This window comes from Lytechinus variegatus, chromosome 11 (assembly GCF_018143015.1).
Source record: "Lytechinus variegatus isolate NC3 chromosome 11, Lvar_3.0, whole genome shotgun sequence".
Lineage (NCBI taxonomy): Eukaryota > Metazoa > Echinodermata > Echinoidea > Temnopleuroida > Toxopneustidae > Lytechinus > Lytechinus variegatus.
The window spans coordinates 27969986-28042074 of NC_054750.1; the positions used below are offsets into that span (position 1 = coordinate 27969986).

At 38.0% G+C, this 72089-nt stretch overlaps 1 protein-coding gene and 1 long non-coding RNA gene across 4 annotated transcripts in view; both read left to right on the plus strand.

The window, feature by feature from the left end:
* The first annotated feature begins 15711 nt into the window (after positions 1 to 15711).
* On the plus strand, positions 15712 to 36647 carry LOC121423866. Its single transcript, XR_005971321.1, has 2 exons — positions 15712 to 16658; positions 36539 to 36647. It is a non-coding gene; the product is annotated as an uncharacterized LOC121423866 (long non-coding RNA).
* Positions 36648 to 67770: 31123 nt separating this feature from the next.
* The window catches only part of LOC121423867 (polypyrimidine tract-binding protein 1-like), a 30949-nt gene continuing 26630 nt past the window's right edge, over positions 67771 to 72089 (plus strand). For all 3 annotated transcript variants that reach the window (XM_041619379.1, XM_041619380.1, XM_041619381.1), the window contains exons 1-2: positions 67771 to 67917; positions 70864 to 71010. In XM_041619379.1, coding sequence (XP_041475313.1) covers positions 67897 to 67917; positions 70864 to 71010 — 168 coding nt within the window. In that variant the 5' untranslated portion in view covers positions 67771 to 67896. The remainder of the gene's footprint in view (positions 67918 to 70863; positions 71011 to 72089) is intronic.

A 72089-nucleotide genomic window follows, 5' to 3' on the forward strand; every position in this document is an offset into this window, starting at 1 on the left:
ATGTGGTCTAATCCTAGTTTGTCTACAACCAGTTTGTCTACCAACCATTTGGTTTAATTACCATTTAGCCCAGTCCCATTTTGTCCAATTTCCAAAGGACTTGGATTTTATTATTCTATTTTAGCTCTTAAAAGGTCTATACCCATTGGCCGGTATTCTGAAGTCGGGTTTAACTTTGACCATGGCCTAACTAATTATGGAAAGCCAAAAATGTCAAAACTTTCCTTACCTTGCATGTTTCTTATGTTTACTGTGCTCTTTCCTAAGCATGACTGGTGAAAAAATCTATCTGATTTATCCTTCCGAAACAGTTACGGAATGATTTGAGAGAAAAATGAGCTGATACATTGAAATATTACTGATAGAGATTTATGCCACAATTGGCTATCCATAGTTAAAGCACAACTCTAAACAAGATTTGAAATTACACCCTACTTCAGGATATGGGCTATTTTGTCTAATATCCGCTTGGGCTAACACCACTTAATCTATACGGTTAGATGAAAGGCTTACGGATCAAACTTTCTTTTAAAAGAATGAAACAAGAGTGAGTAAGATGAAGTAGTAATTAAACTAAATTCGGAATTCTGAAGTCGGGTTTAACTTAGACCGTGGTCTAACTCTTTGCTAAAATTATGGGAAGCCAAACGTTTCAAAATTTTGTTTACAGTGAATGCTTCTCATGTTAACTGTGCTCTTCACTAATTATTTAATGGTGAAGACAATTGTCATACTTATCCTTCCTAGGCAGTTAATGTTTTGGGAGTCAAATAAGCTGATACATTGAACCTCTACTGTTAGAGATTTATGTAACAACTGGCCTTCCATAGTTAAAACCACAACTTAAAACCAGAGTTTAAATTAAACCTGACTTCAGAATACGGGCCATATAGAATTAGACCAAATGGGATATTGGCCATGTGGTATCAGACTATCTGAGAAGAGTACCAACTGCTTGTTAGACCTAGTGAATATACGTCATTGCCAAGTGTCCTGAATTTACTATTTTCAGCTTGGATTTGTTTAATACTTAATTTATTCATTTATTTTCAGCTTAGATAAAGTTGTTAAATTCTTAATTCATTCAGAAATGATTGAATCCTTTAAAATTTGATAATGAGTACACCAGGTTGAAGTTGTCTTTGGTTGTACCGCCTTCCAGGAATCTGATTATAATTTTGATTTTCATATTTTACAAATATATGATTAATGGCACCAATTTGTAAAATGTAGTGTTGCAACGATATTGACAGCCATATTGATGTTTCCCTGAATGCAGTTCATCATTAAATTGACAAATACAGAAAGTTAATGAAAGGGATAATTAATCAAGAAATAGAAGCAAACGATATTCACCAATTTTCTTGATTATTTTCCAAGGTTCGTGAGGCCGTTTAATCCTATTATCAATTACTCTGGGTTATTAGCGAATGCATGCCCTTGAAGCGACAGCATCCCATCGACAGAAAGCACTTTCGTCACCTGATCGTGTTGCATTCCGTTAGATGAGGGGAAATTAAAGACGGACGGTTTGATGGTTCCGTCAGAGGTGTCGTGATGAAGTGAGGTATATATCTCCAATGGAATATCCTAAAAAATAGATGCCATCCGTCACGCAAGGTGACTGGTATTTGATTTTTTGTTGATTCATCGTGTCTCTGCCCGTCTTTGGTGTGGAAATGGTGTGATAAAATGCCATGGATGTCATTTTGTTGACCCGTTTACTATGTCATATTCTCACATGTCTTTTCCGAACCATGATATGATACTGAGACCTTCACAAAAGAATGAACACCTGTAATCAGGAGTATGAGCGATAGAAATTCATATATTTTTACAAATTTTTTCTTTACAAAGTTGCTCAAAAAATTAATGAAGGGAATATGAATAGGCCTCTTGATGTGTATTTCCGGAAAAGGGGATATGCAATATGACTACCGCCTTTTTTTTTCATATTTGTGTGCACACCTTCACATGGGCATATTTTTCTGGCGGGGGGGGGGGCATGAGGGGCTGGTAGAAATCTTATTTTTTTCCCCTTCATATTATTTGAACCTGCAATGGCCTTTACCACCCCATATAAAATTGTGATTGAATTGAAAATGAATCAGACCCATACAGTATTTTTAGGCCTGAATTTTTTTAAAAAAACTGTTAATATTACACAATTGGTTTTGATATATTCCTTTGATCCGTTACTGTGGATGACTTGGAACTAATACATTACAGATTGCAGAGTGCAGGGGGTCGGGCTTCATAGGGAAGGGGGGGAGGGCAATATTGACTGGAAGCATATATTGTTTGTATACAAAGAAAAACAAAATGATGCTTTGAATTATATTATTTTATTGAAATAATTATTTTTTATTCTTGAGGTCGAAAAAGACTATCCCCACTTTCAATGTGATATGAAGGTTAATACAAACTTATCATTTAGATGAATGTTGATAAATTTACACAATGAATAGGAAAAGAACAGATTTAACTTTGAAATGGAGTATATTGAAACATTTCTTTGAATAATGATATGATTTGACTTCTGTAAACATACAAGTTTTCATGTATAGTACATGAAATTGCCCATTGGGGCAGAAATATTGGGAAAATATTGATGGGAGGAAATTGTTCATATTACAGCTATATGAATAATCATGTAAGAGGCCCCCCCCACAAAGGAATTGCAATTCATTTCCCACTTTCCAAACATGCCCATTTTCTTCAATCCACAGTTTGTTTATTATAAACAGTTGTAGTCACCACAGTCAAAATATTGCTTGAAACTAAATTTCCAATAGATCTGGTTGTTTGCTAACAAGTATTTATGCTGTTTGTTTTGTTTATGTGTTTGTTTATGCCTGCATTCATCCTCATTACCTGGTCCCTCGGAGAGGACCTCAAGCCTTAGATCCTCCGGTTCCTTCGGAGTCATGCTTTCTTAGAAGTCAGATAAAATAACCACCTCTCAAAGGAAGCAAGTGATAATTAGAGAGAGAGAGATTGAGACATATTGTGATAGAACGAAAAGTGAGAGAGAGGAGGGGGGGGGGGTTGATTGATGTTGATTAATTCATGTGAAGTACTCCGTGGGGATGGTAGTAAGATCCAAGGAACTAGGCTTTTCCTGTTAAAAAACTCATAATTTATGCAAGCCCATAAAAGAGTAGTATGCAAATGGCTGCTTATACCCCAAGTGCAAGCCAATAATGAGTGAAAACGTAGCAATCTGCTCGGTCTCCCAACTTCCACCATTACCCTAATGGCAACGGCAGATCACCCTTCTGGCAATCAAGGAGAGGCTGTTCTTCCCATTCGAGGACTGCTGCTGGTTTAATCCTTGTGTAGGGGTGGAGAAAAAAAACATCCTGGAAAAGAAACAACGGGTGCTTCCCAGTTGACACGTGTTGCGTGAAGTGGTAAGTGTGTAAACTCTTGTTTGCCTCGGAGAGTTGAGATGCTGCGAGTGTGGTCAGGAGTTGCGGTGTGTACTCGTGAACATGAACGCAAGGTGAATGATTTTGCGTTTGAGCGGCTGGTCTCAGAATGAAGAGTCTTGACATTTTCTGCAGTGAGGAGACGCGGTTAAAAAGTCAAGTACATGTAGAGGTTTTAACGAAGAGAGAGAGAGAGGAAAGGGGTGTGTATATGTAGGTTAGGGGGGGGGTGGCAGGCATCATGAAATCCATCGCAACTTGGGGAAGGGGGTAAAAAGTCACAAGAGTAAAAAAAAAATCTTGACTAGTTAACTCTCTCCAAATACCCCCCCCCCCCGTCAGACTGGGTGAAATAGAGAGCTAGATCAAGAGGGAGAGGAAGGAACAAGGAAATAGGATTGAGAGAAAGAGAAGCAAATTTAGCTGTGCATTTCTGAAATAATTACAGGCACATTCATTTTACAAAAAAATATTGCAAAGGGGGAGGGGAGGGGAAACAAGATTGAGTTAATGATTTCGGTCTTTTTGCTTAATAGACATAGGAAAATAAAAATCAATGAAACCTGTGGGAGGAATATATATACAGTAGTTTTAAAAAAAATTCAAAGATGAGGAAAGCAATTTTTTCCTACATAATTTTCAAAGTCAATATTCTATTGCAATATTACTGCTTGAGTGCCATGAATAAGAACATCATGCACATACTGTCGTGATAAACAATGAAAGACCTTTTTTGAAAAAGTGACTCCATGCAATATTGATGAAAGCACTCAGGAAATGCATTGTCTCTTTGCCTTCAAACATAGACCTTTATTGCCCTTTTTTCTAGATAAATTATTTTTTTCATCTACATCACATTTAGCCATTTCTTTTCAATAGAAGATTTGCCTTTTCTTGGTTCGCTGATTTGATTTGGATGTTGCAGAACATTAATTTCATGACACAATGTGTTATCCATATTTGCTGTTAGTGAGCGTTTGAATGACTTGAATTCATAATTTCATAGTTGAAGTATAAAGAGAGAGTGCTATATTGTGTTTGAAATATTACGAGTGAGTCGAAGCCTTCCAAAAGGGAAATTAATGTGGTATGTACATGTTTTTACCTCAGATACATGGCAAGGTCCCTAAAATGTTTGTACACTTTTCATAAACCTATCCTCCAATTAGCCGCCTAAGAGTAATGCGGATAATTCAATAAAAATTGCGTTCATAAACTCCGAAAATAAGCCGCATTATTTTTACGAGCACCCGTCCTGAAAAAGGCGGATTATCGCCATGACAACTGGACATGCCCCCTCCGATGCGGTTGTGTTGGAAAAGGGTGACCTTGTGACCGCACCATGGCAATTATCCGCATTATTTGGAAATGCGTTCATAAACTCAAAATCTTATCCCGATGTCGCTATTATGCGGATAATAGCAGCATCAGAGTAATGCGGATAACTCTTGTCCTCCTCCAATTTAACGACTAAATTATGCTGCTATTAGCCGCCTAATTCATAGTAATTGGGTTTATGAAAGGGGTATGAAATGATTGTTCTCTTTTTGTGTTATAATTTATAAATTGTAACTGACCCAAGATTCCTATTCACATAGAGAATGGTAATTTCTTCAGTTAGCCTTCAGAGCCCCCCCCCCATTCTCCATTGAATAAATTTTATATCTGGTTATATATGATGGATTAAAACTGAAGCCCCCTATTTTCTAAAATTTCTGAAGTAGCCCCGGCCTGCAGGCGACTCCCACTTCAGACCTAAGTGTTAAAGTGATCAGGGGTGACTTTGGCTATCATCCTAAAATTCTCTTATCCCTATTTAAAACGGGTTAAAAAATGAAGTCAGCATTACTTGAAGTTCTAAACTTTCCAAAGCAAAAACCCTTGCTGGCCCCTTCCCGCATTCCCCGTTGAGTAATATCTTTGGTTGAAACGTTTTAAAACTGAACCCATCATAAGTCCCCTGTTTTCTGAAATTTCCAAAGCAGCCCTGGCTTGTGGGTGACTCCCACTTCTGACGTAAGTGGAGAGTCTACCTGTTGAAGTGATCAGGGGTGATTCCTGCTATCATCCTACCACTCGACATCGACCCTCCTTGCCCCCCTCGTCGCTGAGGTCGTCATAGGGGTCAAGTATTTCTGAAGCATTGGTGAGACTTGGAAGTGTTCTTTGATGCAGACCAGGGGGTGCCTGGAGTTTAAAGCTCAACTCAAGAAGTTGCAGAAAGCAGTGGCTTTTGAAAAGTCTGTAAAGTGAAGGTTAAAGAGAAATGCCAGTAGTTGCAGTAAACACTGATTTCATGAGAAAGTCTGTAAAACCAGGCTTAATTGTCAGAATATCATCGAGGATCTAGATCTGGTACAGTTACATAAACTGAACTTTGTGTAATCTTGAAATCTACGCTGAAAAATGTCCACACTGAAGATCACCAACACAGATAGGCACACGTGGGACAGTGTAGATTATATTGCTGGAATAAAGACCCGACACTGACCCGACGCTGGAATAAAGACCCAACGGAAGTGACGGAATCTGCGCTTATTTTGCTTATTTCTCAGCAATTACACAATTTCTTCCAGAATCCTTTGGCACATATCTTTTATTCATACAAACAGACACTTGGGTGGTCATTATATTAGATTCTGTCAAAAGTCATTTTGAGATCGTTACCAAAACTGGAATTTATCTTTAAAGGTATTGCTTAACTTTGTGAGCAGTCGATTTAAAAAATTCTCAAACCAAGATGAAACATGTGTACAAGTGCATGTATTAGAACTAATAAACCCTGAAAACAACCATTATTGAGAATGAAAAGCTAAAACTACAAGGCAAACCCCTATTTTGTAAATAGGAGTCTTATAGACGCCTAAATAGTACACATAAGTGTATGGGATGAAATTAAGATGGTGTTTCTGGTCACTTTATATTTCAATTTTTGAAGCACTGAATAATTATTTTCGAACGCAATTTTTTCTGGGCTTCATTTTTGTAACATAACACAGTAAGTCAAACCAATGTTAACCAATCACTTTTAATTGTTACTATGCTATTGAATATAGATCCAGTAAGTTTTACATAACTCTGTGAAATAATTAAATCCAAGCTGAAAAAGTGAGTCCGCTAAAGATTGCCCATAGATAAGCACATATGGTAACTTGTATTATCATTGATTGGTACATTTTGCTAAGCTATTACCTATTTCATTTACAACAGATATTTTGATGGTCATTATGTTGGTACTACCAGGGACGTGATGGGGACTACCTTTCTGAATGTGAAGCTGAGGGAATGTAGCATCTACAGTGACGTTGCTGAGGAAAGAGCTTGTCTTACACACTGTAGCTAAAAGATGATTATTTGCTTTATATTCTATAATGGAGACAAAAGGGGGCTTAAGCTTTCGATCTTAGCAGAATCTTCTTTGGAGGCAAAATTCTATAATGGAAACCAACTAAAGAAACAGGCCTTTAAAGAAAAGGGAGCTAATTTCTTTAAAAGAATGACATCTAAAGTGAAAAAATATGGCTAAATTCAGGGCAAAACTAAGAATTTCAACCTAGCATTGCAGCACACCCTTTTGCTTCAATAAGCATGTGGGTAATGCATGCATATTTTTAAGTGTATCTGTTGGTAAAACAGTATACAGTTCAACAAACTTTATCAGCAGTGCATTGATCTGTTACTGAAGATTCTATACATAAATGTATATGTACATTAACAATATATTTCATTTTTATGCGTACTTCAGATTATAGTGTTCATTGTGAACTGGGGCAGTATTCTGAACATTGTCTTTTCTCCATATTTTATCTTATCTCAGAGATATGACAAAATCGGTATTCTGGTGGATGTCATAACTTTTGTCACAAAAATTGTCATAAATTTTGTCTCTTCTCTTTAGCGCGCACCAAAAATACACGGCTTTAAATGTGCGTAATCCTTTTATACAAGCAAAAGATATGACAAAAGTTATGACAGGGGGGTAGCAGTCATAAATTTTGTCATATCTTTTAGTACCAAATATCCGATACCCTGCCGACTGAATGTCAAGCAAATAATTATATTATTTAGATTAGATTGTGGCATTAGTTTCACTCATCTTCCATGACAATTTTCAAAATTATTTTTTCATGCTACAATTAGTTAGGCCCTACATATTTATTCCTCCTTTTTTCTCTGTTTTCCTTACTTTTCTACTTCTCCTCTATAATCCTTCACAGCTCCCTGTCTCTCTTTGTAATAAAGCGCATCAATATACGCGTAGTTGCGCGATGCCAGCAACTGTTTTGGGGATACGCCCTACCTGCCACGGGCTTTCCTATTGGCTAGAAGGGCTCCAACTGGGAACTAACAATGATTTTGATTGGTTTGCTTCCGAAAAGATGGGTGGGAACTTTGAGAGATATGACGGGGAAAAGGCAATGTTCAGAATACCGATTTGTGACAATCATAGCGGTGTCATATCTAGGAGAGAAATGACAAAATTTATGACAAAAGTTATGACAAAGTTCCAGAATACCACCCCTGGATCAAAGCTACTTAAGAATCAGTGAAACATGAAAACCCACTATTTTGTGTTTGATGGGCAATTATTATTCATGTTTCACCAATAAACAAATTTCTTAGAATAAGTATGGAATATGAATTCGTGCCAAAATATATTGAAGCTTATTTAATTATCCGGTGGTTTTAAGTTTTATTTCTTATTTGAAAGTTTCATATCTAAGGTAGATTACACTTGTGCAAATGCAGGTAGCTTGTTGGTCAGTGTTTCACCAACATTTTTGTCCATCAATTTGTCAATCTGATAACTTTCCTTCATTTTGATTGGCCGAGAAGCACTGTTACTATGGTAACTGCCAGATAAAATGGGGCTCGTGAGATGAAGCGTCTGACAAGTCTTTTCATGAAACACTTCCCAGAACTCTAAACAGGAAATAATCAAGTTCCAGTATAGACAAAATATATTGAATTTAATTAAATTAGAGCATCTTACTAGACGCAATAGTTCTAAATTATTTAATTTTATTGATATTTCTTCTAGTTTATCTTAAAAAAAATCAGTCTGGTAAAATTCTTTAATTTAATGTTGCAGAACACCTATCTCTCTACATTTATTCCCAAATGATAAAGTTAACCACTTCCTAGAAACAATCTTCAAATATAGGGTCTGATTTTAGAGACTAGGAGGGTCATCCATTAACCTACATTGAAGGTATAATTTATTCGCATAGGGGGTCTCAGCTTCGTGTCAATAATTCATCGCTGGCAGAGAACACCACTTTTTAATACCGGAATCCCATGCCCTGTCCATCAAAAGCAATGACTTCAAATCATCTCAAAATGCTGTAAGTGAAAGAGCAAATTATCTGAATTTCTGCTTTTGAAAGGGATTTTTCCCATCCAAAATGATGTGTGATTGCTTCTAGTGATTGCAGTCAGCCTCAATTGTCCTGTGATGTTGATTTCTGTTTATTTTTCCTTCAAATTTCGGATTGTTTATCGCATCTTTGCGTTGTTGAAATGGAGATTAGAATATATGTACGTTTTGTGTAAAAGTAAACATTCACCTGTCTGCAAGTGATATACATGTAAAGGAAGATATTGTTGTACAATACAATCTACAAAATTAACATTAGACATGGAGGATTATCAGAGTCTCAATTGTTTTTAATACGCAAAGGTGTACACTGCCATCTGCTAGAATGTGGTCTGTAGCTATTACAGGCATGAAAAGCAAAGTCTATTTTACAGAAATTTCTCGCAACAGTTTCTCTTCTGAAATAAAAAGAAGAATGATTCATTTGATTAAAATGTATGCAAAGAATGTGAAAAAAATTTAAACAAATTTAAACGGGTAATGAAATTTTCAGGTGCACGAAATGACTGGAGCCACTTTTGCATTATGAGAACTAAATGCAATAACTTTTTTGTGAAAACAGGTGTATATTCGCAGGAAGGGGATTTGAGTAAGTGAATGTATCCAAAGCTGAATTAAATTTCAGAGAGAGGTTATCTCCATGCCGTAAGCCCGTAACCGTTTCATGTTCCCAAGCTGTACATGAAATATTATGTAAGACGATCGGGCTGTATGTGAACAGGTGTGTGGAACGAGCCGAGGAGAGAGAGAAAGCGATCTCCGGTCGTCGAGAGGTTTTTAATTTTGCGAGTCGGGCGATGACAGACGATACTGTCAGAGTCACGGTGGGATAGCCCACTGAGGGTTTAGGGAGGTGGGTCGGTCACGAGTGTGAGGGATCGATCGCTTCTCGTTTCTGATGATGTGTTTGGACGCGTCCCATGGGATGCATGCTTGTCCATGTGAGGAGGGAGCCATGACAGTAAGGAGCATGGAAGTGCAGAGTATGTATGGTGTATGGTCGCAGGTGATATATTAGTCCCATTATTTGCGTTGGTGGGGAAGATTGTGATAGATTGCGCAAGAAAGGGAATACCCTTGAGAAGAAGTGCTGGATGCATCATGTTTCTAAAAGTGTTCCTCAAAATTTCGGAGTCATGATCTCACCCTATTTTTTTTCTATTTCAGGTTCTTTACTTACATTGTATCTTCTTGATCATTTTAAATCATTTTTACCTGTTATTTTTTTTATAAAATTGATTACAAAAAAATATTGCTTTTCACATAATTATTATGGAATTTGTGTATTTACAAAAAAAAATAATATTGAAAACATTTTAGTAAAAGCAAATGAAAAGGAGGCAGAAAAGATTGGTTTATAGAAAACATTAGTCCCCCCATTTTTAGGCATGTATGAATATTTGTATCAGAATAAATGAGAAAGAATTCTTGTTTCTTAATTTTACCTAATTCAGGAAAGTTGCAAAGATGTAATATGTGAAGACTATTAATCCTTTGACAGAGATGCATATAGGGGAAATTAGAGCTACGCTACAGAGTGAAGATAGCAGACTTTATAATAGGATTCATGCCGAGTACCAGCAGGTGCCAATTTGAGGATTTCAGACAGATTGTTAACTTTTATTACTGGCATCAAGCCTGCTGACATTTTACCAAGATTTCTGATCTTTACGGAATATGCTTTTTAGCAGTAGTGAAAGATGAAGAAAGAAATTAAAATCCTTTTGTAACTTACTAACACCCCTTTCATAAACCCAATTATGCAGCTAATAGCAGCATAATTTGGTCGTAAAATTGGAGGAGGACCAGAGTTATCCGCATTATTTTGATGCTGCTATTATCCGCATAATAGCAGCATCGCATAATAGTAGCATCGGGACAAGATTTTGAGTTTATGAACGCATTTCCAAATAATGCGGATAATTGCCATGGTGCGGTCACAAGGTCACCCTTTTCCAACACAACCGCATATCGGAGGGGGCGTGTCCAGTTGTCATGACGATTATCCACCTTTTTCAGGACGGGCGCTCGTAAAAATGAATTGAATTATCCGCATTACTCTTAGGCGGCTAATTGGAGGATAGGTTTATGAAAAGGGTATGAACATAGCACATCAAAACTTTCATGCCATTTCTGAAACATATCTCTAATATTTTTCAGTAACATGATTAGCATGCTTTAATTTTGAACCGGAACACCCAATTCTTTAGATGTTATTCTGTGAAAGAGTATTGAGTTTGTGATGAGTGGTGACAATTGACAAAATGGTGAAGATATCACTGTATTAGCACAATGTATTTTTAGTTGAACCATTAGAAACAAATTTATACAACTATATAATGGTGCGTCATTTTACAATTAAAAGATTTCCCAGGGGAAAATTTATAATACCAAGGGTCATAAGCGTTTAAATCCAATTTGTCTGCAAAGGGACTTAAGAGCGCAATGAAAAATTAATGATATCGCATTTTGTTCCATTTGTCAGTTATTTATCGGATTGGTATTCTCAGAACAATTATGAGAAAATGGATAGCGTTATCTCCTAATGATTAGTGTTTCTGTGTGAATTTATGATCAATGTGTGATGAGATAAAATCAATAGTAACAAAACATTTCTCGTTTATTGGGAGGAAAATAGAGTGACAGGTTGGCAATTGATAAGATCTTGAAACCAGTAACTCATTTATACCAACTGTAAAGGTGATATTGATCACTAAATGTGGGTATAGGCTTGAGATAAGAATGGAGAGGAGGAAGGAGAGAGAAAGAGAGAGTGAGAGATATATACAGACAGAATAAAGTGAGAGATTTTTTTTTTGGGGGGGGGATGGGGTGAAAGACAGATATGCCTTAGAACCAGGATGGATGTGTGAGGGGTGGGAGCTGGGTTGCGTCTATTTACTGATGAACAAATTAATTTAACATTTTTATTGCTTTGAAGAAATGAATTTGAAAGTGAAGATTTTGAAAAATACATTTGTAAATAGCAATGATAATTTATTGCCAAGTGCTAAAATTCCAGACGAAAAGAAAGTGTGCTAAAAAACAAGGGACTGAAGTTCAAATGGTAGTGGAATAAGAGGGAGTAGGAGAATGAGGGGGGGGGGGCAAGGAATGGATAGATGAGGAGAAAGCCTGTATTAAGGATTGCTCAAACTTATAGGAAGAAGTCAAGAAAATAAATAATAAAATAAGCAACTAAATAAGATTAAAATTGATGTTTAGAACAAGATAACAAGAGAAGACTTCATAATGAACCAACCAATCCTTTTGCCTTCATTCACCCAGGTACATAATCTAAACACCGTATAATGCCTGAATAGAAATATGGTTTCTGAACAAAAGAAGTCAACAATCAATATATCCATTGAAAGCACGGATAATAGACACGATGAAAGGAACGAACAAACATTTCTATTTGTCCTTCTATCAGTCCTCTGTTTGATATTGACCTGGCAGGGAGCGATATAATCAGTGGAGCTTGATCAATAGGAAAAATTTTCCCACAAAAGTGATGTGATTTTTTTTTTCTTGTCTTGTTCTTCTGAACAAAAGAGCCATAGAAATGTTTGGCTTCTATTTTTGGGAAAGTCAGATCGGAGGGAGATTAAAATCTGTTCACATGAAATGGTCCTCTGGATTGCTAATTCGGTGTCCACCCGCTTCATTCACTTCCCATTTTGGTCTCGCCCGACATGGTCTCATTCTATATGAAGTTTGTGTACAACCGATATGTGTTATTATCAATTGGTCTAATTTGCTAAATAGCCCTTTCAACATTTTGTTTAATTTCCAATTAGACTCTACCCATACCATCTTGTATCCACTGTAGTCTATCACCACTTCAGTCTATATGATTAAATGCTATTGTCTATAAATCAAATTTTATTTTGACAAAGTGGAAATAAGGCTATCTGGGCATCTGGATCTGCCATGTTTCACAAAGAGTAGGAGGAAAATTAATGAACAATTAGCAAAAGTAAAAAATCTGGGACTGGATTTCATGCTTTGTATCTGCTTTTTAAAAATAATTGCTAACTGATATTGAAGATTAGGAGGTAAACGTTGTTAGTGCAATATGATATTTTCAATTGCAGAAAATTAGACCAAATGGTCTATAAGAAAATGTAAAAAAAACAAACGGCAAAAAACATGCCATAATGCCCTTTTACTTGCTAAATGATGATGTAGTTTCAGCTACTTGTAAGTGTGTGTTTGTTTCTCTTTGAAATTTGTTTCTGTTCCCACTAGTGAGTTATCATAGAATATAAATCTATTGTTTGCTTTATGAGGGTGTAAAAGCTTTTACTTTTTATTTCTCATCCATGAAATTGTATTTTTTTCATGTTTACTCAATATACAGTTTATGTTGGCTTTTATTCCATTCACAAATTTTGTGAAGGAACAAGAAATGACTGTCAAATCAACTGGATGTGTAGCAGCTTTGATACAGAAAAGATTAAGACAGAGAGAGAAAAAAATAGAAAGTGTGAATTATAGATGGATAGAGAGAGTGTGAGAGTAAGAGAGAGAGAATTGGAAAAAGAAGGGATACTGTAAGCATTTATAGAGGGAGAATGGGAGACAGAAAGAAAGGAGAGAGAGAGGGAGAGTAAGAGGAAGAGAGGGAAGGGGAGGAGTGGAAGAAGACGAATTAGAAAGACAGAAAGAGCAAGGAAGGACTAAAAAAAGAAAGAAGATAACCATGGAGTGTTGTACCCATGATGCTACAATAACATTATATTGATGAGGAAGACCTTTCTTTTGAGGTCACTCGCCCGTAGCTTATGTCTCTTCTATCTTTCTCCAATCAATTTCCCTTCTCGATATTGTGTCTTTCGCCCGGAAGACAAATAAAAGAAGTTATCAAGGTCGAATGTAATCCACACCCGATCAATCGGGTTGTGATGGAGAAGTAGGAAGGAGGGAGAAAATGTCGAAATGGCGGGAGAGATCGCGAGGACATCGATTTGAATTGGAAGGAGATTGAGGTTTGGTTGGCCTGTATTTCACTAGTCTTGAATGGTCAGACACCATATTTTGTCCGGTTTAATTTAGTCTATATGGTTTAAATGAAATTGTGTGTGTAGTATGTGGTCCAAGTCGATGTTGAATTATGAGAAGCCAAAAATGTCATGATTTTGTTTCCATTGCATTGAAGTTGATACAGCATTAATTTAACTTTCTTTTTAAATTCTTTTTATTAAAGAGTAGCCCCTCGATTACAAGATAGCAGTTGCATTTTAGGCCTGATAGTTGAGAGACAACTTGCATTAATAAACTTGACTGAATTCATAGACTAGTTCCACTTGTTGATTGATAGTCTCTATGCAGGCATAGATGCCCCTAGTTGTAATTATTTTGATGGATAATTCTGCGAAATGAAGTGGGCAGAGGCAATCGTGCATGCTCACAGAGAAATCTGTTTTCCCCTTTTCTTAAAATCTGCTATATAAAAAAAGTCACATTTTTCAGTAAATTTACTTTCTTTTTATCGAGGCCTAGGACTCGTCACTCCAATTGATTTCAGAATTTCAGCATTTATTATTGAAAACATGATAAAATCTCATGGATTAGGGAGCAGGATAGTTTGCTGGAGCAAATCTCTGGTTTATGGTCTGAATTCGCAGAATAATTAACCTGAATGGAACTTGTTTAGTGAAATATACATTTATAATGACACAGCATTAAGGATCTTTAGCTAGAATTATGTCAAGTTCCACTTGTTGATTTAAATGTCTGTAGAAATTGAAAATAGGCTCAGTTGCACTTTAATACTGGAACTACTTGTATAGAAAGCTGGATTAGATTTCAGTTGACATTGGCCGTGTTTATGCTTCCACTTTTCAGGCCAGAATCAGCGTTTCAAAACGTGATTAGTCCAAAAGATGGTTGCGTCCATGCTTACTTTCATTTAAACGCTGTTTCAAAACGCTGATCGTAAACTCACAAAAAGGTGCGTTTGTAAACATTGTTTGACCAGAATCAGGCTTTCTGGGGAAGTATAAACAGAACCACGATCGTAGACATGTTTAAATGACGTCATTTGGTACATGCTTCTGGTGAGAGGAAAATCCACGGGCAAATAGAGTTGTATTGCTCCATGTTATCTCTACGTAATTACAATCGGAAAAAAAAACTTTCGAAAAAAGGCGTGCCCAATTTTATCTCGCTTTACGATGCGAATCCAGCTGGAGATCATGATTTGCTCTGAAAAGTTAAGCATAAACAGCACTCCCAGGACCACGTTTACGATCGACGTTTGGAATCGCTGATTCTGTCCTCGCAATGGAAGCATAAACACACCCTTAGTTTGATCGAACCTAACAGGTAGATAGCAATGTAAGACTTAAAACCAAGGAGAGATTTACCAACCCATCTCCCTTCACGTTATGTCAAAACAGGTCTCCAATCTCAGACTGTAGCAATTGAAGATCATTGCTACAACTATCACTGCTGGATGGCCAGACTGCGGTTTGCACCTTTGCAATATAATATGATGAGGGGCTTTCATTCAAAGGCATTAATAATCCTCCAGACTGCCTTTGAAAGTCGTCAAAAGATTGGGCATTGATTATCAATGATGTAGATGTACCGGATCCCCTGTATAATACCGTCTTGGTTTTATAAAATAAGAGCTTGTTCACTGGACTGTTGAGAATCTAGGACATTGACTCAGTTTTATAGATAGACCAATATATCAGGGTTCCCTGCCCATCAGGGAAGTCAGGGGAAATTATTTTACTTTTTCCCAGTCAGGGAAAAATCAGGAAAATTGATAAAGAAATACCTCAAAATACTCTGTTACATTTTGTTCCATATCCAAACAACATCCATTGAATGACTGGTTATTGCTGTTTTTATACTGAAAATACATATAATTCACTGCAGGCAGCAACATGCGAAACTGGGAATGGGTTTAAATAATTATCAGAATTTTTAAACTTCATCAGGGAAATGTTTTCTTGAAAAGCTAGGAGCCCTGTATATTAGGATTTCTCACATTCTGTATGCTTCATACAGAAACCCCAATGGACTTTATAATGGACAATCAATTTCAATATTTTTTTTGGTTTCAATCATAATCTCCTTCAAGTGATAGTTTCTCAAGTGTACTTGAGTTTTAATGAGTTTTAATGAGATATATATAGCTTCTTATTCTTGAAATAAAGTTTTACATTCTCATTTTTTTATTGATAAGTGAAGTGCCCCCCCCCCAAAAAACAGGCTCAATTCCTAAGTTCAGTTTGAAGGTGAAAGTATAACAGTATTAAATAATCTGAAGGGTTTAGGGAGTGAGTATAATATTTAGGAGTAATTTAATATATTTTAGGAGTAAGTGAATATAATATTTAGGTGATTATCTTTATTTTTTCCATTTTGATGCCGATTTCATTGCTTATTCTCAACTTTCTATTGAAATTAATGTTATTGTATACATGAGAGGAAAGTGAATATATCACTCCTAGATAGGAAAGAAGTGGGAAGTGCCTGGCTTTTAAAGTTTAAATGCAGCCTCTGACCAACGTAGACAAGGGATGAGCAATAGTCAAGACAGCATGTCTGACAGAAAAAGAAAAGAATAGCAAAGTGATAGTGAAAGGATTGAAAAAGCTGATGAATAAAAGGGACAGTAGGACTCCCGGCCTGAATTTCATTGTCTCCCCTATTGATCTGTTTGCTGGAAAGTCCCTTGCAACATTTACATGTCGTGATGAATAGCCTAGCGCTACTTACACAGACAGTTGTCCTCTCTTGGCGAGCAAATTCTCCCCAGGTCTTGAAACTGCTGGTCTGTGAAATCGTTCCAGGACGTCATCGTCGTCTTGCGCAACAGCACCATGTTCGATGTAAGTCATTCTATTCAAGCCGTTTTCATGATAGTTGTGTCATTCTGAAGATTTGTTCATTATTTCAGTTCATTGTTGAAATTTATCGTAATTTGCTCAGGTGGTCATGGGGGTCTGGCTCTCAGACTAGACTGAAGAGAAAGTGTGAATATCATATTGGATGTTTTTTTTGCATGTGAGGTGAGGTGAGAGACTGAAGAAGGGGAAAGGGGAGATCACATTGTTTGTTCTTTTATTGTGTATTCTTTGGGTGAAGGGCTTCACTAGGGGGTGGAGCATCCTCATTTTGGCGGGAACTTTCAAGGAGGGTTGTAGTCTTGGCAGCAGACCCTAGATTCATTGTGGACTTGTTAATCTCTTCAAGATTTCATTAAGCGGTTCAATATGACAATGAGGGTATCAGTGCTGGAAATCATTTGATGCATCTATGCAATGGTTTTTTTTAATGGGGAATATAAAGTAATATGAATTATTATAAAGATAATAATTAAAAATGTAGTTTGCCTTTGCTAAGATTTTCATTCTCCATTATCAGCATTATTGTCCATATCTCATCCAAGTATGAGATTGTGCTTTTAATTCTTAAGAGAATGTGAGATTTCTATTTGTTGCTCATCCATTTAACTTAATAGTACCATGCTAGTAGGTCTATGATAGTACAGTACAGTATTTATCCCCCCTCCCCTTCGCCTGTCATACTGAACCCTTGTACTAGTATTTTGAAGGATTAAGATAACTTCTGTCCAAGAGATTGCAATGTGGAAGGAATTGTCTCAAATTCATTGGGAAATGAATGATATGATACTTAATTCACCATAGAACCGTAGTATTCTTTAAGATTTTGGAATCACTAATAAGATATTTATAAGCTCGTATTTTGTTGTGAGTCAATTGCACTGTGCACAGAAATGCCTGTATGGGACTACACTAAATATGTTTGGCCAAAATATGATGATATTTATCTTTAATATTGTAACAATTTTTGGAAAGCTCTCTGATAACTTGGACTTTCCTGGGCAATAATTTTCCACTCTTCCTATTTCAATGGAGGATATTTGTGTTTTACACTGGTGGTAAAGCCCTTCTGAACACACTAGAATATTGAGATTAAGCAAAATGCTTTAAACTGTATACTGCCACCCAAATATAACCTGAGGGTAATATTATTAACTAGTACATCTATCCTAAGCTGCCGTTAGCCGTTTACAAAAAAAGTGATTGATCAGGGACGTTGAACGCCCATGTTGTCATTGGCAGCATTACAACCCTTTCTACATGCATTTCCAGCCGATGAATAATAATACATTGATTGCAATCCTTGCTATTGTCATGGGTGCTTATATGAAATTGAAATTTCTTATTTTATTACCATTCTGATATTGTTCCGAGGTCCCGCTCCCGAATATGCCACCCCAAATGTGATTGAATTGTGGTTGCCGTGGCAACGCTGCATCCCTATTAGTCACGGGATCAGTTGCGGAGCGGAGAGAGAATGAGAAATGCATCATATATATGTGTATACCACAAAACAATATATCTCATTGGTATGGATGCTGAATTCATCCATCTACCTATGCTGTGTGCATATTTTTTTTTTCCTTCATGCCAGGGGTGGACTGTACTTTTTTCATTGGCCTTTCCTCCACTGTTGCACGGAGATGTACTGCTCCGGTATAGATGAGGATGCTGAGACAAAAAAGAAAAAAGAGAGAGAAAAGCATCACGGTGGTGTAAATATTTTATTACCCCTGATATGAAAGTGAGATATGGACCATTGTGTTGTGGGGCAATGCAGATGAGTGCAATTTGGAATGGAGTTAATGAAGTGAGGGAGAAGTGAAGGGGGGGGGGGTGGGAAAGGGGGTAGCTGTGGAGGAAGGGGGTAGAGGTGAGGTTGATTTTGGGTGTGTCTTGTGAGTTTTCTGAGAATAGTAGATTTATGCTAGAGCTATTTTACTTGACCCCATGTCATTAAAAGGAGGTGGGGGGGGGGGGGGGCGATGTCTCAATACATAAGTCACCCCCACCCTTAACCAATGAACATTTTGCTGCTTGAATCTACAGCAGTGAACATCACATAAACTGAGATATAAACAACAGAATGATATTGTGAGAGTTTGCAGATTTTTGTGGAAATTATTCTTCTCAAGTATTATTCATCATTTGAACTTTATTTCCAATAAATATGCTGCTTGGTTGAAAATGACCTAGTTAAGGATTTTGATTTGTGGAATTAAATTACAGCGTGTCGCTCCATGCAGGCATTGATCATAAAACAATATTGAGATAAGAAAGAGATTATGGCAAGGTTACTTTCTGACAGCTCATTACATCATAGTCGCAGACTGAACGAAAAATCGACAAGGGACGTAGTCGTTGGACATTTAGGTGTTATATTCCCCATATCCACCTGGCCCGGGTGTATAATTTCAATAGCTTCCAATCATCCCACAATCACTTCATTTTGACTTTCTCATCTCGATGCCTCACTCCCGAAAAACACCCTTTGCTCCAGTTTAGGGGGTGAGAAGCGCAAACGATAGGATTCTTGCGCTTCACACGTCACGGGCACTCTCGTGTGAAGTAGACTAGAGCAAATTAAAACTGGGAAAACTTGTCAAAATCAATAAGATTCAAAGGAGTTCTACAGTGCGATCTCTATCTCCCCTTTAGTGTACTTGTAATGCTGGATTCAAATTGAGAGCAAACAGATGTGGAATTGTGTTTAAATGTCATTTATTTTTTGAACCCGACCATTGAGCTATAGTACAGTGGTAAACATGTCAGGACTCCACAATGCATTGATCTATATAGATATAATGCAGATAAGATATTTGATAACAAATTCTGATCAATATTGCGAATCGATATCTTCAAAATCAGTTTTCATTTTTAATTACACAGGGAGTAAGAGAGGTTTACTGTCATTTTTGGTATATAAACTGCATATAGGCTTTAGATCAGTATGTTTTCACTCGATTAGAATGAAAATAATAATAATTATGATATTGATTAGAACCTTGATACAGTTTATCTGCTTAGATTGTTCCTTGAATTTTGAATTTAAAATTCTTTCAATGATGATTTCTTCCAAAATGTGGGTTTAAGCTCCTTTGGTGAAGAATGTTCATTGATGGGAGTCCTAAATGAGTGCAGAAATAAAGGTAATAAGTTAACAACATTTATATAAATCAAATTAATGAAAAGGGGTTAATTAATGTTCAAGCAACATATGAATTACTTGCGATTTTTCAGAATTTCCCGTTACATTCAATGGTTGCTGGCATAAATATAAACAATACATCCATTGTGTGGAAAATTGATGGAATTTTGGAATATGAAAGTTATAACTTGTTCTAAGCTTGCTAGAAACCATGGTTTCTTTAATCAGAAATTCATAGTGAAATATTTTGCAGGTAAAAAGTGTTTTTTTTTTTTTTTTTTTGGGGGGGGGTTCAGAATGTTTCATTAAAAAAATCTTGCACTGGCCTATAAGGAGTTCTTTTCTTCAGCATGGCCACATCTTCTGTACTCTAGGTAGATCATCATCACATGTAATTGACTAGAACTTTTATTAATTGGTCAATATACAATACTGTATTAGGAAACCCTGTGGTCTGGGCCCCGCCTATCCAGACCCCATGGAGTCCAGTGGTTGGATTATTGCATGAAATTGAGTCAGGAGGTGGTTTCAGACCGCCTCGAAGTTCGTCAGTTCCAGGAATTCTCTGATCGGGAAATTTACCCTGACCAGAAAATACCAGGTATTTTGGTAATGTGAAAGCAAACTACGCGTAATTTCCCGAAAGAAAATACCCGCTAAATAGTAGGTACTTGGCGAAATTACGAGAACTTTCGCGGGGATTTTTCCAAGGTGGCAGGTATTTTGGCAATGTGAAAACAAATTACGGGAACTTTTAGCCCAGCGTGTCGTTTGGCACGGCGGCGTGGGTGGCTGCTGGGCTAGTGATTTTGAATCTCGTGCCTTGCCTGCTTATATGAGACCATACTGCACATGCTCGTAACTTCGGGAACATATCTCAAAGGAAGTGTTTTGGGGCGGTGTGAATGCAGGAATAATTAACGGGTATTTTTTAGCCTTAAAAAGTTCTCGTAATTTAATGGGGATTCTTGTGATCGAGGCGGTTTGAAACCACCTATGTGTTCCTACTGTAGATAGGTGTTTCAGGGCTTATGGTTGATGATCCTACCCCGTGCAGTGACACTGAACATGAGGTCACAAGAATATAGGTCATCACTTTTAGTCATGACCGTGTCCTTGTCCACATTGTAAGGTTAATGTGAAAACCATCTTCTTTCAAGAAGAGATAACCTAGAGTTTGCTTGAGAATTATTAGGATGTTGTAACGAAGGAGAAAGAAATGCAAGTGTTCATAGTTCTCCATGATTCCATGTATTTAGACCAAGATAGCATTCAAGAAATAAGAGTTTTAATGAGTAAACAAACCCTTATTTAAAAGTGATGAAGAGTTAGACGCCATTCTCATTATACTTTTTAAAAGTAGTTTACCGGTTCAGGAAACCAGTTTGGAATATTGCTTTGCTAGACGCCATTCGCATTATCTTTCTAAAAGTAGTTTACCGGTTCAGGAAACCAGTTTGGAAGATTGCTTTGCTAGCGTTCCCATTTGATCACCCGAAAGTGGTTTTCAAAACCACTTCACGTAAATTGGTCTTGTTGCTATGGGAACACCCTCAGTTGGGTGACGTGTTTCGCGCGAAATTTGAAGCCACAGCGTAGGCATACCACATACAGTGTGTGGAGCAGCATGCTCGAAATGTTCGAAGAACGGTTGTGTCCTCGCGCGAAAAGTAGTTTTAACAAGGCAAAAGGGATCTTCAAAACTACATCGCAAGGTGGTTTTCTGAACCTGCTTGGAAGATTGCTTCCAATCCTGCTTCGACCGTTCTCATTACATGTTAAACTAGTTTCCAGTAAACTAGCATTTTTTTTTAAAAGGGTGGAAAATGCTTTCGCTCCTCAGCCCCTCTCCACCCTTTCCTGAATTGTTCACCCTGTGATGTTTTCAGAATGAAGATATTTTTTAAATGGTCATACTTAAAATCATATCATCCATACAAAACTTGTTATGAACATTTTTCCCATGGGAACTACATTTACCTTTTATTGTGCAGTGCAAATACTGTTAGTATAGTATACAGAGAGGTTTGATTTTCCACTTTTCAATTTTTCTCACGTATGATTTTGTGTCATACTACGCTTAATTAGACGCATATATTGCACTTTTAAAAGGGTCCAGTGCTTACCCGCAGGGGATAGCTTTATGCAAATCACCTCAAGGGTAAGCCCAATTTGCCCTGTGGAGAATTACAGCATTGAGAGGATCCGAAGAGTAAAGACGAAACTAGGCGATCGCTTGATAATAATGGAACGAAAACCCTCACCCCTTGTGATGCAAAAATGAAACCAACAGCAAATATTTTCTTTGAAAATACCAAGAGTGCGTCATTTGCATAAGAAAATAAGGGTTGGGGTGTTTGGCTGTTTGGCAGGTAGCAGAGTTTCAATATTTGAGTCTGGGTCTAAAGATTTGATCTTACACTGGAGGAATGTAATAAGAGAGAGAGAGGTTTTGGGAAAGATGGAAATAATAATGTGAATTATCAAATTTTCTCCATGATATTAAGAAGAGTTTCATTGAACAAAAATTTACTACATAAGATTTCTCTTCAAATGCTGAAAATGCTAAAATGGTCTGGCAGACTATTTTTATGCATTCCTAAATGTGCTTGTATACAGCACTTATGGCCTATACGTGAATGAATCGAGTCATTTTTGTCTCACCTGCGAAGCAAAGTGAGACTATAGGCGCCGCTTTTCCGACGGCGACGGCGGCGGCGGCGGCGGCGGCGTCAACATCAAATCTTAACCTGAGGTTAAGTTTTTGAAATGACGTCATAACTTAGAAAGTATATGGACCTAGTTAATAAAACTTGGCCATAAGGTTAATCAAGTATTACTGAACATCCTATTAGAGTTTCATGTCACATGACCAAGGTCAAAGGTCATTTAGGGTCAATGAACTTAGACCATGTTGGAGGAATCAACATCGAAATCTTAACCTGAGGTTAAGTTTTTGAAATGTCATCATAACTTAGAAAATATATGGACCTAGTTCATGAAACTTGGACATTAGGTTAATCAAGTATCACTGAACATCCTACATGAGTTTCACGTCACATGACCAAGGTCAAAGGTCATTTAGGGTCAATGAACTTTGGCCGAATTGGGGATATCTGTTGAATTCCCATCATATCTTTGAAAGTTTATGGATCTGATTCATGAAACTTGGACACAATAGTAATCAAGCATCACTGAAAATTTTGTGCAAGTTTCAGGTCTCATGATAAAGGTCAAAGGTCATTTAGGGTCAATGAACTTTTGCCGAATCGGGGGTATCTGTTGAATTACCATCATAACTTTGAAAGTTTATTGGTCTAGTTCATTAAACTTGGACATTAGAGTAATCAAGTATCACTGAACATCCTGTGCGCGTTTCAGTTCACATGACCAAGGTCAAAGGTCAATGAACTTTGGCCGAATTGGGTGTATCTGTTGAATTACCATCATAACTTTGAAAGTTAATGGATCTGATTCATGAAACTTGTACATAAGAGTAATCAAGTATCACTGAACATCCTGTTCGAGTTTCAGGTCACATGATCAAGGTCAAAGGTCATGTAAGGTCAATGAACTTTGGCCATGTTGGGGTTTTTTGTTGAATAACCATCATATCTCTGTAAGTTTATTGGTCTAGTTCATAAAAAGTGGACATAAGAGTAACCATGTATCACTGAACATCTTGTGTGAGTTAGAGTAGTATTCAAAGTCAGCACTGCTGCTATATTAAACCGCGTGATGCAGGTGAGACGGCCAGAGGCATTCCACTTGTTTGTTGCCATTTTGGTATATTAAAGTTCCTGCCAACAAGCATCTATGCCTCATAAACCTTTCACGAACACAACGCTTTCCGACACATTTCAATCGTGCATCCAGAACTAAAAATTTATTTTCAAGACCTATGCTTCTTTCTTAAAAGAAACTTGTTTTTAGAGATAGATTTCACAATAATTAAACATGTTTTTACTATGAATTTGATAGCTATGGTAAGAGTGGAATCTCATCTTTAATTTGAGACCAATAGCTTATCAAGCCATTCATGCATGGCAGATTACAAACAATAAATATTAAAATTTGCGCAGAAATTCATGTTAATCTGAATCCACTCTCGTTTCAGGGATCAGTGGGAGAAACTTATCAAAGAATACAAAAGGAATGCTAATGAGCCATTCGTCGAATACGCACAGTGTCGTATCAGGAACCAATCTTGTCCAATTTTTCTGCGCAACCTGACTTTGACATTAAAATTTCAAATTTCTCTTGCTCATTAATACATGAAGTGTTTGTCACATATTAGGTATCAAAATGTAGAGGATTAATTGAATTGCATGATGATGTAACTGACATATATGTAATGTGCCTTGGAAGGAGAAAAGATGTGGGAATCCCAATTTCGTTTTTTTCTGGGACACACTGTATAGCCTACCCACTGGCCATGCTATGACTGTATGAATACGACCCAGCATAATTCTGTAGTTTATTACATCGTTTTCATTTCATCAATTTGAATTATGTAAATGTAAGTGTGATATTTTGTTCTGCTTGAGTTGGAAAAGCTACTTTCAAAAATAAAGAATACTTCAATTCATGAATAAAATTTGCATAAATGTATGGGCTATCGTTGTTTGTTACAGAAGGCATATAATGTGTGAAAATAGCAAAGGAAATAATGTTTTGTGTGTTTGTAAAGTTCATTTGAGAGAAGAAACTGTGATAGATTAAAAGGGGTTTTAATGGGATTTTTTTTCTTAGATCAATTAAGTTTGGATGAAAACTTCAAAATTTTATCAAAATATTATTCAACAATAATACCTGTGTTTCCACAAGGAACATTAGAAACCCTGATATACAAGGCATCATTACAAGAGTACAATATATGTTCTATCAAAATTTAGTAAAGAGTTTCGGTTTAGAATTTCTCTTCCAAGTCATAATTGAATCCCAAGTGTCTTTTCAAGAGTCAATATTTTCATATAATATTTGCATACATCTGCAGGTTGCATATTATTCTTAAACTTCACTGGGGTCTTGGTTTCTGGTCTTGATGATTAGTAGTATGGATATATACATATAAATTTGAGAATGAATGAATGAAATGATAATGAAAGGTGTACGGGGCTCTGCATCACAAAACTTGGGAATTGATTATGGGGCAGATTTCTACGATTGATTGCATAGATCATTGTGTATGATCAATGATATAGAATAGCTCCATGATCAATCACCAAGCTTTATGTAATGGGGATCCTGGTGTGGTTATTATTAGTAGTATTGTGTTTGTCCCATAATGAAATGAACATTGCTAGTGGGTTAGTCTGTGAAAACCCTCCTTTGGAAATCTTTTTGCTAAACAGACAGGGCGAGTATTATCCAGCCACAAAGGGGTTTTTCCTGCAGTGCAAAGAGAAAGACTAGAATAGACTGGAATAGAGAGAATAGGAATATGTTTGTATAGTTGCAAACCATTTCTGAGCACAGGTTTCTGACCAAACAAAAGCGGTCCATTGTCAGAGAAATAAGGGTTTGCTTGCATTGGGAGGAAAAGAGAAAGAGTGGGAGAAAGAGAAAGAAGGAGAAATGTGTATGTATGCATGTAAAATATGGTGCTCATGCTAGCAGGTGGTGTGCTGTGCTAGTGAACCCAGGCGGAGAGAGAGAGCTCAGCAGTGCAGCGGAGGAGCAGTGGCAAAGCCTTGGTTTGGTTCCGGCTGACGAGCATGTTCCACTCTGCCGCTCGCCTTTATATATGATCTAGCAGACAGGGTTACCCCAGCCAGGCTCTCCAGAAGCTAAATTCCTTCCCCGAGTGTCCCGAAAATCGGTTGCAACACACATAAACAAGAAGTATCAGGTGCTGCTCGTCGCTCTGGGATTTGATCTAATTGTTTGCGGCCGTCCGACACTTTAAAAACTGCTCTCCGGCCGGCGTGGAGTGTCATTTAGCAGACTCTATTGAGGAGGGAGATGACTGGCTTATTAATTTGGAGCTCAGGTCGAGAGTGAAGTTACGGGGGAGAGTGATTTGATGTGGCTGGTTGTCAAGCGTTGGCAGAGGTAGGATCGGTGATTTGCGCCCGTGTGGTTTGAGATCTGACCTATCAGTCGTTGGTTAAACGATCGTCCCCGAATGCGAGCACACAGATTCATGTGTACACATGCCTGAAGAGAGACAGAGACAGAGAAAGTGAATCAATTGATACACCCCCCCCTCGTGTATGTGTACACAGAGGCACATTGACGCAAGGGACTTGTGACTGGCAAGCACCATTCAGTGTCCTACTCTATAGAAACCTGCAGGTGTTTAGAAGGAGACAGATTAGAGCGAGGTGGCCTTGAAGGGTTTGGCTCCATTGTCTACCTGTGCCTTCGTCACTGCGCTGGCCTATTATTCTCCTCGAGGGCTGTCTCACCCCCGTGCATGCTCTCTCCGGCTTGGGTCACATAAGACTGTGAGCACCTTCCCTCTTCACTAGACACCATCATGGACTTTGCGAGTGCCGCAGCATTGCAAGGCGCAACTCCTATGTCTATGATCCCCCACCCTCTGACTCTAGGACATACAGGAACCGTACCCGTCACCGTGCCCATCTCCGTACCCGTCATCCCCAACCCTCATCACATTACCCTTCCCTTCGCCGGTTATACATCTCGGAAACGCACCCTGGTAAGCATCTAAAAAACCACTTTATACTACTCTCTCTCTCACGCTCTCGTACTGTTGCGTCCATTCAACATGCATGCTTTACCCAAGTCGTTGTGGTGTTTTGAGTACAATACATGTAGTATGAATGGCTCGTGTGGCGAGACTCCTTTGAAAATAATCAGCCATCCATACATTGTATGGATTGGTATTAAAATACAGCATGTGTAAATGTCTCTTCTCTCTTGCCATGCTCTTATTCTGTAAAGGATTGTTCAGGCATCTGTAATCGGGGAGAAAATTGGCTTTTTCAATAATCTTGTGTCATGTATTAATTTTGTAGCCTCTGTAAGGTCATGTATGGGATTCGTTAATGACAATTAAATCAGCTGACACACCTCTAAACTTTTGTTTTGCAAGGCACCATGACGTGATGCAATAATCTAAATGTACTTTCATGGCATGCTTCATATAGCTTCATGTATTAAGCTTCTCTCTCTCTTCCTCAATTCATAAAATTAGCATGTTGAAAATTGTATATTCATACATTTATATATTCTAATATGTTCTTTATGTATTCTATGTAATATCTATATATTCAAAGCCTAATTTGCCAATATACTTTCAGATAACTTTATTTTTATTAGTGGCAAAATTTTATTATATTTATTTTCATCTTCACTCTATATGAATGACATAGTTTTGAATATGAAAGAGGGACCACACAGCAAAGGCTCTTGATATTTCATATTCATGCAATTTTTTTTATCTCTCATGATGAAAAACTCTTATATGTTGGGAGACACTTGATCATGATTTAATTAGCATTCTATAAACCTGTTGCTTTTTATACCTAAACAGGGTTTTCTTAGTACTTAATGTCCCAAGGGATCACAGAATTGAGGAGTCAATAAATCATTTAATCAAACTTGCCCAGAAAAGCACTCTAATTATAAAAATAGATAGCAATATATCTTATTTGGTTTATTAATAACCTATTCCCATTTCTCATTATATCTATAGTATAATTGAGGTTTGTTTTACAACCCATCATACAACACACTTGGGAGAATAAGGATCTCCTTTGCCATATCTGGTGGGTGTTTCATAAAGCTGTTCGTAAGTTAAGAGTGACTTTAAGAACGATTGGTGATGCTTTCTTGTGGTGAATGGTATATACATTGGCGATGGTTAAGCGCGTAAGAAAGGTTCACCAGTCGTTCCTAAAGTCGCTCTTATCTTACGAACAGCTTTATGAAACGGCCCCCTGGTAGATACCACCACCCCCAGAAGGGCTATTTCCCCTAGAATATCCCCAAATCCCATGTTGGAAGTAAAATCATCATACTTGTTTGTGGATCGCTTTGAAAAATCATACTGTGTTTTTATATAACAAGTACATTGCACATAAACACAAAGAATTATGACATAAGTGGCTTTCCTTAGTTGAGATTAATAGGATCAATCCCAACTCTTTGTGAGACAAGGTAATCCCTACATACATACATACATACCGTCAGTGAATAAAAGATAAGTTAGTTGGTGAGTAGTACCTGTATGATTGAATATATTGCAAAGTACATGTAATTTAGGTAGTATATTGATGGTTTTCATTCGGGGAGGAGGGGACCTTCAGTTACGGCATTGTGAACAAGGATTTTATAGCATACAGAGATGGGAAAGTTGTGTTTGGTTGGTATGAATTGAAATGTTGACTTGTGGTTTAGTTATTAATTTTGTGAGTAGGGAGCTGCCAAAATTCAAAACTAATTGGTTTAAAATTGATTTAGATGGTCATTACTATACATGAGAACCAATCACAATCGTAAATATAATGCTTTTGAATACAAGTATGTTAAAAAAAAGTAATTGAAATTGTAAGAATATTGTAATGAATGCTGTAATACTGGCATTATGCATTACCTATATATGATTTTGAAGTCCATGAGTAGTGTCAAGATGATATGATAATACTAAAGGACAAAAGCATATAGGGGTAAAACACCTGCTGAGTATATTCATACGTGCACCAAGCTCAGACATGCTGCTATATTTCTTATTAACAATAGTCTCTGTTGACTATTCAGGGAAATTGTAAAAGGGCAAAAAATATGTATTCATTAAAAAGAAAATAGCAATGAGAATGAATGTCTCATGAAAAAAAAATGAAAGTGGTGCCTTGCAGAAAGCAGTCCAGCGTTAAATTCTGGCTTCCAATTAAGGCGTACTGCAGCTGGAGTTAGGAGATCAATATATTCGTATTCAAATTGGTATCAATTATAAATGAATTGCTCTGCTGTACTGATAGCCCTCACAAACAAAACTTGAAGCTAATTACAACTGATGGGAGAGTGAGAGGGGAAGAGAGAGGGAGAGATGAAGATGGATGATGGGGAGGGGGGGGGGGGCGAGTGCAAAGCCTAATTACAAAATGGATGCAGTGCTTAAAAATTCATAAGTGCTTTTCTCTTGTTTGCTTGCTTCGTCGAGAATTGACTTTTCTAAACTGTGCACACACGCACACGCACACATCGTGGGGACCTAGTGATGCCCTGATGAGCTGATAGTTTAAATTAAACTCCATCCAGCTATTAAGACCTGGCTTCGTTTGAATAGAGTGAAACCATGATGATGGAAGGAATAATAAGCCCCTTTTAATTTGACTTTCCAAGTCTACACCGTGAAAGCCTGTGCAAATAGCCCCTGCCCTATAACGGGCAAACAATGCTTGCATGAATGACAATGCTTGTAATGACAATGCAATATTGATATATCATAAACTGTATCGCTACAGCTTTCACCAGCTCTCTCCATCATAAAATATATCATCATTGTTTTTCCGGAACTCTTTTCTCTTCTCTGCAAATGTGTATTTCCCGTCTATATTGGCAGGACTGCCGTCTGCTCTGATCGAGATAAAAAACAAAAGAAAGAAGGTTCCTGTGCGTGTGCCCTGTTTTATTTCTTTTGTTTGGTTTTCCAAATAAATTCAACATATTCAGCGAAAAAAACAAAACAAAAGAGAGATATCTCATGTGAAGGACAATATTTTATAAAGAAAATGTATCGTCCCAATATTTTATCAATATTTTGCCCCTAGTTAATGATCTAATATTTAGAGGGGCCTTGAATTCTACCTTCAATTAACCTTCAATTGATTGCTTCCTTGGTCTTATTTTCATCTATCCTACTCTTTCATTCTCATATATCTCCTGTACGACTGATTGGCTGCGCAGTCTACAACCACCCTTTCTCTGTATCTTTCTCTCTCTATAAGTCTGTTTCTCTGTATCTTTCTGTGTCTCCTGTTATTGCTGTCTTGTCACCTGTTCAGTTATCTGCTATTCTGCCTATTTTACCCAAATAATATCCAAGGAAGTCACTTCAGTCACTTGGTACTATTATTACCCCGGCTTGAGCTGGGCTGCCTAGGCGCTCAAGCATTCATGGAATTTCTTCCTACCGGGTACCCATTCACCTCACCTGGGTTGAGCGCAGCAACAATGTGGATACATTTCTTGCTAGAGGAAATTACGCCATGGCTGGGATTTGAACCCTCGACCCTCTGTTTCAAAGTCAGAAGACTAATCCACTGGGCCACAACGCTCGATATCTCCACTTCCCTCCCACCCTACCCCTCTCCTCTCCACACCCCTTTTCTTGTCCATTCCCAGGGGCCACCCGGAAATGGTTTGGAAAGTTAGTGGTGGGTGGGGGGGGGGGTGCTTACACTCAGATGGTTATTTTTGTTTTTGTACATGGTTTTGGCAAAAGAGTGTAGGATGGGGGGGGGGGGGCTGAAGCCTTCCCTGGTTCTGTGGTCCCTGCTTCCTTCGTCCACCATATTGGCAACATGTTGAGCCATGCAAATCATCTTACATCATTAACTGTATCACTGGGTTTCAATTGGACAATCTCTTTCACTGTTATCAACCCCCCATCCAATCTTTTCTGGTCTATTGCATATGTCACTCTCGAATATACCTACCTTTTTATTGTCCAGGATTATTAGATTAATGACATCCCCTATACATCGATTGTGCTCGGAAAGAAAGGGAAGCAACGTTATTGTTGGCTGCATTTTCTTACATAAATTCATGGATACACAAAAGTTTTCGAATGATCACATTATCACACTATCTCAGTGAGAAATCGAATTTAAGAAAAAAATAATTTGTGCAAATGATTATTTGTGAAACAAACCCCCTCCCCTGCCTGTAATTTACAAAAAAAATTATCAGGAGAAAAAAATAACCCTCATTCAGAAAATTCATCCCCCAACCTGCATGCAATTGCAATATACAAAGTGCACACACACAAATTGACAGTAAATCATTAGATCGAAATAATAAAAGAGCTTATAATTATGATAAACAGGATGAGGACCACTGTCTTATCCAAAGGACATTTTTTCCGCCCAATCATGTGTAAAGTAAAGACAGCTCTATAAATTACAAAATCAACCTTTGCTTAAAAAGCACGCTGAGCTTCATGTAATGTCAGCCCCCATCTCTTCTGCCCAAGCTACACAGCCTTGGATGGTTGAGCCCCCAATATTTGTCAACCCATTATATCTAATGGCAACTTACTGCCGCCTACCATGGAGATCATCATTAAAAAGAGATGCTCTTTCCGACTCCATGTCATAACTCTCCCCTGGTCAGAGTCCACATGTTAAAGGTGGACAAAAGGGTTATCGTATCGGGCAGTTAAGACCTTGCACAATCCAACTGAAGCGTGTGCTTGGAATGGCAGTGTATGAATTTTATTTAAAACATGTAACCACGAAGCAAATATCTAATTAGGTAAAGTATGCTTTTAGTAGAAGTGATTCACGATTATGAGCTTAGTTTTGTGGAACGAGTACGTTTAGTGTAGTCCCATGTGGGCACATTCATGCTTGTGCATTCATGTAAAGATGTGGCCTTCAGCAAGTCTGTGTACATTGTATTGATTTGAAAAACAGAAATATTTTCCTTTATCAATCCTCATGAAGCATTTAGGAATTTGTGTCAACATCCTTGTAAGCATCTGTTCAATCTTCTTTAAAAATAGAATCACAAACAAAATATCAGACAAATTGTTAGGTACAGGACAGCTTGAGGTGACCTTTAATGTTCATGATGTTAGAAAAGATGCTGCCCACTATGTGTTTAGCCCTATTGCAAACATGGCTGAACAACCACATGTTGGTCTTAGAAAGTTCCCTGTGGTTTTTGAGAGATTCTTTGTGGTCCTTGAGAGATTCTTTGAGGCCTTTGAAAGTTGTATGGAATCCAGGGAAAGGTTTGTTCAGTGCTCCAGCCAGTCTTGTGACCAATGGGAGGCCAACTTTTATTTGGAGGAGTTGGAAAACATTCTCTGATTGAGTCTGTCTCAAGGTAATGCCAAGGTATACAAGAAGAGACCTTGATGACTTGAAATCTTAAGGCTTTAGTGCTCTGCTTAGAAAAAGAACCTGATTTACTCTCTTACATAATGTTTGTGTAGCACTGATGATAGTCCCTGTTTGTCTCCCTGTTTTCTGTTTGAGATGCTTTTTTGATGTTTGAGGCGAGGGGTCTTATCTTCAGGTTTTTCTCCACACATGGGGGCGCATGGGTAACTGTCTACACGTATGTGGATAACAGTGTAACCTTTGCTGATTGAATCAGTAATTATCGCTTTTCTCCATTAACGATGCTATTGTTTTAGAATTGATTGGATTTGCCATCAAACATGAAACAAATATCCATAATTTTTTATGCACATACCTTGTAGTACAACTGAGCAAGCATGATGTCAAGTTTGTTAGGACTACCAGTGTCCCTCCCCCCCATAAAAAACACAAAACATAACAAAAACAGAGAAAACATAACAAAAACAGAGCAAATATGAAAAGTAAAAAGAAAGAGCAAGATTGATTGAAAGATTTTACTTTGTCGGTCTTTTCCTGATACTCAAGAAATTTATGTAAGTTGTACCTGTTCTGCCATAAGCATCTTTAACATTCATAATTCATACCTTACATAGTGAAAAACTGAACATTTTCTATTTGTTCAGGTATGTGTGTCTGACTGTCAGAACTTGGTCTTCGTGGAAAGGGTTTTACTGTGCTATAAAGGATGAAGTACACAGGGTTATATTGCAATCTAATTGATGGATAAGAGTTGTATTGTCCTACAGATAAAGGATAACATAGCTGAATGAACAAATTTGTGCAGAGGAAATGTCAATTAATATGACAATATGCTAGCTGAATAAAGACATTTTCCCCATCAGCATCAGCTCTCATTCCACACCCCCCCATCAGATTGTATACTATTGAAATTGGATTTGTAGTCCTTAATTCCAATCCATCCATCCATCTACTATAAAACCCTTTCTCCTTTTCTCTCAGGATTATCACATTGAATGTTAAGCCTGCTTAGAGGCATCTTATAGAATACCCTTGCGGAATATGTGTAAGCCTAAACTGTTTAGAAGAGAACAAAGAAAATTCTGACCCCACACAAATATCTATGAGTGGGATTAGGTCTTTTCAAGTGCAGTGAAAGGGACTTGTTGAATGCAACACCTATGTGAACAACTCCTATGCAATTGGTGAACTATTCTGTGTTGGTCCAGAGTTTTGGAGTGGCAGAGGAACCTGTCTTTATTTTGTAGATATATCCTAATCAATTTGTTGAGACAATTGTTATTGTTCCTGATAGAGTACTAATGTTTACAATTTTATTATTATTTGTTTGGCATCACCTGCGCCTGGGAGGTGAAAAGCGAACTGAATCACCGTGGCCCGCAGGTCTCTCCTCCCAATATTGAATTCAAATTGAAAGATGAATAAATGCCTGGTTATGAAAACTGGAAAGAGATAAAGTTGAAGCAAAGTAGGCTACATTCCTGACCTTGTGCGTTGTTACGTCATTTACTCGTAAGTACAGAACGGTGATCGTTGGAAAGGTGCACTGTCTGTACATTTACAAGAAAAAGTTGATTTGATCTAGGTGTTTTCCCCTGCCGAAGAACCCCCAACATAGACCTTGCGGCGAGTGGTTGTCCATTACGATTACCTTCATACATCATTGACTCTACATTATCCAAAACCATAGACAACAGCCTTGCAATGACGTGCCATTTGCTGGCATTTGAATATCATACCAAGGAGAGAGAAAAAAAACTGTATTGGGATAGGAAAATTTAATTATCAAAATGGCATGCTGGCTTTCATTGTTCATGGACAAACTCGTTCATCAGTGCTCATGTTCCTGATCAATGTTCTGGTATATTTGGGGAGTACATGTATGCCACTTTTATATTTGGAATTCTTTTTTTGAAATGCATCGGGCATGATCCAATAATCAGGGCAATAAGCATAATTCAGAAGATCCAGTGCATTCAGCACCACATAAAAGTGGACTGTTAATGAAAATGCTGTTTTAGGCTTAAATAAGTTATCTTTCCATTATTTGTATATATATATTATTATTTTTTTTTGGGGGGGGGCCTGGGGTTCTTATTGTGACTTTGCTATTGTCAAAATGTTTTGTTAAAAAAAATTATGCATTTAATATTCGAAATGAGAAAATTTTGATGTGCTGATGTGATGAAGGCAAAAAACCCCATCTATACACTAAAAATTGCAAAAAGCATTAAAGATGATGTTGATATGTAGTAACTCCAGAGTTTAGATTAACAGCAAATGCATTCCTCTGATAAACAGGCAAGGTCCCTTGGTGTTTGAGCGACCTTTTTCCGTGTACTGTGGTGGAAGCGCATGTTTTTAGCGTGTACCGTGAGTGGCGACTGTGTTAGTCATTTGCCGGGAGCATTTAAAAGTGAAGCAATGATTGATTGATTGTACATAAGTTGGGATGAGCCTTAAAACCCCATAGATGATGATGTTTGTTGAGGGCGAGGAGGAAGGTTTTACACAGATAACGTTGTGCATACCCAAGCTGTGTTCAATCAACGTTTTAGTAATATGGTTTCCAAGATGCCAAGTCTCAGTTTGAACCCGGCCACATTCAGTTGAATTGTTTACTTTATGTTAATGGAATAATTGTTTTCCAAGTTGCAAACATGCGAGATGAAAAAAGGTATTTGGTGCATTCTGGGAAGAAAAACAAATTTCAATAACCATTTTCTTTGGTTTGAGCCAATTGGATTCAAGGATTTCAGTAGCTTATAAAGTGCAGCCCTTTTGTGTGTGCGTCTCTCTCATAATGATGCTATGTTCATATCAGGCTTAGATTAGGATAGCATGCTGTTTGGTGCCAATAGGGTTTAATACATTGGATATTCATCTCTCTATATTTGTGTATTATACATTCTATATCTATTTTGATATATATTATGGGATGGTGAAATGGGACGGTTAGCTAGAGGGGGTGAGGGGAAGAAAAAAGAGAAAGTGAAAAATGTTCAAGGGGAAAAGGAAGATATTAAGATACAAGAATATTATTAATGGGGGGGGGGGGTAGGAAAATTGAGCTAAGTCAGTGTTGGGCAAATGAAAGAAGGATAGAGAATGAGAGAGAGGATGAGAGATATAAGAGAGAGAGAGTGGGGAGAGAGGGATAATGAGAATGAAAGAGGGGAGTGGTAGAGAAAAGTGTTGTGGAAATTTAGAAATAGGAGAGGATTAGGTGCATTTGATAGATTGGAAAATGAACCAAAGATAAAGAGATGTTTTAATGTCATGCATGATCATGGCTAAATGATGAAACATTCATGTGTGAAAGAGATTGCAGAGACATATTTAATGAATTAATATTTTGATAAATAAATATGAGGGTTATACAGAAGAATAGCAAGATTGAAGAAATGAATGTTTTAAATGAAATAACGCCCCCCCCAAAAAAAAAAAAGAGAGAAAATATAGTGAAGTACAAAAGCAAGAAATATAATACAGAAGAATAAAGAAAGTGTATGGAATCTATTTTCCAAATAGTAAATGACACTGGTTATGTTACTGCATGAGTAATCCTTTAAAACACAAGCCATGTGTGAGATAACATTTTAGTATCGTGTTCAGGGGAAGAGTAGATTTGACATGTTGAATGCTCAAATTAGATTGCAATAGTACAGGACGGCTGTGGCCTCAGATGGAGGGGGAGTGATTTGTGTTCTATATAAATAGAATATGTTGTCCATTTTGATTGTGTTTGGGCCTATGAAAAAGACCTTTAGGGGTCATAACTAATATAGTCTAGCTGAATAGATTAGATTGTTTGGTGTGTTGTTCAGCGAGTGTGTATTTACAACCAAGTGTGTATGATTTAGCTTTAAAAAAAAGCTTGCGTTTTCGATGAAAAATGTGTGAAAATTAGATTAATACTAATGGCTAGAGATATTAATGCATTGATATTGTATATTGATGTAAACGTTTAACAGTGACTAGTTATTTATTTACAGGAAGCCTTGGGTAATCGACCAGCGTCGTATCCCCCTCCGCGCCCCCCCTCAAAGTCAGGCAGTAGTGATACCTGACTTTTGTGCCCAGTCCATCCCTCGACTTTTATGCCTCAACACCCCCCCTCTTGGCATAGTCCAAAACTCCAACTTCTTAACTAGCCTAATGCACTGCTTGATCATTCCATTGCTCCATGTAGGGAGAAAGTGTGCCATTCTTTTATTTGTTTAATAACAATCCTCCACCCATCCATCCATGTTCACATAATTCATACATCAATGATTTTGCATCTCTTATAATACTCCTTACATAATTATTTTTTTACACTATCTGTATGTTGCATTTTACTGACATATATCACATGCGTGATGCTTTTATATTTTTATGAGTGGGGGCACTTGTATCGTTATCCATTTTTTTTGCAAACAAACAAAAATCATCTATATTTTGGGCATGATTTTGATATTTATATACCTCTCTATCTCATGATTTGACTTTTTTTTTACCAAAGTTTTCCGCTGCATGTGGAAGATAGTTTGTTAAGTTTTTTTTTTCTAAGCTGTCCTTCTTTAAAAAAAAATACTTCTCTTCTTCTCACTGGTGCGTTGTGTTTTTCTCTTTTTTCTTTTGTCTCCTTATTTCATCTCCTTCTTCTGGTTGGTTGCCTGTTGATCCTCTTCCTACAGCGTGGCTCCGACGAGCTGATGGCCGCTACGCCCAATGGAACAACTACTAACGTCCTAGGAAGCCAAGAAGCAGGCTCGCCTAATTCTAATGACCATGATGCCAAGAAGGTAATAAAAACAAAAACAAAGAAAAAAAAAGAACCACCCCAAACCCCCGAACCAGGCATTTGGAAATACCCCCTTTTCTCTGTTTACCAAAGTAAGATAGCTAATCCCCGTTTGAGTTTAATACCCCTTCCCTACTTACCCACAGCTTTGTGCGATTTCGCTTTATTTTTCTAGAGCTTTTATTTTCAAGTTGAGTTTATTTAATGTGCTGAGAAGCAAAAAGATATTACAATAATTGAAGAAAGAAAATGAACGATCAAATAAGTCATACAATCAAATCTAAATGAATTGAAGTGACACACTAAGTGCATTAGTAATAGAATTTAGATATCATTTGCACTTTGTGTTGCGTTTCCAAATCAATTTTTACTACTTATGTCAGGAAAGATTATCAGAAGAAATGAATTACATTTGTGTCAGTATCAAGAAATTTTTTAATCTTCTTTCTATTCGTGATGTGTATTCAGGATTTCACAATTTTGTAAGCGTGCGACACAAATATGATGGAACAAAAACTCTTTTAGTAATCTTTAATGAATCCTTAAATGTAGGGCATTTTAATTTTAAAAGATATAAAAACATTTTCAAATTACTTTTATCAGTTAGTCTGAAGGCTTTGCTTCTTATGATTTTGATCTTTTTTTGTGCTTTATATGAATGTTTTGAACAGTTCATAGGCCAAAATAAAGCTCTAAACATTTTAAAGCTTCCTAAGGCTTAGAATAATTTAATTCCCCCCATCCAATTCCCTTCCAAAGATTGAAATGGTATCCAGAAATTTTTGGGGAAAGAAAGAAGAAACTTTAACTAGGAATTAAAATGATCATCGGGGCAAATGACTATAAAACAGATTCCATTCATATTACATGTACTCTCCAAAAAATTATGTTAATCAGATTATTTGGAATTTATGCAGGTATTCCAAAACGGGTGTAAAAGGCCAATTTTTCCCTATTTCCTGTTCATAAAATCAAGGCCAATATTGATATCATCTGCATAATAAAACACATTGAATCGTTGCCATCTGCTCAGCAGTGCAAACTCACCAATGCCTTGTTTCATTTCTGATCACCCTCAGAAAAAACGTTATGGGCGGGACTAACAGAGGTTTTCCCTTTCCATTAATAGCTATCACTTTGCTATGCCCTGAAGCAAAATATCTTGTTCAAATTGGTAACCGCATGGCACTCACATTCATTCATTATGCCTTGGTAGATTATGATTTCCCCATGTTTTTTTAGTTTTGTGTGTGTTTACTTTGTCACTGTTTAATTTTCCATGCTTATTTTTCAGAAACGTGTGTTTTTCAAACACATCTCATACTTATTTTTTTTGCATGCTATCCTTATATATTGTTTATATTTTGATTTGAAGTTTGCTTGTTCCCCACACAAATCACTCATTTCCTACTAAAATATCAGCTTTATTTTCGTGTGTGAATGCATTATATGTATGGATGATAATTTGCCCCAAATTTGTACAGTGGAGCCTACTAGGTAAGTGTAGGAGGTATACTAACCCTGTTTATACCTTAGATATGATCTCTTTGGAGCACAAATGATATTTATACACTATCTTTATCCAAGGATAGATATTAGTATGTTCCAAATGTAATTGTTATTCTGGCCTTAATTAAACTTTTAAAAAATGACCCTTCTTTGTATAACAGGTTTATCTCAAAATGTTAAACAAAGTACCCCAATAAAGGAAATTTGCTTGACTTTACAAGAATGATCAAAATCTCTGCTTTTCCTTTCGTTATATAATTCTGAAAGTTTACATTGATTTTAAGAGGAAAAAGTCAGTTGCAAATGATTTCAGGTTTTGTGCACCCCCCTTGTCGACATGAATTCCCCTAATACAGTACCCTTTCCAATTACCGATGTTCAAAGTCTTCTGTATGTCCATGTACATGTACGTACATTTGCAGGTAACTCATCACGGATGTTGTAGAGCATCTGTCCCAGATGCTACCAGAGGTTTTTTTTTGGTGTGTGTAGTCTATGGTAAGAGCTAAAGGGGTATTGCTGCTACCATTCTGTTAACGCTTCAGCAAAGCTGACACCGGGGAGTCACTGTGTGCGAGGAGTGACACCTCCAGGGGGGATGGTTTAACTTAACACGATAGTACATTTAGGTGGTTTTTCATCAGACTGCATTGCAAAATCTTGAGAGATTCCAACCTGACTATCCCTTTGGGATTAATCTAGATAATCAACAGACCCTATCTCCAACAGCCTATAAAGTAGGGGGATTCTCACTAGAGCATGGAATAAGGTCTTGGTCTATGGAGCAAGGGAACTTCAGGCTCGAAGTGTGAATAGCGTATGGTGGTATGCATCTTCCCTTGCAAGTAAGCTAGTTTATTCACCAATTAGTGAGCTCTTTTTGCAAAGATCGCAAGTTGGCTCTAGAATGCCGTCTTGAGATGACGTCCGTGAAATGGCCCACAAATCCTGTCTTTTTTACACCCATGTACGTTAAGATCAGGGGAGCATTTCATGAAGAGCTTCATCAGTGATTTTCAACTACCAATTTGCTTTAAGCCAATGAGATCCAACGATTTCCAGAAGCTTGTAGAATCACCGACAAAAATCGTCATGAAAATAACGCTCCCCTGAAATAGTGGGATGATCCGAAAACTCGGGATGATAGGTACAGGTATTGGGTAGCCTACGACCCCGGCTGAGATTGATAAGCAGTTCATGCCGTTGGTGACTTCGGCAGCACCAGCCATTGTCAGGGAATAGAGTCCCCTCATGGCGATAAGATATCATTACATTGGGTTAGGTCGAACAGTGGGAGGATGCCGCCAGAAGATGTAGGGTGGTAGAGCCTTTTGCCTGAATTCCGCAACAGATCCGTTGTGCAATTATCGCAACCTCTTTTTGACTGTTACTGATGATTTGAAAGATACATTGCACATAAATTTGCAATCCCCTATTTATCATTGCACATGTCTGTCCATGATGTTCAGGGCTTGTTTGAAGATTGGGGAAAAATTAATGCACTTAGGTGATTCAGATGTACATTGGAAAGTTACTTGTCAACATGAATTGGGAATTTATTTTCAAGTCTCAATATCTTCTTAATAGAAGCACTTAGCATCAAAAGAATGGGGACAGAGATTGGAGATGATTAATGTGAGCTGAAACATCCCCTGTGTCCTTGGCTTTTCTTCTCCACATTTCAATTCCAGCTTCCGGAAGTTTTCATTTTATTATGAAATGTGATTTTGTTGCTCATGAAAACATCGAGGTCATAATTATAGCTAAAATCGGAATATCAACAACAACAAAAAAAAAAATGAAAGAGAATGCCGTCTTACAGGATTAGGTTTTTAAATTTATGTTGTAATAAAATATTTAACTCAATCCACTTACAATAGAATATTTTTTGAGATTCAGTTTGAAATAGTGAATGAGATCATGTAAAGATCACATGCTTTTAATATTCTTTTAAAGGCGTGAAAAGGATTATGTTTTTTAATAGTCGTGAAAATAATAGTTGATGTTACATCTTTATAAGAGTTAAATAATACCACAATCCACATAGATGCTGGGTGTTAAACAGGAATTGAAGCCTTCATAAATCTTTTTCAAGTCCATTTGTAATAACTGTTTGGCATACCAGCAAGTTATTTGTGGAGAAGTCACAAATCATATTAGTATATCTATGATGGCACAGAGTTTTACATACACATCATTAATATATTTTGTTCTTGGTAATTTATGACATTGTTAGATTCTGATTATTACCATATCAACTACAACAAAGGGGAGTGTAGTATAACAGACATCTGTTTTTTTGTATGAGATAGCGCTGTATGTGTTTAAATGCATAGATCTTAAGCTGTTTTTAAATGCATAGATCTTAAAGAAAAAAATTGAGCATGATTTCAATCAAAAGCATAACTTTCGGGCTCGCCTTCATGTACGAATTGCCTTTAAAGTTAATGTTTCTGCAACCCCCGGTTGGCCACTTACATTGACGAGTGGATACCATGCGCGACCAAAAAAACACGTAAAAAGGATGTCCTTTTCACGATAGGGCACGTTACGTACGTAACATGATAAGGGTGTCAAAAACACAAAAATAATGAAAAAAGGGTATCTATTTCGCTAGGAAAATTACATGTTTAGGGTCGAATTTGCGGGGATGATAAAACAAAATTAAAATGTTTTATAAAGGATGTCCTTTTTGCCCCAAAACTACGTGTTTAGAGTCCTATTTGCGCGAGGTGTAGAAGGTGGGGTCGTACTAAACCAAATAAGGTAAAGCCGACGACCGAAGGACCCGTAACAATAAAACATTCCTGTACTTGTTTAGGGGTTCATTTCAGGGAATATTTGCCAAGAGTATCGTTTTGTTTCCAATACTTGTTAAGGGTAGGGTTTCACACGCCAATACTTGTTAAGGGGTGCATTTTCAGAATATGGAAATTACGTGTTTAGGGTGCTTTTCGAGACCCCATGGTCGCGCATGGTATCCACTCGTGAATGGAAGTAGCCCCCCCGGGCTGCAACCCCAAATCAATAATCGTTAATCAATTAATAAAACTATCAAAGTATAGTAACATTTCGTAATTTACTGTAGAACCGGCTTAAAATATAATGGTCATTATTTGCTGTACATATAGCTTCCTGAAAAAAAAGAGAGAATAAAAGAAAGGCCTTTGATAGTTTTCTGCATTGGAAGCACTTTTGCTGAAGTCACATTCATGTCTTATAAATAAGGACATTTATGCAGTAGAAGTATTAGTTTTAGATGTAGCAGGATGGGTTATTGACCCCTTCACTGACTCTAGCTGCCATTACAAGAACTCTCGAGACCAAGACATCATCTACTCTTACGCAGAACTTCCCCAGCCTGCATGCCTACCGAGACCATGAAACCCCCTTCTAGGGTAATTATCATGATCTAATCGACCAAATTAAGTCCCTCTCAAATCACGACTCTCCGCCACATTCCCCCCCCCCCCACCATCAGCTTTCTTTCGCCTTGTCCTCTAATCGGGCCGCCGGAGGAAATTTATGGCAATGGGCTGCCATGCTTCTTAGGATTCATTAAGCGCTGCTGGTCTTCGTGGATGGTTCTATCTGTCGGGTTGGCCGAGGTCTCCTGGATTGGTTACTTAACGGTATTCTAATGACAAGGGCATTATGACATCAATAACCAGGGGGCGCGGCCCCCAGACGGTAGTCCATTATAGCTTAATCAAATGTTTCTCCACTTAGTTTCGTCTTAAAGGGACTTTGAAAGGCATGATGTATATGATAATGTTTCTGCTTTAAACTATGTGTTTATGGAGATATAGTTAGGGTGTGTTTATGCTTCCATTGCGAGGACAGAATCAGCGATTTCAAACGTCGATTCAAAACGTCGATCGTAAACATGGTTCTGGGAGTGCTGTTTATGCTTAACTTTTCAGAGCAAATCATGATCTCCAGCTGGCTTCGCATCGTAAAGCGAGGTCAAATTGGGCGCGCCTTTTTTCGAAAGTTTTTTTTCCGATTGTTGTTATTACGTGGAGATAAGCATGGAGCAATACGACTGTATTGCCCGCGGATTTTCATCTCACCGGAAGCATGTACCAAATGACGTCATTTAAACACGTTTACGATCGTGGTTCTGTTTATACTTCCCCAGAAAGCCTGATTCTGGTCAAACGACGTTTACAAACGCACCTTTTTGTGAGTTTACGATCGGCGTTTTGAAACAGCGTTTAAATGAAAGCAAGCATGGACGCAACCGTGTTTTGGACTAACCACGTTTGGAAACGCTGATTCTGGCCTGAAAAGTGGAAGCATAAACACGGCCTTAGATTGAAGTTTAAAAACGTTTGTAAAAAATTATAAATGGGATTGGCTTATGAGGAGTTATCGGGTAGCATGCAGGCAGGCCAAGATTTTTCACTGGTTGAATCTTAAAAATTCTAATGTTCAGTCAGTTCTAAATTTATGAAACTGAAATTTTTTTTTCCAATAAATTTTCTGCCAAATCATTGTTTATATTCTGTTTTTTCTACACACTTTGGGGTAGAATACTGTTCAATATATAGTCTATTATCTTGTAATTGTATAGACAAAGTGCATTGCATTATGGGTATCGTTTACTCATTTCGATCCTTTGGAAGTCATATGTTGACCGCCAGTTGTGTTTGAGGGATCTGCTTTGAATAATACACAGTTTATCTCTTGGGAACATATCGCTTATTTTATGCCTTCCTGAGCCTTTCTTAATGCCTGATTTATTCCCTGAATCTTCCCGTTGAAGATACGTGGCACTATTATTTGTCGCAGGAAGCAGTTTGCATGCCGTTTAGCAACTGCCTGGCCTGCATGCTGCGTGTCAACTCGTCTCTTGATTGCAAGATCAATATGGGATGGGCAATTTCCAGCGATCGCCATGATAATATTGGAAAAGACTGATTGCTCGTTAACTCCGCACCAACGCAATCCACCTCCATGGGGGAGATAGATGATGTGGGGCAGAACGTTAAAGTATGACAAAAAATAATAATGTCGTGGAAGATTTTAATACCTGATTATTTGTGTTTTGATTTTGGGATAGGTGGGGGGGAAGCTATTTCTGGTGAATCAGTTATTTACATTTAAATTTCACGTAAAGCTCTAATTGGCAAAATGCTATTGTTTCCATGGCAATGAAACAATTAACAATGGAAGTCATTTTTGTCAATGTAGCACAGTGCACCACACGATGTTGTGAGCATCTTTTTTGAACACGAAACAAAACCTGGGTAAAACTTAAATCTTCAATTTTTGTTTTTGATTTGGATTTTTAGCTTTGTAGATGCCCTTGCGTTTTTTTTTCTTCTTAGTATAGCAGACTCACTTTAAATCTCTTAATAATATTAGCATTTCTTTAAATTTTCCCAGGGGGGGGGGTTTATAAGCCTGTGATACCCTTATCTTTTCCTTGCAAGAATGCTTGCTTTTCTATCTAGATCTTCACTTGATATATTAATTTTGGGGAGGGGTTTGCGATTCTTATTTTCCTTTCAATTGTACATGGTCCACCTTGTAAGTCCTCATTGATCATTTATTTTAATAGGGAAAGGGAGTGAAGGGGAGAGGGGATAGGGTTAATCTTCATGAAGCCCTTACACTTTTAAATAGTGCATGTTCTGGTGGGGCAGACAGCCTCGATAAGATGAAAATGCATCCAAACGTGACTTAATTAGCCTGAAAGCATGTACTAGTGAGTGGATGAAGATAACAACCAATATCACTAACACATCGTTGTGAGGTAAATCAGTCTGGTGGTTCAGAATTTTTCAAAAAAAATTGATTGAAGTAATGAAATAACGATTTAAAGTAGCAGCCAGCTGAAACAAATATCTTGATTTGTTGTGAATAGTATGTAACTTTTCCAGCCCCCAGCTGCACCCCTCCCTCTAGAAAAGAACAAGTAAATAGGTGATGTTAAAGCATAGGAAATCTACGGAATGAAATCAATAAATCAGTCAGTCTGTTCAGAAATTTTCAGAAAAAAATAATGAAATAACAATTTAATGTAGCAGCTAACTGAAACAAATATCTTGATTTGTTGTGAATGGTATGTAACTTCTCAGCAACCTCCCTCCCTCCAGAAGTTAATTTCCATAGCTTAGAACAGATATCAGCGAAAACAAGTGGCTATTTCATAAAACACTCTCCTAATCATAAACTTTGACCCCCCTCTTCCAGCCCACTTTCACTAACGCATTGCTAACTCCCGACCCTGTTTATCAGTTGATAAATACATTTGTCGTAAGCTTACCAAATTTTCACCCTTTTATTACCTGAATGGGGCTTTGTCAAAATATAATTTATGAATCATATTTTGAAATCCTAAAATAAACTTTTACAAACCTCTGAAATAACCTCTTTCCTCTGAAAACACCTTTATGTCAGTGAGTGGCCCCCTTTCCGAGTGTGGTTAGTAAGGGTTCAAAAGTGTGATCACCCCCTCCTCCCTAAGCTCCCCCTACTAGCCCCTCCCCCTTTTCAGGCTGGTGTGAAATTGTTACAGGAATTCTGAGGACCAGCAGTTTACATAGATTTTCCCTGACGGAGGAGGAGTGAAGATGTCCAATGACTGTAAAGTTACATTAAAATTTTATGGAACAAGACCTAGAAAGAGCACGGTCTTCATCCCAAATCATATTTCTCCGACCCTGAACCCGCTCTTAAAAGCCGGGGGTTGGTTTGTGTGGAGGCACACAGCCGTTATTAACAGGTGTCAATGAGCCAGCTGCCAGATCAAATTAGCACACAACATCAGAAAATAAGCGAAAGTTATTGCTTCTTATTAACGGGATCCCGCCGTCTCATCATGCTGTCATCGCCGCAGTAAGCAGCGACAATAGCAGCCCCGGCCAGCCAGGCACGAAAGATAAAGACCTATTGTGTCCCTCATTAGGCAAATTGCAAGTGAAAATTGCTTTCTTTTTAGCTTCCTTTTCCAAGTTTCATTTCAAGTTTCCCTTTGTTTAATTAGTATATAAATGCAAGATGCTGGGATAATTGCATGCAGCTAATTAACTGCAGACGTGTATTTGGTTTCCAAGATGTGTAAAGTTAACACCTTTGTAATAACTGATGACATATAGATTCATCTTTAATTGCACACTGCATTCTGTCATCAGTAATCATTCCAGAGTATGAATACTTTGTCAGTTAAAAGCCAGATGGGTGTAAAAAGTCATGAATATATTTGTACTGTGTGAGTTAAAAGTGGTTAAATCATTTGTTTTGCAGGCAAGTTTTAGCACACCAGTGGCACTATTAGCTCAAGTTTATCAGGTTTTTACAAATTTCATCACAACAGTTTGTATATAAAGTTATTATTGCTTTCAGGTTAGTGTTGTTTGAAGGATAACAAATTTATCTTTATTTATTATTTTTTTATCATCTTAGTTCATTAGTTAGTCATCAAGGTCTTTTCAAGTGTTTTTAGTTTTACCCTTTTTGTTACTAGTCATTTACCAGCTAAAATTAGAACTATGCATGTTTGAGGTCTTACCAATATTGAAGTTTGAAGCTCAGCTACATATATTTTTATACCCCCTTTATAGGTTTCTCTTTCTCTTCCTCTCCCCTCCTAATTTACCCATTTCACTTATCACTCCCCCTCATTCATCCCTTCACTCACCCTTCATTCACCCCTCCCATTCGCCCCCTTTTTACTCACTCCCCACCAATGACACGAGTCTTCCATTAATACTGGGAGGCCCCTGAAGTCCCATTCATATAAATTGATGTAGGGTAGGAGGGTGTAAATATCTTCATGATCCCGTCAGTCCGTACTCTTGTAATTTCCTGATGTGGAAATAATAGGCATCGATTGAGAAGATGGGGATGGTGGGAGGGGGAGGGGGGGATGGAAGAAACTGCGGGGTAGAGCGCTGTCAAAGGACCTCTACAATTAGGAACAAAATGAATTGGTATTGCCTGACAGGCCGAATCGTGATAGCGATTAGCAGCCAATAGATGTGTTTAGTCTCCTACCCGTTATATATCATTTGTCTACTTCAAGCAAAAGATAGATTTGTAGGCACAGACTTTGTGTTTATGTTGATTTATCATGATTGCTGATAGGCAACCAATAGCCCCTTTACATTATAAGTCTAAATGCAAGCAAGAAATAATAATAATAATAGGCATTTGAATAGTGCCATCTATCTAGAAATATTCTCTTCCGAGGCACGTTGTTGTTCTTAATTATTATTACCCCCGGCTTTAGCTCGAGCTGCCTTTCAGCGCTCATGCATTCAAGGAAGTAATCCTGCTGGGTACCCATTCACTTCACCTGGGTTGAGTGCAGCAGAATGTGGATAAATTTCTTGCTGAAGGAAATTACGCCATGGCTGGGATTCGAACCCATGGCCCTCTGTTTCAAAGTCAGAAGACTTATCCTCCGGGCCACAATGCTCCATAGGCATATACTGTGTTGATATTCATTTAAATTTTATTATCTTTTTGAGGTCCATATTTGGTTGGGGCTGTAAATATGAATTGTCTGACATAGCAGCTTGATCATTGCTTACCAACATTTCTGATGTATTCATAGGTTATAGGCCATTTATCTTTAACTGATCTGGATGTGACAGATATTGTCAAAACATTTTTTTTTTTTTTGGGGGGGGGGGCTTGCATTTTATCATGAATTCATTCTATTTCCTAATATTAGTAATTCTGCCCGATGTCATGCCTTAATTCTGAATTTGAGATTGAAGTTGGAAGAAGATAGCAGTTAGGCAATTCCATATCTACCTAAGATCAGTATTGGAAAAACATTCTGTCGAAAATTGATAGTCAGATGCACTTTAGATCATTAATGTTCAAACACTGTAAAAAAGAAGAAAAAAGAGAGAATTGCACATACTGTACCTATAGAGTTTCCATATAAGAAGTTAGGTATTGTATTCAATATTGTAAAGGTGATATAAGGTTCAAAAGTTCAATTTGCAATATTTTGTGAAGTTGATATCAGAAACGTAAACAGATGGCAAACTGATGGAAGCGCCGTCAGTAAGTAATGTTCCCCATTAACCCCTATGCTGTCCCACCTATTCAAATTGATGGATTGTTTCCCTGGAAAAACGAGCACGAGTCAAACTTCCAAACTGAATAGAAGGGATACATCTTTCCGTCTTAATGATGCGCAAACATCGAATCCTTTCTCCTCGTGGCGACTTGGATATTTTCCCCAAATCACAATCAACCGTCGTCGTATCTGCCTCTCACGTTGTTGCCGTTTTCTGGCATTTGTTTGCTGTTGCTAAGGAGATGGAATTTTGAAAAGGTTATTTACACGTTGACTGGTGCCTGTGCAGAGACCTTGTACAGTCAAAGAAGAGACGGCTGTAGACGGGCATTGCCATGAAATCCAGCTGCCGCTCTTTCTGGGCCGCTAACCCACCCCACCCCCTTCGTGCTCTCTTTTCCACATTTATCCTATATTGAGATTGTAGTTGCAATTGGATCCAATTCATCATGGATTTTTGCTCGCTCTCTGGTAATTGAAAGCGAAAGACAACACCATGATGTAGGTTTATTGATCAAATGATTGTGTGTATACTCTGCCCATTCTGCTCTGTACTGTAGAGTGTGATATGCAGTTCAGTTGTGTAAATGCTTTGAAAATTTGATTGGTTTTGAGTAAAGAATTGATGGACTTATCCTTAAACATTTACCGATCCTCGTTAAAAACCTTTGTTTGTAAATTGATAAACTAATGACAATAGTCTGCTATCACATAGCGAGTAGCAATAGATGAACATCATCGCCAAGTGCTTTATAGGTGCATATAACTTCTCCAGTCATTAGATTCCTGCATGCCTGCGCACATGATATGGCCACTCTCCACTCCTTTGGGGGCTCTCCAGCAAAAGTGTCTAACCAATCTTGCCTTACACCATCCTACAGGAATGTTGGATAGTGGCTGCTAGTGGGTATTTACTTTTAATGGGGATATTGCATTGCCTTGCTTTCACTGTCACACTCTGTTCCTGGTATTTTGTGATTTTGGTCGGTGTAAAAGTAGCTAAAGAGAGAGAGAGATACACAAACTATCAGTTACATTGCGATTTGTCTTCCCCATCTCCAACCACTTTCCCTTCAGCCCACTGTCAGAGATACCCATCACAATGGCATACTTATGCATCATTCTGCCGCCATCAGAATGCTATCCACGATCCCTTCAAATACCCCCCGATGGAGCACCCTTCCCCCTTTTTCGTCATCGCCGGCCCATTAAACAGAATACAGATTCAATCCCAGTACCATAAATTGCCTTCATACGCAACCTGTGTCCAAATCCCGGTCTTGAGTAAAATGCATTCAAAGAAAAACAACCTCATCGTAGAGGAAATTAATTTTCAAGATCGGTCTTTCCGATATGGGTTTCTCCCTCACTTGATTCCTGCATCGTTCCAATTTTCTTTTCTCTCCCAAGTTCGTTGCTTTATTATTATGGATGTTCTCTTCACAGTCTAACGCCCATCTCACTGCATCGCTAGGTTCATGTCAGTAAAGGTTATGTGATATCGACAAGGGGGAGAAGTCAGCAGCAGAAGGACACATCTCAATTATAAATTTTCTTCTGGGTTGCTGTTTTGACAATGTGGTCCTTGCTCATTTTTTTTAATGGTACAGATTTATCTTCAACAACAGGCTGTTGGGATAGTTCTTGATCTTTGGCAGTTCTAAAGAATAATATTGTATTATCTGGCTGATGTAAGGGAGGGGTAGTAATAACCGTTTTCTGATAGTTGCACCTTATTCCTCAAATGAGCTTGATATTTATGTCAAATGAGGCATAATAATTGCTAAATATTTGAATGGAAGTACATAAACCTTGAATGCATTTGAGGGGCATGTCTTGATGCAGGTGTCCAGGTCCATTCCACCTTCCAGCATGACGGACATGCGCCCTTCTGCTGCCAGAAGTCTCCCGTGTTTGTGAAGGTTTGATGGAGCAGCCAAAAATAGCATCAATTTGGAATGCTGCGATATGTGTATGTTTGTCGAAGTGAAAGTTGACAAACAGAGGATGATATGTAAGAGTGGTGTTGAGTGCGGCAGATCCTGCCATGATTCTATTGGGCATTCTAGCAAACATCTCCAAGGCCGACGGGGAAAATCGTTATCTGACCCGTCCGAACTTTAGAGAGCGGTTGGGTGTGGAAGAGAATGAAGACCAGTCAGATATTGGTTCTTGTAAGTTAATGTTCTAGTACTCGATTAGTCCATGTAGGAGACCATTTCTTTTGTCTGGAAATGATGGGAAATTTACGATGAGTATTGTTTGAACCTCTAGAATGATCAATAACAATTGTTATATTTGATTAATAGTCCCATGTTTACCTCACCATGTTTGCAAAAGATGCAGGGTGCTTTGATTCAACAACAATCCTCGTAGACCTTATGTTTCGTTGAAGGGATTGTTAATTTTGGCCCCAATATACTTCAAGCTAGGAAATTCAACATAATGTAGGCCAAAGGTCATGAATTCTTATAGTGGATCGGGTTTGATTAAGCTCAATTATTTACCAATTTTGAGTCAGTGCTCACCAGACTCCGCAAGACCTTGTATGCAAAATTGATATGCCTTGCAAAGCAATAGAAATTAACATCTCCCGTTCTCTTGTGTAGCTATGCATCAATGCATGTACATTCCTCCCTGATAACAATACGCAAGGATAACATAGTTGCTCACAGTTTTTTGCCAAGGGGATTTCTTTTTGGGAAATTTGTGTCGCATGAATACTGTGAATGGTTGTATTGGTATGCCAGAACCACTCGGTGGCCTTAGACCATTGTTCGAATTGAAGCCAAGAAAATGATCCATGCTACATGTATTATGCCGTAGTATTCCTTTATATGTAATCCAGTCATCTCCCCTTCCCCCCTCTGCACCCACCCCCCGGCAAAGGGACAGCGAGGTGAAGTCGTTCTCATATACTCTCCAATGTTCCCTCTCGCCTATTGAATCGTATCGACCTCGAGGGCAAGCGGACTGACCCCGCCGCCACAATTTTCGTAGTTGCGGCAGGCAGGCGAGAGCTCGTGTGGCACGGCACGGCTGCGGGTTGTACTCGACCCACAATGCCGTGCAGGTGCAGAAACCACGATGTACAATGGGACCCCGGGGACACGTAACAAAAGACGAACGTTGCCAGACTGGTTGGATAATGTAGTTGCGGTATGAGGCAAGATTGGCTGTTTATTCCTCATTCATACCCTCTTTCATAATCATTCTCCTCTATATAATTGGTCAGTTTACTGACGAGATACGCAATATGATAAGCAGAGCTGTCTTTGGTGTATACATATGTTAAAGAATGGATTTGTGATAGATGGAATGCGCTTGAGGATATTGTAAGGATAGTATTTTCCCTTTAGAACTAGAAGTGTTAGTAATAGTATGCAAGAGTATCTGGACAAGGGTTGCAATTTATTGATGGTGATTAATTCATCGCTATTAAAGTGCAACAAAAAATTTGACTTAAGGTTTATGATAATTTATCCATCCCATGAATGCATCACAAATTGGAATGTGTAGAAAATTGTAAAGTTCATATACTGGTGCATGTGCATATACCCCGCTCTTTGTCTCAAATTCTCTTTTCTTGTTCTCTGTCTTTCTCATCTTTTTCACTCCTCTCCTTTTTCTTTCTCTCCCTCTATCTCCATTTCTTATTCCCTCTCCCTCTCTCTCTCTCCATCTGTCATGTATGCCTTGATTCTTAGGCCGATCTGTCCCTGTATCTTTCTTGCCTCTTTCTTTCTGTCTGTCTGTCTGTTTCTATGCCCCTCTGATGTTGTCATTGTTTTGTCTGTTCTTTGTCCCCCCTCTCTCTCTGCGGATTTCTGTCATACACTATCTATCTTTTCCCATCTCCCTCCTCTTAAACTCTTTTCATCCATCCGTCACTCCATCACTTCCCCCCATAAGTGCGTGACACTCTGCGCACTTTATCCGCTCTCCCCATGCCCCACAACTCCCCTGTCCCGTTTTAAACGCACCCATCACTCACCCTCGTTTATTTCATGTTCCACGGTTTAAGCCGAACATTCGGATGCTGTGATATAGCATTACATGCCGCTGCGATGCGCTTTTCAATATTCACCTCACACCCCGCCTTCGGGGATGTACATTGCACTCCTTTGCATGTTGGTAGGTGTTGTGTCAGCTTTCTGTTCCTTGAGTGAAGACTCAGAACTTCATCATCACACTTCCTCATTTTAACATTCCATATTCTAAATTTTCATGGATTTCCAACAGACAAATCATGCGTTAGTTTACATTTGATAGCATTACTGAGAGTAAAATAAACAATGTTTATGGACATAGATAACACTTGATAGGTTTCTTATATAAAAAATCATTTTGTATGGAAATATCATCAGATCCATGTGAGAAGTACAAGTATTTTAAGATGACTTTATGACAGAAATCTTTATGCTGCCAATATAATAAATGTAAACATCTAAGAATATTGACAATTTAGGAATTAGAAAGGGTCTTTTTGAAGTATAAAAGTTCAAGTGCCCACTAACTTTTTTTTTTCTTTCAGTGATTTTTTATTATCCATAACTTCTTATACATATAACAAACATAATCATTATACATTATACTGTACATATTATATACAAAATGAAATAAAATACAAAACAAATTAAAAAGAAAGAAAAAAAGAAAACATTTCAGGATTGAATGGTTATGATGACACATTTGATTTCGTTTTCCATCAAGCTGCCCAAACTATTACATGAAAGAGGGCTGTAGAGTTTTCCATTTCTTTTCAAACTTTGATAATTGTTTATTCTGAATGCCAATTTGTTTTTCTATTTTGTATATTCGTTTAAGCTTTACAAAGAACAAATCAAAGGACGGTAAAATATTCAAGTGTCTGCATGTATATATCATTTGTTTAGCTACAACTAAGCATTGATTCATAAGTGATTTATGTGGTCTTCCATCACTAACTTTGCGAAACGGTCATAAGACATTGAGGTATAAAAGATATAGATAATCAAAGATTGATAGATAATGATAAATAATTTATGCATGTTGTTTTTATAACACCTTGTATCACATATTTCTTTTAATGGATTGTCTTATGTAGAAGAATAAAAAAGCCATGGCATGTTGAAAAAAAGAAAAAGAACTAACTGGTCATAAGACATTGAGGTATAAATAATCAGATTAATAGATAATGATAAATGATTTATGCATGTTGTTTTTTTGTTTTATAACACATTGTTTCACAATTTTTTTTTCATGGATTGTCTTGTGAAGAAGAATAAAACAGCCATGGCATATTGAAAAAAGAAAATATGGAAAAAGAACACAATCACAATATCCTCACATTACATTATGCCAGATTGAGCTGTATTGGATTTGTGTGTATTATTCAATGCCCTTCAATGTATAAATTCAACAAAAGCTCCATAATTTTCTCACTTATCCATCCTTGCATCTGATATGGATACTGCATTTTGGGGATCCTCATGTGTTGATTCGATACAGTGTTTATAAAGAATCCTGAAATTCAATCTCGTGTTTATCTGAAGATCTTTGCGGCAAAAAGCCACCTGGATAATTTTCAAATGCATGGTACGATTAGATTACGCGGCTAGCCAAGCTACCTTAGACAAACTCAAGTGCAAGGAATATGTTACTTTCTCAGCGTCCTTCTCAGCTCTGTTTGTGTTTCATGTCTTTTCTTATTAAAAGAATTCTTTTCTTATAAAAGAAGAGTTCTGACAAGATTATCAACATGTAGCGGAAGGTTTTTATTGATAACTCATTTACATGAACAGATACTTTATAGTTAACTTGCCTATGTTAATCCTTTATAACTAGTGGATAACTTCACCATATGCATATTTTTATCATAGGTGGCAACATTCAGTCACTACAAGTTATGTTTATTGCGGAATATTGATGACCAATTATATTGATTTAATGCTTTCTAATTCAATAGCCATGATGGTGAATAATGGTTTATTGTAATTTCCATAGACTTTTACAGCGGACTAGCAGGTTCCAGGAGCCAATGGGTTAATCATAACCTAAATCATGGACTTCTTGATCTTCTATCTCAAATAAATATAATAAAGGAATAACTAGGATTACTTTGCAGAATGGTTTATACATGAGTTGATTAATTTCTTTGGACGGCACTAAAGACCTGGTCCCACTGGCCGACGGACACAAAATGTACTCATAACAGCCATAGCGGACAAGCAAAATTTAGGGGTGGCTCCATCCGTTTTCATCCGCTCCAGACAATGGACATAAAAAGGGCAAACAATGAAATGACAGTGGACGGATGCTTGATGGATATAAAGCGTATGAAACGTATGCAAAGAGTACACAATGGATACATAACGTTTTCCAACGGATGGGAAGATTCTTAAATGTTTTACATCCTCTCTGCACCAAGCCTCTAAGAAGTGAATAAAATGATTACAAGGAGTGATGTCATAAATGGCTCATTAACATAAAATAGACAGAGGATTCTAGTTATTGCTCCTGTTGCTTCAGCAGCCTATGAGCGAGCGCAAAGCACCATCATGTGTGATGACGCCACGTTCAAGAACAGTTGATTCCTGAGTAAATCGTGGCAGCCTTGGCAAGGTCGTTATTAATGAAAAGGGTGGCGACAGTTTCCATGGATTTTCATTAGCTTGATGAGGGAGATGGGGGAGGGGAGGTTGGATGAGAGAATAGGTGGTGATGATGAAGCAGGTGTTCTGTGGAGAAGCAGGATGAGGAGGGGGGGGGGGGGGGCTGGGAGATGGAAAGTTTCTTTTGTGTGTGTGTGTGTGAGGGTGTGCATGTGTTTGTCTCTCTCTCTCTCTGTCAACTTCTCTCACTATGTGCCCCCTCCTTTCCCCTGGATCAAGGTGAGGGTGGTGCTAAGATGATGAATGAAGATATTTAGTAAAGGAAAATCATTTGAATGGGGGAAGTGTACTTGTTGTAAGGATGTTCAGAAGAGAGATGGAAAGAGAGAAAAGGGGTGGGGCATCACAGAGAGAATGGAGGGGTGTGGGGGGGGGGAGGGTGGATGATGAGACTGATGGTGATGAACAGAGAGATACAAGTATATCGAATTGTGGTAATTTTTCAGATGAATGGACTAAAGTACAAACTGTCCACTTTCCTAACTTGTACAATGCACAAGAGTTTCTACAAGTAAATATCATTTTTAATGCTTTTTGATAACATGATGAATAACTTTACAATTAATTTTGCACATTTGATTTTTCATCAATATTTCTATTATTCAATCTCAGCAAAATCCTTAAAATGATGTCAGATCACTGATGTTAGATTGAAAAACTAGGTTTGACCTTTGGATGGATTTGACTAGTACAGCACTGAGCACATTATTTTCTTGCTGCAGTATGAATTCTGATGATATAAGACAAACCATCTTTTTACCAATGTTATATATGTATCTGAAACAAGACTCCTCGTGAAAGAATAAAGCACTCCGCAAATGTCATATTCTCGAGAAATGCTCCTATTATCTACGAGGCAAAGACTCCCATATCCATCTCCCTTCGATATCGCAAGCAATATCTTTTACCTAAATCGCCTGGCTTTACAGTCTTTGAAGCTCAAAGTTTTGGGGCAGCATCGGAGGCGAAAGCCTAATTTAAGCATGATTACCTCCGACAAACCATTACCTGTGCCCCTTTCTAAAGAGCTCTGCTCTTTCCATGATCAAAATCAAAGGGGAGAGGTCGAGAAGTGGGGAAAAAAGTGTTCGTCGATTTAAAAGCCAGGGAGGGAAGAAAAGTAGGATGTTTTGCTTGAGTGCGTGCTCAAGCATCCAAAGCAGCTCTTAACATTTTTAGCAGTTTCATTTTGAAGCAGGCAAAATTGGTGTATGTTTCGTTGAACCCAGTTAAAATGCAGAACGTTCGTGCCTGTGTCGTCTTATTCTGGGGCCGCAAAAGCATGTTTCCAGGAGATACATGGAGATGTTATGACTCCAGGTTTTCACTGAAGCACATACATGTTCTTGTTTCTGCCATTATGAAAAAAAAGGAACCAGTCATTGTGACCTTTTATTTTTCACTGGTTGTTTGTCTTGTATTTTCATGCCTCTCAAACAGTCTCAGTTTCTCATATTTGTATTCTTAATTCTGCAGCGTCTACATCTTAACTGCTTTCGTAATTGGATCGGAAAGAAATTTATGTCAAGGTGTCGCATGTTCTCTTCAACAGTGCATGGTGCACTGAAAGAATGTGGGACTTGTTAAACCAAGCCGGTATTAGCTTTAGGGTCAGTGACTTTGGGTTTTGTTGAAGTTGACCTTGGTCTATGTATGGGACTGAAGGCAAAGAGAATTGTTTCCCTTCGCCTCATTGGATTACGGCTCTTGTTTTGGAGACTGTTTGAAAGGGATTTGGTCTGGGGTTACAAGGTTTGGGAAAGAAGAATGAAATTGGGGAAGGAAGAGAAGAATGGGTTTTTATTACCAGAGGCTTATTGAACGAGACATTGGCTCAAAATGGCATTGAGAATATGTACTATTATGTCCAAGAATGACTCGATTGTAGGAGTCTGGAATTTTGGCTGTATCTCAAAAATTTAGGTCCCCAGAAAGAGACATTGTTTGTAAGTTTGTGTGAGAGAATAAAACAAACAACAGAAAAAAATATTGTAGAGTGAGGTATCAGCTGGGCCCTGGGAGTGTTTTTTTTTTTTTTTTTACAGGAGGCGCAGATGTAAATTTGACAGGTTAAAAAAAAAGTTTCACTGCGAAATGAACATCATTTTGTTATATTTATCCATTTTGCCATACCAACCAGAATTCCAGGGGGGTCCTTCCTATGATGAATAATACACATAGCACCCCCTCGGGGAAAATCTTGGGGGTGTTTCAGCACCCCCAACACCCCCACTTCCCAGGGCCATCAGCAATAGGCCTACAGATGTATTTCTGAATCTTTTATTTTTCAACAAAAGAAAATAACTTCTTAGACATAGACGTATATGTCATCGAACCAAAAGCTTACTTTGTTTCTGTGAGAAATATGGTCTGCATTTTTTTTGTCTCACTCTGCGAAGCAAAGTGAGACTATAGGCGCCGCTTTTCCGACGGCGGCGGCGGCGGCGACGGCGGCGGCGGCGGCGGCGTCAACATCAAATCTTAACCTGAGGTTAAGTTTTTGAAATGACATCATAACTTAGAAAGTATATGGACCTAGTTCATGAAACTTGGCCATAAGGTTAATCAAGTATTACTGAACATCCTATTAGAGTTTCATGTCACATGACCAAGGTCAAAGGTCATTTAGGGTCAATGAACTTAGACCATGTTGGAGGAATCAACATCGAAATCTTAACCTGTGGTTAAGTTTTTGAAATGTCATCATAACTTAGAAAATATATGGACCTAGTTCATGAAACTTGGACATAAGGTTAATCAAGTATCACTGAACATCCTGCATGAGTTTCTCGTCACATGACCAAGGTCAAAGGTCATTTAGGGTCAATGAACTTTGGCCGAATTGGAGATATCTGTTGAATTCCCATCATAACTTTGAAAATTTATGGATCTGATTCATGAAACTTGGACATAATAGTAATCAAGCATCACTGAAAATTTTGTGCAAGTTTCAGGTCTCATGATTAAGGTCAAAGGTCATTAGGGTCAATGAACTTTGGCCGAATCGGGGGTATCTGTTGAATTACCATCATAACTTTGGAAGTTTATTGGGCTAGTTCATTAAACTTGGACATTAGAGTAATCAAGTATCACTGAACATCCTGTGCACATTTCAGGTCACATGACCAAGGTCAAAGGTCAATGAACTTTGGCCGAATTGGGTGTATCTGTTGAATTACCATCATAACTTTGAAAGTTTATGGATCTGATTCATGAAACTTGTACATAAGAGTAATCAAGTATCACTGAATATCCTGTTTGAGTTTCAGGTCACATGATCATGGTCAAAGGTCATGTAAGGTCAATGAACTTTGGCCATGTTGGGGTTTTTTGGTGAATAACCATCATATCTCTGTAAGTTTATTGGTCTAGTTCATAAAAAGTGGACATAAGAGTAACCATGTATCACTGAACATCTTGTGCGAGTTAGAGTAGTATTCAAAGTCAGCACTGCTGCTATATTGAACCGCGTGATGCAGGTGAGACGGCCAGAGGCATTCCACTTGTTCTTTATTAAAGGGAAGTTCACCCTGACAAAAAGTTTATTGTAAAAATAGCAGAAAAAATAATGAAAAATATTGACGAAGGTTTGAGAAAAATTCATCAAATAATTAAAAAGTTATTAGAATTTCAATTATTTGATTTGTGACGTCATATGCGAGCAGCATTCCTACATAGCGAATGGTAAAAAATCAATGAAATGTCATTTTCTCAGAAAATTGAAAATGGTTTTCACTGTACCTATTGTATATCAATAGACAAATCATTTCACACCCGATCATGAATAGAAAACATAATTAAGTCATGAGGAACCATAAAAAATTTGAAATTCATGCATTTTATATTACATAACACATGAAGCAGCTGCTCGTTTATGACGTCACAAATCCAAAACTTTGAACTCCAATAACTTTCTTATTCTTTAACGGATTTTCCTCAAACCTTCACCAATATTTTTTACTATTTTTTCTGCTATTTTTACAACAAAGTTTTCTTCAGGGTGAACTTCCCCTTTAACTTCATATTTTGTCTGATTTTTGTTTAAGAGCTATTTGCTTCTTGTTCTGCAGGCTGAAACTTTGAAAACTTGACCCTGCATATGGAATAATATAGTTTTAAAGGATACATTAGATATTCAAACGATGATCATTACTGCATTTTGAACAACACTAAAAGGAAGCCTGTTCCTGGTGAACTGTTTCTCAGTGCAGTATTTGTCAGGACTCTGGAGCATCACCTAGTAGGGTCATTTGGGTAACGGAAAGGATGTGTCGCATTTGATTTGATGAAAGTTCTTGTACAGTATAATTTGAAGGCAGGTATAGTTGGTGAACAGGCTGCGTGGATCGGTTGGCTCCTGTTAGGATGGAAGCTATTTGACTCATGAATCATTTTCGGAGGTGATATTCGTCAAAAGTTTGTTTTTATGGTCTTAAAGTGGCAGTTTTCAATCCTCAGTTGTGTGCATTTGTAAGATGTTTCACTGCAATGGTTATATCATGCTGAGGATGGCCATGCAAATGCCATTGATCAATGAGATGGCATGTTTAATATCGTGCACACTGTCACTTAAGCAAGACTTAAGTTGCACTTAAGTCTTTGTGAACATCACCCAGGCAAACTTGAATCCAGGATTTCCTTAGTGTCTTTAAAAGGAAATTACTAGTGATTCATGTGAGGATCCCAGTGTTTTTAATATTGATTCCATGGTTTATCAAATATAGACCTAGGAATATGACATATGGCTTACAACTGAGGTAGATAGAAGTTTGGTAAAAGTTAAGTAAAGGTTTAGTGTATAGGGTTATGTTGGTTCTGTGGTCAGTTTTAAAGTTAAGATTTATATCAATGATTATCAATGACTCGCTAGTTTTAAACTTTAAACTGGCTACCCAAAGACATTTACTCTGATTTTCACAGGCTGTAGGCCTATATAGGGTTAAGTTTAAGTCTCTTTGTGGGTAAGGTATGAAGTTAATATTAAATATTTAGGGATATAGGGCTACATTTTAGTTTGGGTTGAGGATTAAGCTTTTCAGTGAAACTTTAGGGTTAGGCCTATAAGGTTCATTTTAAGCGTGATGTTGGGATAAGTTAAGATTGTAGATTCCAGGACTGATATCGGCTGAGCAGTAAACATAGGGTATTGACCGCGGGGCAAGTGCCATCGGTACGTGCATCGCAGAAAACATCCCTAGGCTTCCCTTATCCCGTAGGGCACCCCCTTTGGTCACGTCTTGGAACAGGCACGTTTGGAGATGATGGCAGAATGAATATGACAGTCATCGGTAGATGGATGGTAAAGCCTGCTTGCTAATGTAAGCATTAATCATAGCTATAAAGCAGCTTGGTGTGGGTCCTATTCACACTTGTATTTGACTCGTGCATATTACCAGCCAAAATCTATAGTACAAACATACTAAGGATTTATGCCTTAAGTTCATTCTGAAGAAGCGTGTATTTGAAGGATACTTTGGGTATATGTCCCCGAATTGAGTTGAGTTTTTTTAAATATTTTAAAGTGCCCCATATGGTGTAGCTGAAGTGTAGAATTGCAATTACAACTGCATCAAAATAATACCTGATTGACTAAATAAACATATGTGTAGAACTTATTCCACCCGTTTTCAATAAGCCATTCTCTTATGTTATCTGATTAGGCATTTTTATTAAAGGGTTAAACGTGAGCTATAGATTATATGGAATACCCCCACCCCCTCTATAATAAATAGAAAGGGAAGTGATAGCTTACCAAACAGGTAAATTTTCTTGATTGTGACAAAAGAAAGAGTCTTTTATGTAACGAAAAAGAAATGATGTACATTAGCACAGCTGTTACAGGCTAGGCTGTATGGGTATGAAGAGATCTTGCTTACATAATCAGTGAGTAAATTAATTAATGTAATGATTCCAATCCATGGACCTTCATTAGCTAAACCTAGTCTACTCTCTCTCTCAGGAGCAATATTGATGTTTGGACAGGACAATCTAGCAAACTGATTCCTCTTTACTCATAAGACACTTGTCCACATTTCTATCCGACATTCTTGCTGCCTAGAGAAATAGTCAGAATGCATTAATCGTCAACCTTGCCAGGATGATATCCCTGGGTTTATGTCCAATCCGTCTAATGCCAGTTCGTCCAATTGCCAACTCGTCTATTAACATTTGGTCTACCATCAGTTTGTCCACTCACCACATGGTCTTTCATTTAGTCTAATGCCAGTCCGTTTTATTAAAAGTTGGTCCAATAGCCATTTAGTACTTTTACCTTTTTGTCTAAGTGTTAAATCGTGCAAAATGAATGAAACTGAAACGGATATTGTTATGAGACCAATTGGTTATGAGACGAAGCGGTCATAGACGAAATGGTGATTAGACAAAGTGATGATTGGACCAAATGGTCAATGGACCAAATGGTTGTTAAACAAAATGTTGATGGACGGAATGGCAGACTAAATGAAAGTAGACCATGTGGTGAATGGACGAGTTGACAATAGACGAATTGGCAATTTACCTATCCCTGTAATAAGTCAATGGAGCTAACGCCCTTCTTGCGTATTAAGGCTGACGATATTTGCTTACATTTGGTAATCTTAGGGATATACTAGGCGTTTTTTGCCTGAAAGTAAATTTTAGATCAAATCACAATGCCAAGTCTGAACGCAGCCTGCTTATCTAAAGATATGACAGTTTGGTGACTATTCCCCGTGTGAACACAAGCGATCGACCTGATAGGTTGGTAGGAAGTCCTCAGTATGAATGTACCTGACAGTACTAGGTATGAGTTCAGACAGGAGTGATAATCTCCATGACATGGAGGGGAAAGTAGGCCTACATGTACCTCAGAAGTGGAATTAAAGAGTTGTCATTTGATTCAAACAATCTCAGTTAAAATACATTTTCTTGGATGAGATATTGAGATCTGTGTAAGACAAAGCATTAATATGAATGAATATTTATTGTCTCGGTAGGATTGCTACTGTGAATGTTTGTTGCATGGTGAGATTAAGAGAAAGGAAAGCTGATAGAGAGATGAGGGGGGGGAGAGGGTTGAGAAAAGGAGAGAGATCGCAGTGTTCAGGGAGAATAATAGCCATTCAAATAAATAAACCGATGACTGACTGGTTAGCTTCTGGTACATGTTGCATCCTGATTACATCAATCTTTTGAATTGGAATGTACATGGCAACGACCGATTGTGGTTTAGCATTCAATTAATGTGTGGTTTGTTGCTAATATATCAGTGACCTTTAATACACTGATAGGTCTACATGTATTTAAACCCACTCATTACCAAATGCAGAAACTCTGTGTGCAAAAGACAATGCGTGGAATGCAGAATGCATAAGGGTCAAAGAAGAACATTGAAGCATACAGATTAACTACCTTTGTGCTTGAGTGCTATTTTGAGATGGATGAAGAGGGGGAAATGAGGAGAAAGGGTCGTTAGGGTAGGGGAGAGAAGGGTGAGAGGAGGGGAGATGGATTGGTCAGGAGGGGGTGGGGGAGAAGGAAGGGGGCATCCAGATAAGGACCATGGATGAAACCAATCATTGTGACCTTTCGTGGACGAAGGTAAGTGATTGGTTGAGCATCCCCCCTTCAGGAATCGCCATTATCCGAGCTGGTACCGGTGCTTCTACCGGATGAACATTTATCATATTGAAATGGATGGATTTACGGAGCGTATCCGGAGGATAGCAGAATCGGAGAGGGGCTCTGAAAGAGAGGGGATTGAGATAGATAATGGCAAGTTAAACTGTCATGCATCACCGGGCCCACTCTGGCAACTTAATTGGAATGGGGGGAGATTAAGTGTACCTAATTTACTAATGATGTTTGGTTGCCTTGACGACGGGACCTGCCAACGATGAATATTTGATGGGCCGGCGCGATACCTGGCTGGATATTCCAATCATAAACAACCGATCGGGTGCCGCCACCGCCACGCACAGTCGATGGCGATGCTTCGCTGATGGCTAGCGGTCGTTGAGATACGCTTGACTGTCACGTTTTCATTAGGCCAATAAAACCTGAGTGTGTGCTCTCTGCGCTGTCGAGAGCCAATAAGGACGTATGAACGGTTCCATACTGGCAGGAGCTTTGCATGATGTCAAACTTTCTTAGAAATCACTTCTAGCAAGACGAGTTGAGTTTGCAATTATATCAGAGGGTTCCAATCTGTTTATGTTCTGCCCAAGCAACTTCAATGTATACATGTACATCAGAATAGAAAGGGGTGCAGGGAGGGAGTATAGAAAGTTGAATTTTTTTTGGAAGATGGAAATTTTTAGTATTTTTATAATCAGTTAAGGCAATTTCAATCTGTACAGCTTCTTTTCTCTCTTGCTTTTTTTCTTGGGGGGAATGTACATGTATGATGATTATTATTTTTTTTTGAAGCATTTGAAATAAGAATAATTGAAAGATGAAAAGGGGATGTACAATACGAAAAGCTTTTAAAATTTTCTTTTTTTCATAATGAAAATTTCACCAATATATCAGTTTATATGTCATCAGATCATCATATTGTATAGGATAAGACCTCTTAAAGAGGAGGAAAAGAGGAAATTATTATTAACTCATCTGAAATTTGCAAAATAAGGACTCTCAGAAGTATTCCTCACCCTATCCCTGACCTTTCGGAAAATAAAATTTCAAACCATGTTCCTGAAATGATATTAATTTGAGGCTACCATACCTCACCTCGGACACACTGTACCAGCCATACGGCGTCTGCCGTCATTGCTTTGGATGGGCAACCAAGCGTCTCTCTGACTTGGAGGGAGAAACGATATTGCCATTCTCGCTTGAATCGGCAGCTCAGTCCCACCACCCCAGGGGTCGGTGACGAAGATGAAAATGATTCCTCTTTTTATTTGGTCTTGATACCTGATTTTGTTTCTTTTTTCCTTCAAGTAATTGCTTGAAGTTATTGGATATCTTGAGAGGAGGGGAGGATGGGGGGGGGGGATGGTTGAAGAAGGAGATGATGCTTTAGGGAAGACAACAACTCAAAGGGTATTATTTCATTTCCCCCAAAAATGAGAGAAAAAAGAACATTTAAAATGTCTAAATTATCATATGTAAAGTAAGTATTACCAATTTTTAGGGGAGTTGATATTTATGGACAAATTGACCTTCAAGCTTGTGCTCGATAATAAAGAAGTACATTTTAATGTTTGCATGAAATGAACGTAAAGATAAATACAGAAAGAGAGAGAGACGAAAGGGAGGAAGGGGAAGAGGGGTGAAGAGAGAAATGCTTGGAGTACTTGAAGATGAAAGGAAAGGAAAGGAAGGAAAAGGATGAGGAAAGAAGAAGAGGAATGGAGGAGAAGGGGGAAAAGATGGATTTAGCAAAATAACACTATCCATTCCCGACATCCCAGCCATAGACCAGGGTCCAATTAGGAATGGCAAGGTGAGGGACACCATCCCAGTTGGCTTGCTGCTCATGAAATATGAAAATGCCTGACAAATCCTTCAATCTTCTCAACACAAACAAACTTAACAACACGTCATGTTGTATTAGCTACCACTATATTAGACCGTCATGTTGGGGTATGATTCAGAGCCTTATCCCTTTCTTCTCGCTCTAATTTTCTCTTTCTTTTTTTTTCCTTTCCTCTTTGTCTTTCATAATCTTCTCTTATCTGTCTTTCTCTTTCATCTTTGCTCTATATTCTTCAGTCTTTTCTTTCTTTTTCTATTTTGCTACTTCATAGTGCTTCTGACGACTTTCCTATCTATCTATCTATCTGTCTGTCTGTCTGTCTGTCTGTCTGTCTGTCTGTCCGTCCGTTCATCCATCCATCTATATTTCTCCTACTCTATCTTTCTCTACCTCATTCCCTGCTTCTCCCAAAGCTTATACATTTTGCCTCCTGTGGTTATTTCCCTCTTTTGATGTGTGCTATCTACTGCTGATGTTGAAGAACTCGCCAAAATGGGTATATGGGACTGAATAGAATATGATAATGGGCATAATGTCAATTTACCAGATCTGTTTTATTACAATTAGAGGGATATCCCATACATCACACATTCTTTAAGGAGAATGAAGATGATTCTTAAAATGATGAAAGAAATGACCCCACTCATCCATATCTTATGGAATACAAGTTTTGTTAAAATTTTTAGAGTGGAAAGTGTGTTACATTCAATCCAAGCAGGACAATCCTTCTGAAAACTAAATATTAAGAAAGAAAAATTGTTAGTCATCGACCATATTTGTTGAGAATGACTTTTTTATTTGGTTTTTTTTTTCTTTATAATTCATACCAAAATTAATTACTGATATATTATGTTTGTTACGCATCGAAAAATTGTGTTGTATATGAATGTTATGAATGCAGAAGAAAACAATGAATCAAATCAAACAAATCAATAGTTGAGTGCGTCTTTCAAGTTTTTTTTGAAACAGTTTTACAAGTTTATATTTCATTCACAACGCACTTTTCATTCGGATGAGTGCATAGGCGATTTCTACTTACACATATGTATGTATATACTGTACTTGCTAAGGTATTATACATGCAAGTATCCATACTACTATATTCCTCAGCTAAACCAAATATATCTCCCATAAGATATTCTCTTGATCCCTCTGTGTACACTATTAAAGTGATTCTCAAATATGGACTTTAGCCAACCACTCGTACATTAGATATTAGTGCGTTGAGACAGCCGAGGCAAAGCAAATCATCAATATTTTCTCCCTCCTCTCTTTTCATTTTCCCTTTTTAATGTGCCTTTGGCACCATGACACCACCATAGCATCTGATTGATTAGTGTCTCGCAGGTGAAGATCAACCCCAAGTGTCGTCTGCATGCAACAGCCTCAGATATTAGTCTCTAACTTCAGTCCACCTCTCGTGTAGATGCCCTGTTTTTGTCCCTTCCAGTCCCACCTGCGTGAAATTGTGCAGACTGCATGGGGATAATTCTGCCTGGAATTTCCAGTATAATCTTGTAGATTAACGAAGGCGCTTCATGAAGTTGCTGCACAATTTTCCTCCTCTCTAATACCGAAAACGTTCATGTGGAATTCATTTCTAAATTTTCATTTGCCGAAGGCTCGACTATATTTACACATTTTCAATTAAGCTAATAACTTGCTAATTGGATTGAAGCATAGCAATTCAATTGCAATTGAATTGGAGTCTGTTGGTTCAGCTCGGATGGTTATTTGATTAAAAAGTATTGCAATTCACTTTAATACCAAAGTAATCCATCTGTTATCAATTGAATTTGTTTTTTATTGATCTGACATTGTGCGCATAGATCGGGTGTGAATACCGAGAAAAGGATGCATATTTGGCCATTACTGTTAGTATTGGGGAGACTGTGCTGTGGGGACAAATTTGTGCTTCGTCTCAAATTGATCAGGTCTTCAAATTGGCAATGTTTGGGTAAAAAAAAGAGGTAAATTAGCATCCTGCCACTCTTGAAGTCATTCCTGAATCCATCAAAATGAATGGTACTTTGAAGATTTTCTTGATTAAAGATCTCACTTGCCCCGTGCCGTTCAGAGAGGAATCACCCTGCGAGCTTGTGTTGCTGTGTAGAGGGTTTTAATGGGCAAACTTACATTTAATTCGGTCATCATTCACCAAGACATCGTTCACGGCCTCGGCATCGATCAATTCTTACGGATTGAAGCTCTTCCTTCTTTTTCCAATCTACCCTTAGGTCTCTATCGTGCTGCATGGCTTGAGTAGCGATTGAGGCTTGAATTCTGTGATGTTTTGTTCTTTTTGTTGAACTGAGGGTTGTTGATCATGACAATATATGTTCTTATATATTCATAGAAATATGTTGTCTTTCTAAGTTTTTCATACTTGTAAATATAGAACATGGGATGTGTTCCTCAATATAGAAAATACGACATAGTTTGCGACATACTGAAATTACTTTACACTTTTTCAGATGTAAAACCACATAATTTGTTTTATTTGTAATTAAAACTTTTATTGCTGCAGAGTGGCATTCACATTTTCCCCTTACTCCATAGCCTCCTCCATCTCCCTTTCTCCCCCCCCTCTAACCTCTCTCTTTCTCACTCTCTCCTTCTCTATCCTCTCTCCCCCACTCTCACTCTTTCTCCCTCGTACAACCTGTGAATGAATCCTGCGTGTGGGTGCAAATTTCATCTGTGAATTACGCCTGGAGTGGTTTTTACTAAGTTACAGCTGTGTTTGTTATTTCCGCATCGAGTTGAGCATTATGCAAATGAGCGCGGTCGGCATTATCCCCCATCCCCGATTAGCCCACCTTGGAATTCCCATTAGTGAAACTCCAAATGTTACCGGTTTACACAATCGATCCTCGTTTTAAATGGAGCGAACATCGCCCAACATGACCACATGGGGCAGTGGGAACGTACGAGTGTGTCTCTCCACCATGGTGGAGTTTATCCAAGCTGTTACGTCTCTGAATCGTATGTTTGTGTCGTTTGTTCCCGGCCTGTTTGCTGAGCCTGCAAGTGTGGTTGCCATAGCCTCTGTACACAAGCAGCAGGGCCGCATTGATTTTTGGGGGTCGGGTTTCAGGAGAAATATGTCGACGACATAATACCCCTTGTTCCAAGAGTAATATACGCTTTTCTAAGCCCTATCGTGCCCCGTAAACTCACCCACATCGACTGTTCTTTAGCGATTTCAATTTGGTGTCGTGGGTTTTGGGCGAGAAAATGTGATATGTAGTGAGAAGTGGGCTGATAGAATGATTGATATTTGATCTCGATGCCAAAATGAGAAATAGATATCTGATTGACCGACCTATATCTGGGCGATTCTTCGATTCGTTTAGGATAGGAAAGTGTGAGGCAAATACAATGTAGTAAAGCCGACTACAATGGCTCAATTTATATACAGATGTTATTGAAATTGAATTGAAAACAAAAATAATAGGAATTTAACAATGGTACGGCTTTAATATGAAAAACTATAAAATGAGTAGCAAAATCAAGCATGAAATTTATCTTGGAAAAAATGTATCTAGTTTCATCCTCGCTTCCAAGGGGCTGGTGGAGGGAGTTGGGATTTCCATACCGCATTATTTGTGTCTTTGTGCGTGTGTGTGTGTGGGAGGGGGTAATGTGCCCCATGAGCCCCCCCCCCCTTCTTGATCCATGCCTAGACATGAATAATTATGATGATGGCCATGACCATCAGCACTTTTCTGATGGCATATGTGCTTGCAAGATGAATTCTTGTTCATGATCATTTTCTTCTCGCCAAGCTAATCCCCCATTTCAGCATACATGTGCATGTAGATAAAACAACGGATGATATATTGTGAGCCACTGTGAAATGTACTCGATAGGATGCCTGTTAAAATGCACGGTGCTGAGCCGCAGACGTGCGATGAACACTGAGTGTGTATGATTGAAAAAAAAGTGAGAATGAATTATTTCAGTAACCTGTTCCAATACAATTTAAGCATTTATACCCCTTTCATAAACCCAATTACTATGAATTAGACGGCTAATAGCAGCATAATTTGGTCGTAAAATTGGAGGACAAGAGTTATCCGCATTACTCTGATGCTGCTATTATCCGCATAATAGCGGCATCGGGATAAGATTTTGAGTTTATGAACGCATTTCCAAATAATGCGGATAATTGCCATGGTGCGGTCACAAGGTCACCCTTTTCCAACACAACCACATCGGAGGGGGCGTGTCCAGTTGTCATGGCGATTATCCGCCTTTTTCAGGACGGGCGCTCGTAAAAATAATGCGGCTTATTTTCAGAGTTTATGAACGCAATTTTTATTGAATTATCCGCATTACTCTTAGGCGGCTAATTGGAGGATAGGTTTATGAAAAGGGTATTAGTTGTCTCTATACATGGATTTCCCCATTAACGATCTTCCATTTTTTTCTTTCTTCCTTCCCCTTTGCGACTACAGGTAAAACGAGAAAATAGTGCGTCATCGCCTTCTCGGGTGGTCCACATACGTAATCTCGCCAACGAGGCTTTAGATGCCGACGTCCTAAGCCTTGCCCTACCTATCGGTCGTGTAACCAAGTATCTTATGCTCAAAGGCAAAAACCAGGTACGTGACCCAATATGGCTTGTTTTTATTTTGCTCACTTAGGTGAAGGAGATTCAGTATTTGTTTAATGTTATGTCTTTTTCAAAGATATTCAAATTTAACCCAATAAACCCCCCCCAAAAAAAATCACTCTGATGAATACTGCTCACCTCTCTTTGTTAGGCACCTGCCTATAGTGACCCTTCTGAAACCGATTCCCACCAAGACACCTGTCTATGAAGGTCATGCTGTGCATTTTTCCTGAGTGGTCACCATGCATGTAGATAGGTTTCAATATTGTCTGATGAAAAAGGTGCAAGAAATGCAGACATTCCTGATCAGCGCTTTGATATGGTTATCATGAAAAGCGCCATATAAGACTTAGTTATTGTTATTGTTATCATGATTTCTGATTGAAAACTTCATTCTACAAACACCACTGTAAAGGTGTTCCGTATGTTTATTGAAGTATTATCATCCAATCTAAAATAACAATGGGAGAGAAATCCTTTTCAGTGGCGTGGAAAACAAATCCATCAAAACGTATTGTGGAAAGTGTTGTTTGTGATCAGGGAATGTAATGAAGAGATATCGAAAAAGATAAATGTATTTGTTTCTAGTTAACATCTTTCACTGCATTCCGAGGGGAAAAGGTGAAATGATGATATCACGGTGAGAAAAAAAATGATGATCAATTTATTGACTTTCGAGGCATATTGTGGAGGGATGTCAAAACAAGCTCCATTTGTTGGGTAGAAGTGCTTTTTTGTATAAATGAATAGTGACTCCATTATTGAGACCCTGTAATTACTAACATGGCACGGGCAGAGAGAATAGAGGGAGGCTAGATGAAGCCTTTTGTCACGGTTGCCTTGCCAAGCTCTCCCAGCCAAGCCTTCCATTTGCCATGATCTGCTGCACGCCAGCGCCAGGCAGCGACGCTCTCGGCCACGTACCACTCCCTCGTTGGTTGGCACGACGAGCAGTCTGGGAGATGCATTTTTGATAGGACTTGGCATCAACCAGCATCCCATTGATAGCTCGAATAATTCACGCGGATAGGCAGCAACGTGTAGTGTGCCCTCAGGGACAAGTGAAGTACATGAGTGTATTTGATGTAACGAAAGTCAGCTAGGAGCCTTGATTGACTTCGGGCGGCATCTCCTCTCAGGGATTGCTTCATCGATAGCTGCGTTGTCGGGAGACTCCCAGCTGCTTGTTTCTTTGCTTCTTCATCTGTTGGATTTTCCCTGATAGTACCTGCTCATTTTGACATTGGATTTAGCGATCTGGAAAGCCTGAAGATGTTTGTGAATCCTGTAAGCCAATGAAATTGTCTAGAAATCTTTTGAAAGTGATGTTTGTATGATATGTACCCTGGGTGGTGAAAGGATGTGCTTTAACTTGTCAGTTGTTTGGAGTGATTGTTTACACAGTTTGATCCTAGGAGTTAACATGCGGTCTTCCTGTCCAGCGACCTCTTATAATTATCTTATTGAAGAAAAGCTTTTTGACAAGGATTGCACGTAATATCCATTATCATCATCATTTCCATTATATATGTATAATTAATATTCATCATTCATGTGCTATTCAGGCTGCATATATTTTGTATGTTTTTCTGATATTCCCAACATCTGTTTCCCTCTCGCTCTCTTTCTCCATCTTTTTTTATTTTTTTATTTTTTTTTTTTGGGGGGGGGGTTCAGTGTTTTTCTTTTCTTTTTATTGATGACTTTTATTTCTTATACTTTTCTCTTTTGCATTTCCACTTTTTAATGTTTTTAGTGTTTTAATGTCTGTCTGTCTTGATTGTTTTTGTAAAATATTTTCAAACAAATCGCTTTTCTGATCCTTTCTCTTTTTCCCTCCCTCTCACCCCTTTCATCTATCTTTCTCAGTCTATTTTTATCTGAATGTTTATCTGTGTGTGTGTCTCTCTCTATGTCCTCCCACTTTCTTTCTCTCTTGTTCTCTCGTCTCACTCTCCTCCAGCTCCACCTTCCTTCACCTGTACCTCAATCTCATTTTAAAAATCCAATCTTTCTCATCAATTTTGGGAACCATATTGGTTCTGCTTCATTGCATCCCTGACAGCGTGGTCGTGGTTGGTCTCTTCTCCGCATCGCACACATCTGTTACATGTTGTGTTGTGTTGCACATTTGTTGACTTGTTCCCCAATCTTTTACTTTAGTCCCATCCATTCTCTTTGTTGTATGTCCATTTCCTTATTTCCCCCTAATATATCTCCTTTCTTTGTACATTCTATCGCCTATTACAAGTTTCAGTAATGCCTTTTTCATTTTATATCCAATATGCTACAGTACTTGAATATATTACCAGTTTGTATAATCGGTCAAAGTTGACTCGGTGATAAAAGAGTTGATTTCTCACACATATGTTTTTTGGTTCAATCAGCTGAGAATGGATGATCATGTGAAGTGATCTCTTCAATTGATTAAGTTACAATGCGTCATCATTATCTTCAGTACACAGAAAGTTAGGTGCATGAATTCTATGAATTACAACTATCAAATGGTCCATCAGCTTTTTGTGAACTTCAATAGAGTGGAGTGTTGCACAGACTAGGAAAAGCATATGGCGCATGTTGCACACCCAGGAGAAGTTCTCAACCATTTTCAAATTAGGATTAGATGGAGTAGCTTTTTGTGGGTGCTAGTTGTGGAATATAAAACAAATAATCACCAATGAGACAGTGAGAACACCTATTACTTCAACAGCGATCTGAGATCTTGCACTTCTTGACAGTATGGTTTGAAGTGATATTGTACCATTCCTTCATCATCGCTAATTAGCATTGATTTCTCTCCAGAAGAGAACTAGAAACCTTGCTCTGCTAGGATTCATGCTACAAAACTATGACTTTTTGATTTTTTGCTCTGCATACGTGCCAGTTACCTGCTACTGGTTTAATTGACGTATCACCTTTGACCTTTCATGTTCAGGCATTCCTCGAAATGGCAGACGAAGCAACAGCACAGACGTTTATCAACCATTACACACACATGCCCAGGAACGTCCACGGAAGACAGATCTACTGTCAGTTCTCAAAGCACAAGGAACTCAAAACCGACTTTGCCCACACGCAACAGGTGAGAAACACAGCCTCAACTCTCAGGTGTGAACGGGTCCAGTCTCTATAGGGGCAACTCTCAGGAAAATGGAATACCCGAATCACATCCGATATTTGAATTCATTTACGCCGAGAGACCTTGAGGCTTATGTTACACTTATCAAATAGATTCCCTAGGCCTGCATCTCACCTTGATGACAATTGTTAGGAATCAGAGCTTAACCTGTTTAAAAGCCACGGTGCACTTTGAAGGACATGACACATGTCATGATATACGTCTGATAGACTGAAAACAATGCCCTTGTAACAGATTGTGAGAGTTCTTATAAACGTACGGGTAACATTTAGATGGTCAGTTTCGAAAATCATGACTCGACATCACAACAAACACAGAAGTGCATTATTTGCAATAAGGTTCATACCATCATTCGCTCTCTGTAAAATTGAGAAGATCTTCCAACTCGAGAACAATATCTCTGTGGGATTTTTCAGTATGCACCGTCATAGTGAATAAAGATATTGTTAGCACTCTATTGAAATTGGGCTTAAGTTATGGCTTGTTGTAATGCCAATCTTTCTGATTTTTTTTTGTTTTGTTATGGGATGAGGTGTATGTGATAAAGGCATAATCTGGGCTTACATTCTATTTGGTAAATCACATAAAGTAGAACATAAAGCAGAGCATTAAGTAGTGATTTTTCCAGACTTTACAAGAGCCCACCGTCTCTCCCGTGTCTGGACCTTGAAATAAATAAAGGATTTAACTTCTTTGCCTTCAAAAAAAGTCTCCAAATATTTACAGAAATGATATAGAATCCGGCTGCAGGTCACACACTTTTATGGAGAAGAATACCTCATTCCATTAATAGAGGACATATTCATTTTATAGAGATTTTAAAGGAGAAAAAAAAGAAGAAAAAAATACCCTCTCTTTTCATTTGGTACAATTGGATTTTTTTTTCTTCAATACGGAGCATTGTCCGAGTTGGAGGATTTTTACCTTGTAGGTCATTTTGCATTACATAACTTTTACATCTACCCTATTTTGATAATGCCAAAAAGTTACAAGAACCTCCCCAGGATTCAAAAACAATTTAA